At 42.6% G+C, this 72,089-nt stretch overlaps 1 protein-coding gene across 1 annotated transcript; it reads right to left on the reverse strand.

Moving 5' to 3' along the window:
• Positions 1-18,907: 18,907 nt before the first annotated feature.
• Positions 18,908-34,283, reverse strand: ETS2 (ETS proto-oncogene 2, transcription factor). The gene is made up of 10 exons (XM_033011384.2): positions 34,008-34,283; positions 30,545-30,616; positions 27,417-27,537; positions 25,346-25,465; positions 24,720-24,920; positions 23,836-23,919; positions 22,788-23,030; positions 22,378-22,641; positions 21,535-21,653; positions 18,908-20,576 (listed from the first exon to the last, which is right to left on the reverse strand). Exons 2-10 carry the CDS (start codon positions 30,614-30,616, stop codon positions 20,361-20,363), a joined length of 1,440 nt encoding a protein of 479 aa, XP_032867275.1. The 5' UTR covers positions 34,008-34,283; the 3' UTR covers positions 18,908-20,360.
• Between the last annotated feature and the right edge of the window lie 37,806 nt (positions 34,284-72,089).

Genomic DNA, 72,089 nt, shown 5'->3' on the forward strand with positions numbered 1-72,089 from the left:
CGTCTTCATTGTTTCCTACATGTCCTTTTTTGAAGGATAGGAACAAAATCATCAAGTTGTCACAGAACAGACAATTTTTAGGAAGTAGTTAGTATGCAGTAGTTTGTATGAAACCATCATTCCCAAGACAAATCCCACACAGTACAGGATAACCTTTTCTTAGCTGTAAGCCTACATACTGTTGTAGAGGTGTTCGTGCTCCTGCACTGACCTTTTAGGTCCTAATAGGCTAGGCTAGACTAGACTAGGCTAGACTAGAATAGAATAGTTCAGTGGAAGGGACCTACAATGATCATCTAGTCCAGCTGCCTGATCAATTCAGGGCTGACCAAAAATTAAAGTAAAAAGGTCATTGTCCATATGCTTCATAAGGGCATTGTCCAAATGCCTCTCAAGCACTGACAGGTTTGGGGCATTGACCACTTCTCCAGGAGGCCTGTTCCAGTGTTAGACCACCCTCTGTCTAAATAAGTGCTTCCACATGTCCAGTCTGAACCTCCACTGGTCCAGCTTTGAGTAAGAGACATCCACAGGTGGGTTTACATCTCTTTCACTAAGACCTCAACAGATTTCTTCTCCCAGATTACTTCAGGCTGGACTACTTCATATACGTTTTTGTGTGTGCTTTTAGTCCTGATACATGATGTTCTTAGGGTACATCACAAAATTCAGAAGGCCCTCTCAGTGGTGTGAATGCTGGCTTTGTCCAAACATAGTGGTATATGGGACTGGCATCCCTTGGAGGCTTTGTGCCATCACTTCAGAAATGTAGCAGTCCCCTGATCAAAGTCCTCTCAGCTGTTAAACCATAGAACTCACTGAAGTTCATAAATAAAGTAGTTTCTATCAATCCTTGTGTAAGCCTACATTTGCATCACATGTGCTATTCCTACTGACTTCTTTCGTTTATGAAAGAGGAGCATAGCCTAAGAGTCTTGATTTGGCATCCTAATATAATTTAAAACAGTCATATAGTGTTTTATTTTAAATAAAAATACTTTTATATAAAATATATATAAATCTAAAAGTTGTGCATATATATGCACATACATACTAAATATCTTTTTTTTTGTTATCAAGGCTATTAGACATGCTTATTATTTTGTTAAAGATTCAGTCATGTTTGATCACTCCTACACCTCTGAAATGGCTAAAGAAAGTCTGATTTCAATTAAAAAAAAAAAAAAAAAAAAAGGGAAGAAGTTATCCCATTTACTGTAAGACCTTGTAAGTTGGTTGGATTTCAGTGCCAAATTACATTTTTTTTAGTTAACATGCAAACATTTTTTTTCTGGCAGTGGGTTGACTGAGACTTTGGCTTTGCTTAGGGAATTAACTGTGTGAACTCAGTTTCCATAAATATTCATCTCAGCTGCTCTTCTCCCTACAAGACAACAAGGTACTCTGTGTTTGACACTAGCACCAAATGGATGGAAGAACCAAACTCACTTCTAAACAAAGGAGCAACATAGACTTAATCTATACTTGTAAATTAAACATGACCAGGAATATTGCCAAGCACTGACACCATAAAACACAAACCAGTCCAAGTCTGTGCTGGTAAACTGGCTCAACTTCCAAAACAATGTGTCTCTGTGCAATCTACCTTTTGGGAATGATCCTTGAAACAGTCTACCTACCAAATCATGCCCCAAAGTTATTTAGGGATAGTGCTAGCAGCAACACCAAATTTAGGTCAGGAAGTGTCCCTATAGTTTATCAACATAAATGATTGTGTTGAAGGGCCTGATAATGCTTAAGGGCATTGACTTTGTCATAATGTTGTATCTTCTGACCAGTACATGGCTTAAATCTGTACATGGCTGTACAGATCTTAAATCTGTACAGTTAAATCAGCACATGGCTGATGGGCACTGTATGGAGAATTTAAGTCAGTTTTCCAAAGCCATTTACCCAGACATCTTGCAGTGCATTGCATAACTTTTTGCAGGGAATTGGTGCTGCCTGGACTGCTGCCAACAGGGGAATACCAACACATCACAAAATCTATTCATGGTCACATGGGGCGTTTTGCACATCCATCTGAAAGGCTGAAACACCCAGAGTTCACACAGTTTGTGTGAAAGACAAGTTGTTGCTAATGTGTACCTTCATGAGCTGCGCTGAGGGTGATTTCGATTGCTGTGCTCTTGCTGCAGTACAAATACTTGGCATTACTGGAGTCCCCTTATGAAAGAACACATTTCCCCCGACCTCCCATAAAAGTTGCTGTTCTGCATTATCCACTTCCCTACAGCCAGTATATCCCCAGAAGCTTATCTCCATGATATATTTGTTGAATGAATGAAAAAAAGACTCTAAAAATTAAAGGAATGTGCTTCTGATTCACTCCTCCATCATAGTGATGCATACTCATAAACCCAGAGGTCAAAAAAAGGGCCCATTTGGCTCTACATATGTCTAATAGAGAAGAATTTAGTGCAGACGGCAGCACATACTCTTTACATCCCCGTAGGGAATAAGCAACTGAAGGGAAGTTAGCATGGGCACAGAAACAAATTCATACAAACTTGTCTTTATTGAATTTAGGCAGGAAACAATGTACTTCTGCTTCATCAAAGCAGTGAGGTCCAAAGACAGTTTTCACCAGGAGTACTAGGACAGCTTCTTTCCAACACTGAATGGTTCCTAAGTTGAGTTTATTATTATTTCTAAATCATCTTATTTGAAATGGAAGCAAGAGAGCATATACTAAGCAGTCCATGGACCTCCAGTCATATGTTCCTACTGGCAAGCAAGAGATGAAAGGCTTGGAAATCTGTTTGTTTTCTGGATTGTTTGGCACCAAGAGAATTCAACTGGGAAAGTCAAGAGTTTTACTAAATAGCTTTATGGCAAGCTGCTGGAAGGAATCAGCAGATGAATACCCTGCTTCAGTCAGCAAACTGTACAGTTTAACGGGCAGCACTTGAAAAACAACACAGAAGGTAACCGAAATCAAAATAGGATGCCCTGATTGGGAATTCAGCTCTGCCCCATAATAGATTGGTATCATATCTACAGCTAACTTCTGCAGCTAAACTTCACGCCACATTTTACCTCTAACTCATATCAACACAATTCACTAAGCACTAAATGTAGGAAATTTTTCCTCACTTCTGCATGGAACAGTGGAAGTACAATGAACTGAAGTTTGCAGATGAAAGAAGTCTGCCTCTTGTTCTTTAAAATTAATTATTTTTATGGATTTATTTGGAACAGTGTAAGATTCTTTTACTTCTAAAGTAACCACAAGTAACCACTTGTTAAAAAAAATAACCCACCACTTGCTTTCTAAAATCACATATTTCTAACTGTAAGGCCACGTCACGCTGTATGGAGGCAACTCCTAGTAACATCAATTCATGCAAATTGTATGCAGAATAAAAAAAGCATTAGCTCTTATTGTTGCTCTCCCCCTTGCCTGCACTCCCCACAGCTTGACATTTGTTAATGATTTTTCTTGACTGAGTAGTTCTTCTCTGAGGCAGTCTTGGAAGAGTTTCAGCTTTGTCCTCCACTGTGCCCACGCAACGCCTCTTGGAGGTTCTTGGAGGAAAGTAGAAGGAGCTCTTCCAGGGTCAGAGAGGCTGATCCAGATGGTCTGGACTCTGTAGCCTGACACCAGCTAAACCAGGATTTGTTTGTTCCAGGGACCCTTTTGGGAAGCAGCTGCACAGGTAGCTGTTTCTGAAAGGTTCAGGAGACTTTTAGTTTCATTTCAATGACAAAAGCATTTTTGGTATTTTTATGACCTTGGTTTCTGATCACTGGTTGACACCTCAGATGTTCTTGGCTTCCACCTAAGCTGGCTACCTGAGAGGTGAGTCACAGCCTAGTTTCACCTGAGGGTAGGTTTCAAAAAACAGTCCCTTCTGTGGCTTTTTTTTTTTTTTTTTTTTTTTTTCAGCTATCACAGTGAGAAAGGAGTTCTCACTGAGTTATGCCAAAGAAAGCCACCATAGTCCTCCATAAGCTGAACAGTGAGCCTTGTGGGTGTAAAAGAAGATTAATATCTGTTATGAGGGACATTGAGACTTGAAAGAGGTTTATTTTCTCAGGACTTTTTGTATGATTTTGATTTTTTCCCCTCTTGACACATTTGAAGTGAGTTCAAACCATTTGTGAGAGGTAACTTTCCTTGAGACATCACATTTACAGCCCAGCTCCTAGGCAGTTAGTTTGCCTGTTATTTCATAGTGGAATACTCCTGTTTCACAATATTTTAACTCATAGGGCTTGAAATGATCCGTTATTTGTCTTCAGCAGTATTTCAGTCAAGTTCCTTGCTCTGGACAATTCAGATCTGCAGCCATGAGAAAAACACAAAAGTGCCCCTCTCAAATAGTGGCAGCAATTTTCAGTGACAAAGCTCTGAAATGAGGTTCAGTGCATGGGCAAATCTGTCTTTGCTTTGCTTTGTAAGAAGTGTTTGTGACTTGGTAATCCATTTGATTTGTGATCCTTAACTGAAATGAAACAGACATGCAATCCACAAGCTGTTTTGTATTTTTTTTTTTTTTAATTTCCTTGTCCTCTCAATTCTGCATTGAGAGAGAATGACTTTTCCACTAGAAGAGCTCATGATGTGTGTCCTGTGCTGGCCCAACAGATAAATGTGTAATAAATCTGTGTCTAATCTTCGTTAACAGCAGCTGATTACAATTTATTCCCTTATCATGAGGTATTTGTCAGCTTTTTGAATCCCTGGCTGACAGGGGTCCATGAATGATGAATCACAGTGGCTGTCTGTGTCTGTTTCAAAGACAGAGACATTGACACACATGCTCGTTTTCTGAGAAAAGTAGATTTTTATGGGACACAGAATCCTATTACCTTGCTACATCTTTCAGTCTTGCGATACAAATGATCCAGCACCCTTTTGACATACGGTTCAGGTTCAAAATGCAGAACAGATACTCCTGCTTCATGGTTTTCTGCCCCAGGCTTGGAAAACTGATGCAAGAATGAAACCAAAGAGCACTTCTGCATGTGTGTTGTGGCTTCTGCTGGCTGCTCAGCCCTGTCCAGTTGGACCCGAGCAGAGGGTATGTGCAACTGTGCTCACCTGGGGGTGCCACCTTTGATGGTATTTCTCCTCCCCACTATCAGAAAAAAGAGTGCTCGATCTGTGATTAGATATCTTAATTGTCTTCATATTGCCTGTCCAGGTGAGGCTGGTCTTGAATTGGACAGTGGTGCAGATACCAAAGCGTCTAGACTGGGCAAGCTGTCTGCTCCTTACAGCACCTGCAGACCAAATCCCCTAAGCATCTAGCAGCGGTGATATGGAGATGGGGAACTGGAGAAGTGGGCTTTCACACATCATCATCCTCTGGTGAATATGTGAGCCCCTTGGCAGCTCCACTGCTCACACAGTAACTGCATCCAGCCTTGAGGTCCCAGGGTTACCTGCTTGCTGGGCTGGAGCCTGCTGTGTTAACGCCCATCACTTATTTACATCAGCGCCAAGTGCTGACTTTGCCTTCCACGAGTATGGGAGGTCTGATTTTGTTTTATAGCCAGTGGCTTTCATTATCCCACTTACAATTTGGTCCATATTAATTACTGGCTGCAACAAGTGTAAGCCATGCGGTTTGTTTCTAAGCTGATCACGCAGCGGGCTCCTGATCTCTAGCTGTTTCTTTCCACTGTGGCTGGGGTGTGGAAGATGAACTAATGCACCCGTGGTCTCACACTGGCATGGTGTCAGGAGCACTACTGTGTCCAGTAGTTCTGCTATAGTTATAATTGTGTGACACACACCCGAAACACAGAAATACAATGCTGCAGGCAGAGTTATGTAGTCTCAGAATTGCACCTATTAAGGGTGAGACTGTCATGAAACTCAACAGGAAACTGAAGAGTGCAACCATTTCCAGAAACAAAAACATTTTCTTGAAATGTCATTATTTTCAAACCGTGGAAAGAATGAGGATTAAACAGCTATGTCTCTTTAATGACACGTCAAATGATCTTGAGCAACACCGAGAGGCTGCCTGCATGTTCGGGCATTACTTTGAATGTTTGGTAAGTACAGTTTATAGAAGGTCTTTCCAGGCATTTGCACAAACAAAGATTCATTAAATTGCATACCAAACTGAAGACTCCATTTGGTGAACAAACCAAGGAGAATTTAGAGGGTTCAGAGAGGCTGTGATGGGTGGGGGGAGAGAAGAGCAAAAGAAAGGATGAGGAGGTATTTCTTCCTCACATTCTATTGTGTTTCTCCCAAAGTACAAGTTCCTGTTGAAGGGTTGCAGGTTGTGTCACTGTCACCTCATAAAAGGCTAAAGCTTAGAGACAGTCGCAGTGTCGGCTGGCGATTGGGAGATTTCCTGCTGAAAGAGATCACGAGGCCAACCTGATCACAGAGTCTAATCTCAGACGTATCACGTCATGTCTCAGATTTCCTTGAACTGAATTTTCCTTGAACTGATTCTCATCTGAACCTGAGAGAATCAGCTGAAAAATCCCCTTCCTGTCTTGATGATGGCATTTCTAGACATGAAGAATCCAGTACACAACATGAAACATTGTTTCCATTGGTTAATTACCCTCACTATGAAAACTGAAAAAAAATATGAAAAATATATTTTTATAGGCCACTCATATCTGTCTTTAATTTTGAGACACTGAGTTTTGTTGTATCTTTATCAGCTACGCTATGATCAAATTTGCATTTCCCAGGGATGCATTCTTTAGCCCATGGCTCTGCCTTGTTTTTTGTTAAGAAAGCTAGACTGAGTTCTTGAACTTCTTCAAAGGAAATACCTATTTCAGTTTAAAAATTTGGGGTATTTTTCTTTCTTATTTATAATCACAGTTCTTCTGTAAAGTCCTCTCTAGAAAGCTGGATAGAAGTGATGAACTTTTCTGCCATTACTACATTTATTTGCTGTACCAGAAGCTGTACCTACATGGTCCTGCCAAGGCTGGCTGTGCATGCCAGTGTAACAGTATCCCACCTGCCCCAGGGGAGGGCTCCACCATGATACGTACCTGTGGTGGTCCATACAGTACAGCACCCATCATCATCTCTTCACTGCATTTAGTCATGGGTTACGTTCATGTCAGGATCTACAAGCTCAGAAGTATTCGCCAGATCATCTCCTCTTTAGACATAGACACTGCACTTAAGGAACCCAGGGGAACCTAGGACACCACTGTGTTTCATGCTGTACAAATGCTAACCATGGCCAGGGGTAAACCAAGGAGACAAGAGATGGCCACATTGCTAGCATGGCAGGTGATGGTGTTGCTGCAGCAGCCGGGACATGACAGGAGCTGGACCTTTCCCCAGCTGTTTGGCAGACGACACAGTGGAGGGAACCCTTATGGTGGGAGATGGGATGAGGTAGAAAAGAAAATGTGTGAATGGTTATGGGGAGTTCATCCTGTGCACACAAGAAGTGAGATGTGGAAGAAAGTGCGTCTTCAAGCTTTAGTGTTATGTGGTAACGGGGGCAGGTACAGAGAGGCAGCCACAGGCAGGGGTTGTGCCCTCAAGGCAGAGTGAGATACAGGCTGCACTTGAGACGGTCTGCAGTGGACTGAGAGATCTGACTTGACTCTTTGACAGTAAGACATCTTACTTGAAGATACCAGTGGTCCTGAGGGGTGAAAAGGCTGGTGCTTTTGAAACCCTAAGTATAAAGGTCACGTCACCTTTTCATTTTTATTTCTAGTGCTCTCCTAGCTACACAACCAAAGATGATATTAGGTGTTTGGTCAAATGTCATACCATGACATTATGCACAGCTATGTCTGATAGAAAGAAACATCATCATTATCAAAGTTTCTGCTTCCCTAGCCTATTTTTCTTTTCCCCCCAGACTTTATAGTTTTACACATAGTTGTCTCAAAATGCAGTTTATGATGTTCAAGTTACCAGCTGGCTTTGTATCAGTAATCTGCCCTCTCTGTTATCCTCCTTGATGACTATCAGCTCTCAGAAATATTTCACAAGACAGTTTTCTGCACCAGGCTTGTTTCCCTTCTCAAATAGAAACACAGAAAATATTACAAGGTGGCAGCCACAAGCACCATGAACAGTCTGTTACCTAACATTGGCTTCAAGGGTCTGGTGGCAGAAATGTTGGTGTTGGACCATACCTGCTGCCATTTGCCAGATGCCTGCATGGCACAACTTCAGCGATTCTCTCACATTCTGTGGTCCTCTCTAATCCTTATGTGGCCTGTAGGACTTGCTCATGAGGCTGTTGTTTGGGATAGTTCATCAGAGTTGCTAGATGGAACAGGCATGAGACTTGAATTGGGGAACCTACACTCTTCATTAGTGGGCTCCCAGCAGGGTATTAAGGTCAATGAAGACCTGTTGCTTTTAGCATTCATCTTGAAAACAAGTTTTTGTGTGAGAAAAGAGAGAGACACTTCAGAGGAGAACCTGGAGAGGGACACCTCTGTGTTTCTACATTACCAGGAGCAATCTCATGGGTTATGTCCCTATTGCTGTGCAACAGTTGATATAGGGTGAATTTAGGACCAAATTAGCTGACCATCCAGAGGACCTTCCTTAGGGACAAACATGGGGCAGCCTTGTGGCTATTCCCTGGGGAAAAGCTCAGATCTCTCCGAGCTTTGACCACTCCCTGAGGTGACCACTCCTGACATATCCAGAGGTTTGGCAGGATCTGTGGGCACCATCTGCCCCATCAGCACCTGCAGGGGTGACAGACAGGATGCCCGGGAAGGCTGCCCAGAGGCAGTGCTACCTGTTGCAAAAGCAGTTTAAAGGGAACCTGTGTTCAGGCCACAGGGAGGCTGCTTGCAGTGGAGTCTACAGAAATAAGGGGGTTTGGAACCTGGGGTGGCACAGCCCACAGAGCACTTGCGGGGATGCCAATGCACCTTCGTCTTGTAATGGAGGTAGAGCTGCTTGGTGAGATAGGTACCTGGGGATAAGCATGAGCTGTAGGTCAGCAAATTCTGATCTCTAGACCCTGGAGGCTGCTGTACCAGAGCTCTAGCAGGTGTCCTGTTTACTCCCTCTGTACAGACATGTGCCATCAGCTCTGGAGGTCTCTGTGTAGCCCCAGGTGAGATGGTTGCCATGCCTGTGATACATCTTCAGTCTTGTCTTCCAACATCTTCCAGAACAGGGAGGAGTTAGTTACACAAGTATTTCTGAGTAGTGGTTGTGTTTGGTCACAGTGTATTTCATTTCAGGAACAGGATATGTTTTCCAACATAATAAACTTTAAAAGACTGGGAAACACTTAAAATGTTCGCAGTTTTGAATCTACCCTTGTCTTTGCATCCAAAGACAGGTAATTTTCCTGCTGGTAATGCTTTGTGTATTGTGATTGAAGTAATGGATAACTGTATTTCTTTATGATTCCACATGGTTTCAAATAGGATAACAATAGTAGAATAACCACAAACCTGATTCACAAAACTAAAAAGCAGATTTAGTGCTCTCCAGATCTAAGATGAAAAAGCAATTAAAATCTTCCTGCTAGTTATCTGTTGTAATTTTCTTGTGAACTGCTACTTGTTGACTGTTTACTTTTAAATAAGCAAACAACCAAAGAACAGACTACTTCCCTAAATTGGGTTTATCAGTGTTTGTTTGTCTTTCTCCATAGAAATTCAGGCCTTGTCCAGACTTGGAGACTGTAACAATGACTGATATTGTATCATGAGAGAGGAGAAAGATGAACACAGCTGAGGAACAGCTATGCTGTCAGGACACTCATGGGTTGAGCTGCACTGCCTTGGTTTTGTCTTTTCCAATAATATGAAAGCCTGCCTGCATTAGGACTGAAGACTTGATGATGCAAGCAGTTTTTTTCCATAAATATGTCATATTAAAATGTAAGGTTTAAACTGCTTTATTCATTGCATGCACAAACAGCCCGTCTCCATCAAGGGAAATATCTAAGACACCTTATCTTGGTTTTCATGTACTTCTAAGTAATTCAAATGAAAGGATGATAAAGATACAACTTCCTTTGTTTAAAACACTAGAATTAGAACTTTTTTGTTGTTGTTGTTTTGATGGTATTTCCCCTACCTCAAATACACAGTTTAATTTTGATCAGTTAAAACATTTAATTCATAAAGTATGTGATGTTCTGTTTTCAGTTTTTGTTTTAGGCAAAACAGAGGAGGGACAGAAACACTGAAATGAAAAAGCAGATCTTTCAGTATAACATCTTGAAACATAAGACTGAGTTTTTCTCTCCTACATTCTTCCCCCCACCAGCTGAAACAGTGATAACTGTAGTACAAACCAAATCATCTCAACTGGCTTGTACATCATTTTTTTTGTTTGTTTGTTTGTTTTTTACAGAAGAAAATATTTAACTGAGAAAGGTCTCCAGCTCACAAAGCATCTTTCCTGAGAGCCCTAGCCTGTAGTGGCTGCATTTATAAACACCTGAACTTCAGAGCCTGATAGTACAGGTAAGAAACAAGAGAAAGTAACCTTAAAACAATTTAAAAACTTAAAATGTTCTAAGTAACTTCTCCTTGTGACGCTGTTGAAACTCTAGCAATGTTTTCCGTATGCTAACACACACGGTTACTCAAGAGCTCAGCACTTGTTCCTGACATGCAGGCCTGCTAGAGCCAATATAGTAGGGACATTTACAACACAATGATGCAAGCTCCCGCTTTTTGTAAATGTGGTCTTATGTTGCAACCATCCTTGGATTTTAATAGTAAAGCAGCAGCGTTTAGTACACAGAGTCTGTGCTGCAACATTAAAACTTTTTCCTAGCAGCTTAGCTGGTATTTTGCAACTTCGTAGGGAACTGTGTTCACATAGTTATCATCCATGACTTAATCCTGGTACAACTTTCTGTTCCTCTATTTAATTATGCGAACAGAGCTGACAAGCACTGAACTTCTTCTGCAATGGATGGTGCCTTCATGAGCAATCCTAAAAGCAAAGGGTACCATCACTTCCCCAGAGCAACAAGGGTTGTCTCATCCATGGCTAAAATCTCGTGTATGTCACAGAGACAGACCAAGACAAAGTAGCCACAAGGACACCTTATGTGCATCTTCATGCTGCGTCTGCACTCCTATTCCAGGGCCAAGAGGAAAGCTGGAGCTATTTTAACTTTGGACCTGTCTACATGGGAAAATTAATCAGAAGAACAACAGTGCAATAGTCCCCTATGAAATTCCCTGGCTTGGTTTATCCCCGTCTGGGAGCAGAGTTACTCCAGAATGCAAACCCCACTTGACATTCAAGTCCTGTTTTACAAGACAATTGTGCTGCAGACTGACCCGTGCATGCTGCTCTGCACAGTTCTCAGAGAGCTTTGGGAGCACGGAGCAGCTAAAGGCAATGCCTCTCCCCTCTCCTCCCTTCATGCCCCCTGCGCTGGCTTGCAGGGACAGGCTGGTGTGAGCTGGGATGGGCGGGCAGAAAGCCGGAGCTGGGCAGGGAGAGGAGGGGATGGCCATCAGGGAATGATAATGTGCTCTGGGTATTCCCTGGATCATGCTGTTGGGGCTGCTAGGATGAATAGCCAGGCCAAAGAGGCCTGGTCTCATATTTCTCTTACTGCCCCCACACAGGAGCAAGGAACAAGCTTTCCACTCGTATTCTCAGCCCTTTCCACGTTGTCTGGGAGTAGGGAAAAAAGCACTGTGGGAAAAGAGAAGTCAAGTGGTGGTGGCTGGGGCAGGGAAAGTCTTTGCCAGGCTGTAGTGGCAAGGCAGAAACCATGTTCCCCCTTTTCCCTGCCTTGATTTAGTGTTTGAAAATCTCCAGCTGGCAGGCTGTGTGGAAGAGTCCCAACTATCCTGATGACTTAAAACCAAAGCACAATGAGGGCCTCTGTGAGCAATCTGAGAACTAGCTGTCTGCACAGACATCTTATGCTGACTTTTTTGCTAGACCTCTCCCACCTTGCAGACACAGCTCCTGACCAGGACTCCCACAGCTGAAGTAGCACCTCGGTACCTAGCACATCCCCCCCCCACCATGCCAGGTCTCAGGCCTCAGATTAGGGCAAGACCCCCTATAGACATCTTTCTCAGCATTTTCAACTTGCTGAGGAGGTGCCGAGGCTCCCTGTCTCAGCACAGCAAACTTTCCTTATGCAGTTGGGTGAAGTCAGTGTCAGAAGATGGGTGGCCACTGTCAGCATCTGTTCTTGTGGCGTACCGTGACCCTGGGATGTCAGAGCAAAGGGTGAGTTGGGCCTTCATGAACAAAACACCGAGGTATACAATAACTGAGGCTGGCTAGGACCTCTGGTGCAACCCCCCTGCTCAAAGCAGGGCCAGCTTAGGGGTTATGTTAGATCAATAAGGAGGCAAACCCACTGATGGTAATGAAGCATTGATATAAAGAGTTATGCACTGTAGGCACTTTGTGGGCAAAGGGTGAAAGAGGAGGTAAAACCAAAATTGGAGAAACCCTAGAGGGTTTGGGTTGTGTGGGTGTCGTAAATGTCTCCCACCGGTCCTCTGCAGCTCTGTTAGTGAGAAGTCGATTCCTGCAGTGAACAAACTAGAAATGCAGCTGAAGTGGTCAGTTCCTTGTTTGATCCACGTTTAAATTTTATCTCTGGAGAGCACCTTATGTGAGAAGCTGGGAGACCTTCCACCCAATACTACCTCTGCTGCTGCAGTGGAGACTTGCAAGAGCTGCAGAATCTCGCTAAAATCTCATTTCAGCTGGATTCTCTGCAAGTCCCCTCTCAAGCAGAGGGAAACACAGGGACAGTAATTGGCATGGAGAAGCAGCTTGGCTGTGCTAATGACAGAGAATACTGTGGGAGATATTAAGGGGCTGCTGTTAAGGTACTACTAATAATTTTCAGAATCGTTTCTATTCTTATTCTTCCCCTGACAGTCTGAAACTGCTGTGGGTCCTTTTAAAGCTATTCTGCCTGCTAATAGTTTATTGCTTTATTTGATAGGTTGCTTAGGGATATCTAGGCAGCTCATGTGTGTTTTTCCCCAACTCCCTTCAAATAGTGAGAGCATTTTAATATTTCTTGGAGAAAAATGGATGTAATAAAATATGAACATCTTGGGCCCAATAATGCTGCAGTGGAAAGCTCTCCCCTATGAGGCTGTTTTGCGCTGGCTCTTCTAGTTGCTGCGTTCTGCAGAGAGCTGGCAGCACCGCCGGCACTCCAGCTTCTGGTAAACATCTTGCTTCAACTGGTGGAAAGGTTTGCTCATTTAAGAAGGACAGATGGAGCATATATGGACCTCTGTGGTCTCCACTGATGGTTTTTTTTGAATGAGTCATCGCACACGGCTGACCTGGGTAAAGTCACACAATGATGGTCAAAATTGCCCAAGCACCAGGTTTACCATTACTAAGTGTAACTTTGGACAGTGGTCTTCAAGGCTTGATAACCATACAAGCAATAGCAACACCACCACTGAGAACTAGCCATACTGACCCACTGGAGAAGTGTGGTGGTTGTGACTTAGCAGCAGGCACCATGAAACCAAACAGCATTTGACTAAGTACGGGTAAGGTTTGCACAAGGCTCCTGCAAGGCAAATGTCAAATCTCCCCTTTCTGAGTTGCTTAGGGCAGAGTGGGCTGAGAACGGGGAGCACTGCACAGGGACTGGCCTCACTGGCAGCTCTTGCTGCTCCTCGCTAGCAGGAATCTCCTTCCCTTGCAAAGTGCAAGTCATGGGACAGGGGACTCAACCACAGTGCTGGGCTTTAGCTGGGAATTTTAGACACTGTGTAATGAAAAATGTGTAACAAAAAGCGTTCATGTGTATGAAAAAGAGAAGGACGGATCTGTGAATTCTGGGAGGTGATGTCTGTGGAAAAGATACTTCCTGAACCTTCAGATCCTGGCAAAGCCCCTTTAGGAGCAAGTGGAATTTTCCCTGAGTAAACAATAATGCCTATATTTGTTTAAAAGAAAAAAAAAAAAAAAAAAGGGTTTGGGAAGCCAGCAGACATAGAGTCCTGATGAGGAAGAAAAGGAGCATTGTGGTCAGGACATTGGAGAAATTTTTCAAAACCAGTTCATCCTAACACAGAGACTGTCCCCACTGGCTCACCGGTGGCGGAGGTGGCTGTGGAGTGGGCAGTGTGCGAGACAGGGGGTTTGGGTCCCAGTCCTGACTTCAGCAAGAAACGTGGGTTCTTGGCATCTCCCAGGGGCTGGCACTCGAGATGGGGAAAAACGAACAAACAGGTCTGTTCAAAGGCATGTAGGAGGAATTATATTTCTTTTGGAAGAACTCATCTTCCTCCGCAGGGCAAAAAGCACCCTGTAGGAGAATGAAAATTTGCTGTGAATGGGAGGAAGCTAAATGGAAGAACTGCATCTGCTAGATTGCTCTTTACCTTCTGTCAGGAAAAAAAAAAAAAAAAAAAAAAAAGTAAAAAAAAAAATAGAAGATTGACTCAAGATTCATCAGACAAAAGAGAGGTAGCGCAAGTGGGAACAGGTCTCTTTAGCCTAATAAACAGGCATCTAGATGAAGGAGAGGGGGAATTCTGGTCTCTGCACGTGAGACTGAGTTTTAACCTGAAACTATTTAAAGTAAAACACTTTCCTCCTTTTCTGCACTTCACTCAAAGGGCCAAAGTGGGAGAGGGACACTGGAAACCTTCCCGTGGTGGAGCAATCCCAGCCCCAACCTCGCTGCACAGGCCAGCAGTTTGTACATGAAGAGGGGTGGGAGCCACTGCTCCACCACCCTTGGTCATGCTTCAGGAGGGAGAGCTCAGCCCTGGGTTTCTGGAAAGGAACGGTATAGCCACCAGTTTTCCATCAGGATTACGGGTTTTAGCCCCTGTGTGTGCTGCCTTGGGCCTCATGTGTGCATACCCAGGATGGAGCTGGGAGGGTTCACCAGCCCCGATACACAGTGGCAGGGGCCTGGGAAGAATTCACCACTCGGTGTGAAGACTCTCTCCACTTCCAAACCATACGCTTTCAGCTCCACTTGCCCACCTCCCTCTGGGCTCTGGATTTCACTCTGCAGCCCAAGCACTGAAGGTTGAGTAACGCATAGACAGACCTGTTTTCTTTTGTGATTCTGCTCACAGTGAACAAATATGAACAAATAGCTTTTGAATTTGCACTCTCATTTTAGGTCACGATGCAGAAAACCACAGCAAACCTTTTATGTGAGAGTTAGGGCTATTTTGGTAGCTGTCTAGAGAGAACTTGGGAAAAATATCTTCCAAAGAATGTATCCTTTTGCATGTGCAGAGATTCCATTATTCTTACTATACTTGTTACTCATTTTATTTTGTTAAGGTCATCATTTATGTCGTAAGTGCCAAGAGAAGTAGATACAGAAGGAAGAAAAATGGTGGGATCTGATGCTTCTTCTCCAAACCACAGAGTTATCTTAAAACTCTTCTATTCATAAATTATATTTATCACTTGAAAATCTCCATTTACAGAGAGAAAATTATGCTGTCACTGGTCAACCTATTTTATTTATTTTTAATAACTTCCCATATTGTGTGGTTCCAGACTACACATCACATGGCACACATTGCAAATGAGATACTAGATATCTTTCTCAAAGATCGTGCACTCTAGGCTGAATTTTTCATTCTTGCTTACAGGGATGCCTTTTATTCCCCTTTTCTTTGGCATTTTGAGTATTCACGTGTCTAGCACATGAAATACTGTTGCAGTCACATGGTTGTGTGAAGATACATGGTTCAACTAGTGCTCCGCTTCACATAGAGAAAAAGAGAAACATGAGATGCAAGATAAACTGTGATGGATGAAATAGGGCAATTCTTTACTCTGTCAAAAATATGGACCATCCATGGAGAGGACATCAAAAAGTCTTTCCACTAGCGCTGTGAACATGTAAATTGCTTTTTTAGTTCTTGCTTCCTTTCAATTCCAGGAGGCTTTTTTAGCAAGAATCTGAGAAGTTCCAGGGTGTGGTTGACATTTATAGAGTGCTGTAGTTTCAGAGTGCTTTACTGAACCCTCTTGAGGGCCAGATGTTGTGTTTTCATATTGTACAAGCTGTTGTTCTTGTTCATTGCCAGGTGTGGTCCTGCATGACAAGAGTGCTGCCCCACAACCTACTCATGGAGAAGGAAAGCCCAAAAGAGCTTTGGCAGAACACCACCTTAGTGCAGCTAGTTGCATGCACAAGGATGAGTGAATGAGTTTTATATTTGAATAGCAGCAGCCCTGTCAGAGAGTCTCAGTCTTGAAGTGTTTTACCTGGGGCCTCCCAGAAACCTGTGGAAGACCTGGGAAAATCTGGGAACTGAACACAGAGGAAGGGTTGAATACTGCAGCAGCCCTCTTGGTCCTTAGTGTAAGAACAGCCACCTTGGTTCTGACCAGGGCCAGAAATCCCAGACTGATGAGTGAACAGTGAAACCTCCAGGTTTGTGGATGATGCTAGGTAGTTTGAGTAGTCAAGTGCCACAGTGCCGGCAAGGAACTCCAGGAGGACTTCACAACATGATGAGAGTGGACAAAAAGGTGGCAGATGAGCATCAGCATAGATTAACATAAGCTAATACACCCAAGGAAAAATAACCCAAACAGGATGTATGTGATGCTAGACTCAGAAATGCTATTATCAGGAAATGAATCTCAGAGTCTTCACTGACAGCTCTCTGAAATCATGAGTTCAACACACAGTGACTACCAAAAAAGCCAAAAAAGTGTAAGGTACAATGAGGAAGGGTACTGAGAAGAGAGAGCTTTGTTTTGCTGCTGAGCAAAACCTTGCTGTACTCTTACCTCAGCCCCTGGGTGAGGGGTTGGTCTCCAATGCTTGAGGACAGGTCAGTAGAGAGTGGCCGGGGGCTTTCTTACAGGTTGGGCAAGCCAAGAAGTCTTAAGTCAGTAGTAAAAGAAATGGGCAGGGTGTCCCCTCCAACAGGCTGAACACTGCAGGGAGCTTCTGGGGGATCACAGTGGGAATGGAACAGCAGCAAGCGGCCAGGTTTACTCGATCTTCCTCCCACTGGAGGGGATACAGTGCTGGGAAAAGTGATCCTTCATCTGCCCCATTTCTCATGGTCCTACCCTCCACCTGACAGCAGCCAACAGCTGAGACCTAAAGCGAGTGTAAGAATGGGATGCAGTAGACAGAGGTTTCCCAGAATAGCCTCCTAGACGTTGAGCATTTCTGGCTCACAGATTTCCCAACCCAGAGGTGTTGTTTTACTTAGGATGGGATTCTACCTTCTTTCTAAATTAAAAAAAAAAAAAAAAAAAAAAAAAAAAAAAAAGCAAAGAAGGCTTTAAAGTCGAACTTTGTTACTAGAGGTGACATGCCAACCATGGGTGGGTGCCAACTGCAAGACTTTATTTTGACTGCTGTCTCATGAGGAAAGCTGGCAGCTGGAAGGGCAGGGAGGCATGTCCTGAAGAAGGTGAAGAATTTAGCCAGATGACTTTCAACAGCCTCTTTGAGGCTGGGTGGCTGAGAAAACAGAGTAGTGTTTTCTGTGTGCTGCAACAAAATATCTTTTAATAATTGTCTTCTGGGTCACATTGGGTTACAGGTTGGACTTCTGTGTTGACCTGACCCAATGCAGGATACCAGGTTTTGCTTCTGGAAGACAGGCTAGTGTGGATTGCATGTATCCGGATACTTCGTTACTTCTGCTATGATGAAATTTCTTTTTCTGCTGAGGGAGGAAAACAACTTCCCTTTAGTCGCTAAGAATGATCATGCACACAAGAAGCAACTGAGCTCTCAGCCTAAATGAAGAAACAGTTTTGTGTGCAGGGAAAAGAGACTGAAAATGAAACTTGTACAGATTGAGAGGAAGATTAGGGGTCTGCAGCCATGTCGTGAGAAAGACATCAGGGAAAAAACACACATTCGTTGTGACAGACCATACATTATTTCTTGCAAAATAAGGTATCTCCCCTCATTAGGACCACAGCCCAAAGGCAAGTAATAGGCAGCACTACCTTTTTAAGGGTGCTACCCAAAGCCCAGGAAAGCTTGTTGATTTGAGGGGCTTTTTTCCTCTTTGTGCTCAATTCTGGCTCAGCTCAGGGGATCACAGCTCTCTACACCCTGACATCCTCTTCATCATTAGTGTGAGACCAGGCTGTGGGCCAGCACCCTGAGATGTACCCAGGCCTGTGGCTCTGGCTGGCATGAAAGGAGGAAGGATGGGGGAGGCTTCTTTTCCTTCCCAGGGACAATGAAAAGTAAGGCTGAAGAAAAGTGTCTGCAACTGTTCAGAGAAGAGCAAGGCTACACTACAGGACACACACCTACCCTTTCAGCTCCGTCCCTTTAGAAAGGCACATTCTCAAAAAAAAGCCACCCATCTTTTTTCTCCAAATTTTTAACATGTTGCAAAACCAGGCTGGCTATAATGAAAGTAAGATCAAAACATGGACACAGCTTGGTAGAAAGATCAAGAAGTCTAGGAGAAGCACCTTTTTTTTAAAAAATAACTTTATTTTCTACTTCTCAAATACAAGCTTAAGAGCAAGCGTTTCCATATTTCCTGCTTTTCTGTAATGTGGAGGGATGGAGAATAGTATGAGCTAAAGATAGTTAGGACAGTTAGGCTTCCTCTGTACAGGATAGGATCAGGAACAGTTTAAGCATAAATAGTCTTAACATGCCTCTGTTCTTCCATATATTTTACCCATCGGTTTACACACAAATTCACACCACAGTACAGAACTGTTAGTTCTCTCTCAGAGGCACAACAAAGGCATTAATTTGAATTTATATCTAAACACAGAGTGGTTGCATACATCAGCCTATGCACTGTAGCAGAATTTTCTCCAACAAGCTCCCTAAGCCTGGCTGGTTTATTTTTTTGTTGCTGTGTTTTGTTTTTTTTTTTTTTTTTTTTTTTAATCTTGTAGAAGTTTAAGGTGATGGTGATAAGATGGACAAGGGTTGAACAAACAAAAAAATGAACTCCTCCGAAACTTCAAATGAAAAACGCACACGTGCTATTGTCTTGTTCAAGAGGTTTTAATGAGGACTCATATTTTTAAACCTCTCACACTGTACAACACACATTTAAATGTACATCAAGCTCAGATAAAAAATAAAGCTTTCTTACAAAGTACATTTTTCCAGTGAATTTTTTTTTTTTGCAGTAAAAATAGCTGCTACATAAATCCCTCCTGATCTTTGAAAAGGAGTCATAGTTATTTCCAAAAATAGAATTCATATTTTAATCATACAGGATAAACTGCAGGAAGAAGAGACAAGTCAACTGAAAAAATAAGGCTTGTATATAAATTTTTTTTTTTTTTAAAAGGACATGCATAGAAGTTGAAAAACATATGCCATTTATAAAGAAAAAAAAAAGGTAATTTTAACCATATTAATATTTTCATTTTCAGTTACAGAAGAAACCACAAACAGGCCCTTTATGTCCCGGAATATAACATTAGTTTCTTGTAAAAATGCCAAAATTCACAAAGAATTGCCAGCTTCAGTCTTGGCAAAATACTGAGCCAGCCCTCCCTCCCCACCCCCCCCTCCCATTTCATATCTTAGGCATACCATATGCATGCATACTGAGCACTTATGTTGTCTCTCAGGCCAATTAAATATTTGCAGAAGGTTGTATATTCTAGACAAACATGAAAAAACCCCGTTTGATAAGTTTACATTCGTCCTATTTCAAAACACACATACAATTAGTTTAATTTACACTATACAGTATCTGTTAAATAGGAACATTACAGAGTTTCAAAAAGAATCACAGAATATATACAAACTGAATATTGAAATGGTATGATTTTCCTTCCCTTCTTTAAAAGGGTCTTTTTTTTTGTGTTAACGGTTGCTACATCTGGTTTTGGACATAGAGTGTTTATGTACCTACGCAGCAAGTATCTGGAGTAGTAATAATAATAATAAAATGTGTTTTAGAAAAAAACTAGTATCAATTCTCCTTACTGCTCATTTAAAATAAATTAGGGTGTGGTGTTTTTTTTTTTTTTATTTTTTAAATAAATTGCATGATATATGATGTAAGTCAAGGACGATGGTATTTTTAAAATATCTGAGCAGTATTTCTGCTGCATCACTGGTTTCTCATCCAACCTTTGGTTTTAAAGCCAACCCATTATTATATGGCAGCATAAGTAGCCAAAAATGCTTAACACGGCAGTACAGGTAGTCGAAATGCTTAACCCAAGAGCGTTTCCATGTCTTCATGACAGAGCCAGGGTCTGTGCTGACCTCCATGCTGCTCAAGTGCCTGACATGGCAACACCCAAAGCCACTGATGAAATAAGGCCACTTCCTCCAGCCCTCCCTGGTTACAAAATCGGTTAAGGTCCTTATTTCCCAACAGTTGCACCCATCTGAACAGCTAGAAGAACTGACTGCAGATGGTTCCCAGACACAGTCCCAACACATGATCTTCACCCGTGCAGCACCACCTCGCCGGGCTCAGTCCTCCGTGTCGGGCTGCACCCCCAGCATCGCGTGCAGCTCCTCCGCCGTGTACCCCAGCAGGTTCTGCAGGTCACACACGAAGCGATACACGTAGCGTTTCCCTGAAGTCTTGTGGATGATGTTCTTGTCATAATAGTAGCGTAGGCCTCGGCTGAGCTTCTCATAGTTCATTTTTGGCTTGTTTTTCCTCCTTCCCCACCTCCGTGCCACCTGTCAGTCCAAGAAGAAAGCAAAATGCAAAGTGTTTATTCAAGCCATGTTCTCCTAGACAGTGGCTTATAAACACAGTTAGGAAAACCTTTCCTCAGTCAGAGCATTTTATTTGCTTTGGAAGTCCCAAACTCAGGTAAGAGAGGAGTTGGTGACTGACCCCTCAGCTGAACATGCTCAGAGACAATTATCAGTAGCAGCTTCAGGAGAAAGTGGCTGAGAGCAAATATCAGTGAAAAGGATACCTATTTACCGTGGATGGGCCAAAATATATTTTCCATAAACTTCACCTCTTTAAACACAGTCTCCTCTCAAGATGACACCATTTTAACATTATTTTTCTATTGAGCAGCATGGGACAGCTCTTTCAATGGAAGTAGAGGTAAATGAAGTTCTTTGGAGTTGAATGATTAAATGATTTTTTTTTTTTTAGTAAAGGCTTCAGTGCACTTTATGTCATGTCTTTTAATACAATAACTTCCATACATATAACCGTATCAGAAAATGAAAACACATTCTATTTATTTTTAATGACTAAAGCTGTAAGTTCCCAAAATTTTTCAAAAGCAGCATAAATATATTTGCTGTGTATCTAAAAGAACGGTGATACGTGGGATGCATTTTCCCCATGCCTTCGTGCAATCCCAGACATTGTTGATTCAACTACATCCAGCAAGCTAATCTACAGTATTACACTGTCAAAAGAACTAACTTAATATACAAAGTTTGTTTCAAGCTATACAACATGTTCTCCTAACTACAAGCAAATGCTAATATCCCTGGGTAGGAGGTGAGGGGGGGGACACCCCACAGCAATCCTGACTGTGCAATAAAGCATTTGCAGAAGAAGAGGTTTCAGCAAGTGTCTGACCATGTAAATGCTTTATATTGAAGACTAGGCCCACAGATGGCAGATCAGGCCCTAAACCTTTTTTGTTCATCAGAATTAGCCACATACCTCATCTGGGTCAGCAAGCTTAAATTCCCATCCATCTCCTGTCCAACTAATGAATGACTGACAGGACTTGTCAGTCAGTAACTCCAGAAGGAATTGCCATAGCTGTATAGGTCCACTGCCTGTTGAGAGAGAAGGGGTGGGGACAAACCACAATTAATACTTCTGCAAGCTCTATCACAACCAGTGCATGTGACCATACTCGTACCACAGGACAGACCTTGTAATTACTCTGATTTGCCTTTTTTTTTTTTTTTTAATCAGAAAGAAACTTAAGGTTTTTCTCGATAACACAAGTCCACTCCTAAATATGTTAAAATTAAAACAAGTCAGCTTTTTCATGTAAACACAGGATTTGACTCAAACTAGATCTTTCCCTTTCATAAGGATCCCCTCAGCCCTCATTCCCACCTCCCTCCCATCAGCTGCATTTCAAGCTCCAAGGCTTGTCCTGCAGTCCTTGGCTTGGCAAATGTTACAGAAAAAAAATCTGATTTCAGTAGGGACTACAGGAACAAGGTCTTAACAGGCAAGACAACACCTGCAGAAACTCCCAAGTGTGGGAGATTTTGTCCAAGTTTCCCTCATTTTCAAACAGACCAAAAAGTATATTTGATTTTTACATGTTCTGACATAGCTGCCTGTTCTTGCTTTAGATGGATAGTCCTATGAGACTTTCTTGAGTAACATTTAAAACTGAAACTTCATGAACAGTGGTCTCTGACTAAGTTGCAAGGCATACCTTACAACTATACAACTCCACCACCATGGTACACATTTATAGAGAATATTGATGTTACATAAGAAGAGGAGTGAGAGGAGTGACCATTTTGCTTTACTACTTACCAGTAAAGCCAGCTAGAATTGCTGCCGGTATAACTGGTTTCCCTTGCTCTACAGGATCACTTCGTTCTTGAATATAGTCTTTGAAAGACATTGTAGGTTTGCTCAGACACAAGGACTGGCTACAGTCATCTTCAAAACTCTCATAGGATGGCACACGCTGTAAATCCACTAATGATGACTGGCTGTTCCAGGACTGTAGCATCGAATCTGAGCTTTCGTAACTTTCTGCACCACTGTCGCTAGATTCGTGTTCTCTAAGCTTACCTTTATAAAACAAAACAAAAAAAAAAGTGTTGTTTTTTTTTTCCTCCCCCTCAATCTAGCCTGTATATATAAATTATATAAAGGAGAAAAAGACATATATAGCCTGTGGCCTTGGACTCACGGTTATCAGGCAGATGACGACTCACCAGAATTATCTATTAGCAAGTTCAGATTGCTTCTTGGGAAATCTTGATTTACTGCACAGTAATTCACACCAACAGCATCTGCTTGGGTTTTAGGGAACAGTGAAAACTCCTGATCTGGATTGAGGAGATTCGGTCCTGTGGAAGTCTGACAGACATCAGTCAGAAGACTGGGTTTGGGATAACTGAGGGCTTTAGGGTATCCAGGCATCTGCATACCATAGGAGTTCTGATCTACATTAACAGCTGAAAAAGGAAATAAAAGAATTAATTGGATGTTTTTTCCTGCAGACCCTTAAACAGACTAATACACCTCCAGCACCTCATTACACTTGTGCCACCAAGAAGTGATTTTTCCCATGAATATCTGACTAAGAGTGATAGATGCTACAGACCTACTGGAAAGGCTACTGAAGTTCGTGAGAAGATCCCCATCTAATGGCCCCCAAATCCGATTCTGTAAATCTCCCTCTAACTTCCCAACCACAGATATGTCTATTGTTTGTTCTTCAAGGAAACTACAGGGCTACAGAAAAAGCTGGAGAAGCTTAAGTGGTTTTGAGTAAGGCCCTCATCATTAAGTGGTGTAATAAGGTTGAGCTGAAGATTGACTATGGTAGAATGAAATACAACACCAACCAAACAATCTGAGGAAGCTAGCACTGTGTCCCACACGCTTTCAAAAACTCTATTACACTTCTACAGTCTTCAAAAAGGCCTAAACATAACTTTTGCTGCTCCCCAGTGTTGCTAGTTTTTGACTCTGTTTGCTAGAGGTGGGAGTGGTCATTCTGCTCCACAGATGTAGGCTTTGGCATACCAAGAGGAAATTTGATTTTCTCAAAGCCTTTGCTCTTCAAAAGATTTCCGATGTGAATTAGACGACAATTAAACAATACTAGGAAAGAAGGCTGTAGCAATTTAAGTCCAAGTGTTCTCCTTAAGGACAGTAACTATTCTGGTGCCTTTTTTTTAAAAAAAAAACCCTAGGATCTATGACATGCTTAGAACAAACAGAGATGTAACATATCAAATTTCTTAAAATACTTACTTAAGGAATTATTATTGACCCAGTGAGGAACTGAGGTGAGATGAGAGTTTTCCACATACTGATCCTGTGTTTTCTCTTGGCTGTCTGGGGAGAGGAGGAAAAAAAAAAATTGGTTTTATAGTTTTAAAGATCTGACCTGTATGCCACAAAAAGCTTCTCACTCTCTTGAGTATTTTGGGGTCATAATTCACATAAATCTTACTAACACACTACATTGCATTCTCTCTCTTGAAAAAAAAAAAACACATCAAAAAACCTGACCAACTTCCAGTAGGCTTGAAAACCACCATACCAACTGAATTTTAACATAAAACTTAGAAACAACAATAACTGCAGTGTGTTTTAAAGTCCAAGTCCTTAATGTATGCAACTACTGAAGGTGACATTCCAAACCCAGTGGAACTCGCAGGGCACTGAATGTAGAGTTTTAGCAATACCATAAGTGTTCACCTAAGACACCTCTAGATGTCTTTGACTTCCTTTATATTCATTCACTGAATTACCTCAAAACACTACATTAAAGGAACAAAAACTTGTAATAAGAAGCGAACAAATTTTGTCCAACTCTTGGTTACTTTTTGTAAATGGGGTATTAAAGTAGCCTTATCCTAACCTCATTTATTTCAATGATTATTCCAAATAAAACCAGACCGCAATAGGTACTCAGTCTGAACAAGGAATGATTTCTGCAGATATCTGCACCCATGCTTTGCATACCACGAATGTATTAATAGTTCTGATAATGTTTTTACTAACCAATTTTTAAAGTTTATTTTGAGTTTTCATATGTAATAAAAGCCCGTCATAGTGAAACAAATGCTGAAAGAGTCCCATTTCTGTTAGAAGAGCCTTAAAACAAAAACTCTTTTTGTTTCTGTAGCTACCTTTTATCATCTGTTCCAGGTGTTCCCACAGAATATCACCCACATAGTCAGGTGCCAGTTCCAGGAAACGCTCCTTGCCCAGGTTGCACAAGTCTTGGCCACTCATAAGAAACTGATGGAAGTTCACGTTTGCCAAGCTAAACTCATTGGTAGCCCATGAAAGCCACTGGCAAACTTGCTGTTCAGTCCACAGCCAGGGATCTGCAAGACAGAAAGTATCCAGCATTTAGAGATAACTCCTGACCTTTGTCAAATAATCTTCATTAGAAGGTAGTGACTGACAAAATTTGTTTACCCGAGTTAGTTCCGAATCAATTCAGAATGACTGTATTCTTGAATTTAAAAAAAAAAAAACCAAACCAGTCCTCTATTTTCCTTCTGCATTCACTTGTAATCAGAGATGTCCTCAGCTTACTTGATTCTCACTTATGCTGCCAAAGCACGAGCTCTCAAGCACCCATTTTTAATACCAGCAAGTCTGATCTCTCTAAGTCAAGCTGTGCCAGATTCACATAGGATCCATTCTTGTATTTCCTACTGACATCATTCTTTCTCTTTTGAAAGAGCCGCTATTCAGCCTCCTCCTTAGCATTAAAAAAAGGAGCTTATAAATAGAAAACACTTACTATTTGGGATACCCAGCCGACACTGTTCCTTTGTGAAACCACTGAAAGTATCTTTCAAGGCCTGACTCATCACAGCCTTACTGCACGGGGTTAACAGAGGCAATTCACAGTTGTTAGACTCTACAAAAAAGAAAAGGGGTGGAGGGAGCAAAAAGAAGATACATTAACTTTTAGGCCAGTGAAAGGAATGGCAGGGTTTTGCTGCACTATTTGAAGAAAAGGATGCTAGAAACTAGTCATTTTTAAAACAGAAACAAACAGCATAGATCCATTTTCTGATATATCAAGTCAAAGACTTAATATATCAACACTAAAAATCTCGGTGCCACTGATTTAATAAAATTGCATCATGCTAAATTTAATCTTTGCAGCTTTCCACAATACAGATCCTCATTTACTTAGTAGTTACATAAAGTGTCTTTGTTGCAGGGAAACCTTACTATTTTTTTTTTTTTTAAAGAAATTAGACTGCTTATTCCTATTTTGTCACTTGTAGTTTGATCGCAGACTTCCTTATAACTCCAGTCTTTATTTAGTTTGAGTGCTAAGTAACTGATAGAGTTGTGAAGAACCAGCTTGCACTATTTAACACTGCTTTCCAATGGACAGTATTTCAGACCTTCCCATGCATGTCTCAATCACCCAAATACATGGTGTGACAGATTATTCTATCGTCTGAACCAAACAAGTATGACTTACCAAACTGGTACCCAGTGCCTAAATAATGCAACAAAATCCAAAGTCAGCATGATCCTATGCCAGTATAAACTACTAATCTTTTTAACTGATTTTTAAATTTGCAAGTAGATTCCATTTTAAGTACAAATTTGGCTTCCACTCAGCCTTTCTTATGGGGCAATTTTCACCAGAAAATTTCACCAGATTTTATTCTGAAAGAACTTTTAAATTGAAGAAAAGCAACCACACTGCCTAGACGTTTCAGATTAGGAAACCTTTTATTGATGTTCTGTTTGTGATTGATTGGCATCATTAAGCTAGGAGTAATTTCAAGACAACCAAGTAGTTACTGCATCCCTGAACATTTGAGACCCTCTGAAAACTCACACACAGGTTGCATTTGAAGGAGCTCTGCTATGTTAGAGCCATATAACGGTAGCAGGGTATATTAAGGTGATGAACTTGGCAGACTCCAAGTCAGTTCACGAAGTTGTGCGGCTCTTCTCGTTCTCCTCGACTATCTACAGGCTCCACTTGACCCAGCAAGTAGAGCTCATTACCAGCCTGTGCTTAACTTCTGCTTTTACCACACCCATCCTCAATATCTGCTAGGACTTGCTTTGCTGACCAAAGAAGATGACTGATTAGAATCACATTAGAACAAAGGAAGACTGGTGGTTTCCAGAGGTTGGAGGTTGTATTTTTTTTCCCCTTCCCTAAGGGGAGAAAAGGCAGCACCAGGTAAAATACATACATTTTGGACAAAACTCCATTTTGTCAGGGATTTTAGGAAAGGATTTGTAGAGAACTCTTGGTAGGTACTGTCCTACACCATAAAAAACAAAAACAAAAACAAAAACAAAACCACACACACAAAAACACACACACACAAAAAAACAAACACCACCACCCAACCCCCCACCCCACCCCCCCCCAGACATCTGTAAACATTGCCATCCCTGTTTTTTTTTTAAAGGTATGGAGTAAAACATACTGGGATTTAACACCGAGGGCCAAGAAAGGAGCTTGCAGAATAATTGCATTTGAATTATGGTTGAGTTGTTGCAGGTTTAAATACATATAACTTTTTTTTTTTTTTTTAAACTCTCTTAGGTCTGCTTTAATACCTACTAAGGCTTCTTCCATGGACAGTCGGTCTATGAGGCTACTGAATCCCAGTTCCCATTTCTTTTCAGTACAGAGAACAGCAAATATCCACAGAGCAACTCATAGATAAAGTCAAGCATGTACACAGAAGTTTGTGTACTAAAACATTTCTTTTTAGGGAAATCCATATTGCACTTGTTAAGAGTATAGCTATCAAATGTTAGTTAGACCCCACAAATTTCTTTCTGATCTGCTGATTGGACTAAGAAACAAAGTGAAGAGTTACCGTAAGAAGTGGAATCAAATCCTGTTGGCACTTCTTGAAGTGTTTGATCTTCATTTAGTGAGAAAAAATATCCAGCAAAGAGAGAGTTTGAGCTATCAAAGGTGTCAAACGCTGGTTGACGCTGCAAAGCAACAATAAATAAAAAACAATGTGAGCAATTTGCTAGAGCACTGTCAAATTCATTGCTAGGAAGTGGCTGGGTTAGGTTTCCTAGATTTGGAGATCATGCACAACCACTATCTTGAATCAGCTAACTTGTGCCTTTGAAATATAAACACAATGACAGCATAGCTTCTTGTACATGAATACAAAACAACTAGCAGTCAGACCACAGTGCTAGGTGGGTGGCATGTTCTGCAGGGTACAGTAAAGCCAAGTAAGGATATTTTTAGGTTTCCTGTAATTGAGGCTTTCAACAATAGAGAATGCATGTGTGTATTTATTTCCAGGTATATTTTAAAGAAATCCTTATTTCTTTAACCCTTTAAATTGATTATCTACTTGAGTACTTGCTGGCAGAAACAGGATCAGTAAATTATGGAACAACAACTGCCAATGTAAGACCTATAGTAGATGTATGCAGCATTTTTTTTTGTTTTGTTTTGTTTAAAAGGAAAAATTTAATCTGAACAACATCACTTGAAGCTATACAGCCAGCTTTACAGGAAAGATGCTACTTCTTTGCTGTGACTTTTATATACTTCTGAGTTACTGGATTTGCCATCTATCACATTTTGCAGTCTTTCAAGTGCTCAGATGCTCAGTGAAACACTGCTAGTTTCATTAAACAGAAAGGGATAAATAGGACTGATAAAAATGCTCCAGGTAAAAGTGAATTCTACTGATATATTGGCAGCATTCAATAAATACAGCTATATTTTGAAAGCCTAACTTCTTTCAGACTTGACTTGTGTATGCTAGAAATACTAGTACTTTTTTCTAGATCCCCTCAGCCATGTTAGTCTTCAGTGGGCAGAGGGAATGTTAACAGAGGAGGAAACAACTTTAAAAACAACTGATGCAACTTGACTGTTAGTCACTGGGAATCCATATCTGTAGTATCTAGCAGCACGGATTGATAAAAGTTGCCACTGATATTTTTCCAAGCACCTGAGGACAGAACATTGTTCCGGAAAGCTAGAGCTTACTCATGGCAGCTACTGCAGTCCAGGCAGCTGAAGACAAAGGCAACTTGCAAATGCTTATTTATTCTAGGCACCCACTAGTCTGCCAGCTTATGACAAGGTAAGGGATTTAGCTGAGGAAAAGACAGATTTTTCAGGGCAGTATTCACGTGATGCAAAAGCAACCTTAATTATGTTTCTGGAATAGCAACTGAGTATTAATATTTCCTCATATTCCCTAACTTTCCTTTTTATGTCACCACAAAGTTTCAAGTGGCTTCAAGGTTTTTTTTTTTTTTTTGCACCAGGTACCTTTTATGTGCCATGTGTCATCCCTCTCCCCAAATTATATCAACCCAAGTAAGAAACAAGAAATAATTTTTTAGCTGTATTTTATAACAAGCTGCAATGCAGCCTAGTACATACATTATTCAAACATACATTCCATAGAAGAAAAAGCTGGTAAAGTAAGCAGAACCTCAGTTAACTGGGTTCAGAAATCTCCACTGAGCACTGGCCAGCAGAGACAACTGTGTACAGTTGGATCAGGTAGCCCCCTCAAACTTAAGTCAAAGCCAGTCAGTGAGAAGGCTCACATCTGAATGAAACAAGTTAATAACAATTGCTAAATCTGCTAGTAAAAGATTCTTTATACATTACTAGATAAAAGTACTGACTCACCACTAGTACCTAAAAGAAAGGGCAAGTTCTTTCAACACAATTTGGAAACTCCTGTGTTTTGTGTAAATAGCTGACCCTTATTCTGAGTCACTGGAAAAAATGCTGTGGCATGTGAATGAGTAAAATCCATACTGTGCTCGTTTCATATATCAAAAAAAAAAATTAATGTTCAAGCAGGTTCTTGATTTAATGAAAGTAAAAGGGGAAAACCCCCACATAGAATAAATTCTGCTTGTCCTATCAGTTATGCAACCATTTTATTTGCCTTTTCAACATATGTAAGAGTAATTATTACAGAACAAAATAAAAGAAATGTGAACAGCTACAAAAAAGTAGAATACGGGTCTATATTTTTACTTATTTATATGAGAACTGAATAACTGCTTAGAACAACCACTATTACAGAGTGCACAGCTGTTAGATTGGGGCATCTTTTGTGGATTTTGTTGTTGTGGGCAGGAGAGAAAGCAAAGAAAGGATATAAAGCATCAGAGAAATTAGCATACCAGTCTCACTAACTGATCCTTCAAAACACGGACCTTCCTCAGAGTTAATGAGAGCAGAAAGTGACTTCCTAAATTAATTTGGTTTACATTAATAAATGCTGTGTAAAAATAGTTGCTTTTTAATCCCAGCATCATGCATGAATAGGGATGAGGGAAGCCCTTAAAGACTGAGTCTTTATAGTCTGTTTCTCATTTGTCCTCAGTTTGTAAATTCCTTTCAAAACAAAATAACAGAGTCTACCTAAAGATAAAATATATTTAGCAACTGCCTTTGGTTTCTTACAATGTATTGGACTTTCATTTCACGTAGTTGCATGCAGTAAATGAATAACCTACTTTTTTTTTTCCATACAGTGCTCTTGAATGAATCAGACTTAACCAGTTATATCAAAAAACTCTGCCGGTCTCATCAAATTAAAAAGATAAAGACCACCCCCACTGCCAATCCTGTAACCTTTATCTAGGCCAAGGTTCCACCAACTCCAGTGAATTTAAGCCCAGTTCTTGCCTACCTCTTATTTTCAAATTCTTAGGATTTCAAGGGATGAAAGGGAGGAATCTCCTTGGGGAAGAGGGTTGGGGGTGCAAGTTTTACATCTTCCTATTTCAGTTCTGCTTTTCACATCTCTACTGAACTCAGTGGGAATACTCTAGAAGAAGATTAGAGGTTCCAAGCAAGCAATTAAAACCTGAATATCTGTGTTCACCTTGGCATAGCTTTACAATTACTGTGCTAGCATTAACAAGAACACAATACATGCATTAGCTGGGAGATATCCCACTTGGGTTTAGAAGGTGACAGCTCAAGAATACTCACCTTGAGCATTCCTCTGTACATGTTAGACACAGGAGCTACTTGATCCATGTTCCTGATCCCAAAATCACTCATCTGAAAAATGAGAGGGGTCACATGAAAACCGTTGCTACTGACAAAGCAAGCTTGCTAACAGATATACCTCACTGCTTCAGTACAGACTATAGAACAGCTCTTGGAATGAGATACAGCGAAAGCTTTCCTTCTCATTGCTCACATCCTGACCACACAGGGCACAATTCCCATCTTGCTTAAGCAGCTTTTTAACTGGGAGACTTTTCACAGGCATCGCTGGCGTTAAAATTTTATGAAATGAGCAAGCAAGAGGATGGTTAGCTTCCGACAGCCAACGTGAGGGCTTTTAGTATCTTATTTTGCTAGTATGAAAAACCTCCATAAGTCCTTTATCCACCAAGTTGCTTTGAGATATTTTCTAAGTTTCACCCATTATCTTAAACATTCTCTTTCGTGTTATTTTTGCTTACTATTTTCCTGCTCACATGCCATGATTCTCTTTGGACTTTGGCTTTCAAAGGAAGAGAGAAAGTGACAGAGTGCTCACCGCGATACACCATGTACTAACATTCACCCCTTTCACCCTTTATGAATAATCACTGAAGCCAATACCCAGTGCTAACAACCTGCTTCCTTTACTAGGCAAAGCATCTCCAAGCCACGCTATCTTGCATATTTTGTAAACATGGGATTAGCACACTTATAAAGCTTTAGAGGGCCTAAGTTTTAATTGAAATGGGTTTATGCAGTGAAACACCCTTTTTAAAGAGCTGATGATGGAACCACCATCAATATGTTCATGCTATTGAACTCAAAGTTATATCATACTGCCTATATTACCAGGAACAGGGTTGTGCGAGGCCTGCATAACTTGTTCTTCTATATATCACTTAAGGAGAAGAGCGATAAGATTCATATCCTTTTACTGACCTATGGAAGGGATCAGACCTAAGGAACAAAGCTAGTTTTATGGCCATTGTTCAGGTTTATTGTGATGCTGTAATTCACGTGTTGATGAACAACACCTTATCAGACTACACTGTGGCAAGCTGTCTCAAGAATTTTCCTCCTTTTTCACAGCATTGGACTAAATTTTATTGCTCCACAGAAACAATCTGAAAACGTACATTTATATTAGTCACATAGGACACTTAATATTTCCATAAAACTGTGATCATTTATTACAAGCAAGTTGTCTTGTTGGCCATGTTAACACAAGGAAAAAAAAAAATATCAAAATACAATCTTAAACTCAGAAAAAAGCAGCAAATCAGGATCTTAACGGAATCAGACCTGACTGTTAAAATGGCAACACATTCAAATGCCATCCATATAAGCAAAGAGGAAAATAAAAACATCCAACAACCAAAGACAAGGAACCTTTTCATCTTCCTATATAGTTGATCACTTAAAAAAAAAAAAAAAAAAATAATCAAGAGTCCTTAACCTGAAAGGCCCATTTCAACTTCACTGTTATCAGATGTATAGGGCTTATCACTGAAACAAAATAAACCAACTGACTATGAAAGGAATATTCGACTTACACATCATTAAATGTTATCCAAAAGTGCAATCTACTGAATGATGGTTTTTACCTCAAATAGCATGTACAAATATTTGATCTAAATTACACATCTCATTGAGCAGCAAAGAATTTTACACAGCATGAGTCTCACTCAGCAAGCATCCTAATCTTTTCATTAAATTTGCCACAGTTTAAACAACTGTTTATCCCTGCATTCAACTGGGCTTTTAGAAAAGTATATGGCAATTTCTAACACCCTTTGTAATCTGCTCTGGTGTCTAGGGCTAACTAGCTGTAAGCTTTACCAGTCGGAAAGTATTTGTGAAAAACATCATACATATTTTCAGTAAATTTAGATCTGATCCCGAGTTATGGCTACAAATAAGATTTTTGACACTTTCAGGTGCAATCCTGGCCTCTACACAAATCCTGTTAGAAACTTTCCCACTGACTAAAAAGCCTAGGATTCTCTCAATTTTGTTTTTTTTTGTTTTAAATCTATAGAAAGCTTAGGGTGTGAAGACAAACGGTTTATACATAGTCTTCATTACATGGAATTGCTCATTAACCCAAATCACTGTTTCTCTGTGCTAGGCTCCTCGTTTGTTCTGTGGCCTTGCCTGTGCACTACACGACTTATTAAAAACTAGACATCAGGTTCTCACATGAAGATCTTTAGCATGTTTTGTAGCACTCCAGTTTTCTCCCTCCACCCAAATCTCTCATGTTCTTATGATTTTCTATAGCCTTTGCACACCGTACATCAGCTTCCTCCCCATCTGCAGCACAAGTTTCCAGCCCTGAGACCCAAAACCCTTGGAAAGGTATATCAAGACAAGCAGAGCTGAAAAGGCAATGTGGCTTTTCATGACACAAAGGGTTAAAGCTGGCTTTCTGCTGGACTTGGAGAGCTGCTGTTTAAGTTCAGAAAAGACACTACAACACCAAACAGTGTGACTGGGCCTCACTTCCAACTCCTCCACTAATGCTGATGACTGCTACTTGCCAGCTATAATTGGTTTAACTGGCAGGACACCTTCTGCAACACCCCCGCACAGCTGAGTGGGTGAACCAGAACAGGGTCAACAGGATCAGGCACTTATTAACTAATACTCCTGAATTCTGATCAACTTCTTTTCAGCAATACCCAGGTGCTTGCCCACAGCTGGATTCAGCTGGGAATCACCCACATGGAGAACTAAACCATGCTGGCATCTGCAAACAGATCTCCACTGCCTTTTGTTTTTATTTTGAATTTTGTTTTTAAATGGTAAATTCGGACTCCTGATGGAAAAAAAAAAAAAAAAAAAAAAAACCAAAAAACAAACAAACCAAAAAAACCTTCGCACCAGTGGGTTAAGAGACAATCACCTGCCTCAGGCGCGCTGGTCCCCCATGCAACTGCCGGGCTCCCCGAGCGCCGATGGGGGAGATAGCCAAGAGCTGCTGTGACTTTTCACACATATGACACACTCGCCCACATAAAAGTTCTATGGGGAGATCATACAGCCCAACATTTTTTAAGTCCCTTTAAAGTACTAACCAAATCCAGAGTGCGCTCTGCCCATTAACCCTTTCCTCCCGGGCGCGCAGCCTCTTCCACAACGCATCCCCGTCCTCCGCCTCTTGGGACGCGATCCCTCCCGCCTCCGGGCTTGGCCCCGCCGGGTCCCCTCCCGGGGTGGGGGGACGGGGTCCCGCCTCCCCCTCCGCCCGCCGGGTCTGCCCGCTCCCCAGCCCCGACTCCCGCCGCCGCCCCCGGGGGAGGTGGCTCGGGGGGTTCGGCCGGGGCCCGTGCCCGGCTCCCCTGGGCGGCCGCCCAGAGCCCCTCGGCGGCGGAGCGGCGCGGGTGGGTGGGTGGGTGGGTGCGAGCCGCCCCCCCTCCCCCGTCGCAGCCTCCCTTCCCCATCGCCGCCCCCGGCTCACCTGGCCCCCGAGCCCGGCGCTCGCCTGCTCCTCCGCGTTCCTCCCCGGCGGCGGCACCGGCACCACACACGGAGTCCGAAAGAAAAAGGCGCCGCTGCCTCTCCGGGAGCCAAAATATCCTCGATGTGGCAGAGCCGGCCAACAACAACAACGGCGGGTTGATCCCAGCGGAGAGTCCCGCAGGAAGGGGGGCGGGAAGGGAGGGGAGGCGGGTGCCCGGCGGCGGGTGCGTGGGCGCTCCGAGCCGAGCCGAGCCGAGCCGAGCCGAGCCGAGCCGAGCCGAGCCGAGCCGAGCCGAGCCGAGCCGAGCCGAGCCGCGCTGCGCTGTGCCGCGCCGCCCGCCCTCGCAGGCGCTCTTCAGCGGGCGGGGGGAGGCGGCGGGGCCCGCCTCCCCGCAAGCCCGGCCCCTCTCTCGCCGCCGCGGACCCGGTTGTTGTCGTCGTCGTTGTCGCCGCCGCCGCCGCCGTCGGTGCTGCAGCGGCGGGCGAGCTGCTGGCTGCGCCGGTGCCGGCCCGCTCTCCCTGGGCCCGCGGGGGCCGTGCCCCACGGGCGAGCCCACGGGGGCTGTGCCCCACGGCCGGGCCGCTCCCTCGGCCCCGGCGCCTCCTCCCTGCCCGCTGCTGCTGAGCGCGGGGAGAGGAAAACACAGTTTCAGCTCATTCAGAGACACAGGCACAGATTTCTTCCCCCCCCGCCTCCCGCTCCCCCCTTCCTTCCCCTGCTATGCTGGAGATAATTAATGCTGGACGTTTTCCACGCTTATTTTGAATTAATACGTGTCCTCGAAATAGACAAGATTGGGAGAATTAACCCATAAAATTCCAGATATCTTTATACATAGTCTATTTTCATAAGCCAACTATGACACTTGCGACTGCGGAAATTCAGCAATTATGTCATGTTGCGTCTTCTGCAATTGTTTTGGGGAGTTCCTAATGTAAACTAGGTGCAATGTGAAAGCTCTACTGACAATTTCACCCTGTGAATTGCAGATCCAAGCGCCACAGCCGCTGGTCAAACAGATTTGGCTTTCCTCAGATCTTGAAAAAATTGGGTAGCCCGTGGAAGGTTGCAAGGAGCTCCATGCCACCAAAATATTAAGGAACTTTCTGCTAAATTTACTTCGTCCAAGTGAGCTCCCCCTGAGGGGTTGGGGAGACTCGGTGGACAGGCAGACAGGAGGCACGAGCTGCTTTTCCTACTCAGCTCCGCGCTTGCTGGAGCCGCCTAACTTTCCTGACTCTCTTGCCACACTACCTATGACTGGCTTCTTTTACGTGGTGTTAAACACTTCAGGTGCACCCAGCCGGGGGGACCCACGCGTGCTCCCCAGCTCCCCGGCCTGGCTGCGCGTTGGAGCTGGGTCCTGGTGTGAGACCCACGGGTGTGCTGGCCATCACGCCCCACGCCCCGGCCGGGAAGAAGCTGCCATGTCTCCGTCCAGCAGCCGTCCTGCCTGGGTGCCCGGGGGGTCCTGCACGGCAGCCTGCATCCCGCAGCACCCACCCCCAGGTTGCAGATGCGGTCCTTGGCAGCAGTCAATCACCCAGCCGTAAGGACCAAGCAAGATGGAGCCACGGGTTCTTTTTGCTTCCACCCTCGACTTCTCTAGATTTTCAGTGAACACCAGGGACCTAGACTGCACTTAAAAAGCTGTTCTTTAAGCTTGCTATTACACCTTGCTTTATTTAAACTAACTCCCATTTCAAATTAACACTCGTGTCATATGGTTGTAACTTTTCTTGTAATAGGAGCGCAATAACTGCTACTTCTCAGTTCCTCACCAGATTTCAACTGACCCTTTACTATGTGCCTAAGCTGTGATTATTTTTGCCACTAAAAGGTCATAGTTTATTTGGCTATTGCTGGCGCAGTTGTCAGGGCTCCCTCCTTCTGTATTTTCCAGCTATTTTCAGCCACAGCAAAAGTTGGACCATGCAACCTGTTGCCCTGGAGTAAGACTCCCTAGTACTTCTTTCAAACTCTTCAGAAAACTTTCTCCTTAGAAAAGTGGGGTATATTTCATTCCTTAGGGTCAAATGTTACTGGGCAAATTGTGACAATCTGCTCTGAGAGACTGAAAGAAGTGTCTTGATTATGCCAATGACATTTCTTACTTCAGGAGAGTCCTGATCTAATAAGGCAACATCTGTTATAATCCTAAGGGAAACCATTAAAAACTGTATGTCAGCTGCATAGCAATTTTAATTATAACACTGACAAAAACACTTATGCCACCCTTTATATGAGGGAAACATCTGTCAAAAAGATAAGATGAAAGTCTGGGAGTTATTTATTTCTTGCTAAATCAATGTTCTGGGATCCAGAGCAAAATTATTAACCTGGACATATTTTGCTTTATTAAAATTTATTTTTTTAAAGTACTTTTTCTTACATAAGATTATTTAATTTCATTGAATTCATTATTTAATTTCATTAAATAATGCTTATTGTTAGTATACAAATACACTATTGCAGCATTAGAAGTGGTACATGCTTAGTGGGCTGGAGCACATGATATATAAGGAAGGGCTGAGGTTTCATTAGGGGCAGAGGGAGCTTGGTTTCCTTAGTTTGGAGAAGAGCAAGCTAATGGAAATCTCATTGTTATTTTCAACTACTTAATGGGAGGTTATAGCAAAGAAAGAGCCAGACTCTTCTAGAGGTGCACAGTTGCAGCAGGGGAATACCAATTGCACATTTGCAGATAAATGTTCCCAGAGTGAGTGAAAGCTTCATCTGTGGAGAGTCTCTGATCTTGATCAGCCAAAGCCCTGAGCAACCCCAGCAGAGGGTCAGAATGGGGACCTGCAGTGCTCCTCTACAGCCTGAGTTACTCTGTAATTCTGTGGTCCCTCTGCAATGATAATTTTCAAAATGTAACATCTTTAAGCTAGAGAGTCAAAGAAAAAATATATTTGGTTTTGTTTTGCTTCTGTAGTGCACCTGTGTGTTTTGTTCTATTTTAGGAATTGTCCATCCTCCTCACAATTTCTTTAGCTCTTACCCGTACTTTTAGGCATGTGTGTGTGGTGGCATACTGTCAGCCATAGAGACAAAATGAGCAGTTCTCTATAAACCTCAGAATAACCATGGCATCAGCACCATGCTTCAAACTTTTGAGATTTGTTGTTGTTGTTGGAGACCTACTAGTGCTTGCTTTTTTTTTTTTTTTTCAGGAGTGAGGGAGAACTAGCTGTGGTACTCAGGAGCGAAGTGGTTAGAAAGGGAGAAGGAAAGAAAAGTGATAAACACTGAAGAACAAATCGCTGCTAAGTCATTGTACTGGGATTCTGTGATAGTCCAGAAAGATAAGACTTTTTTTCAGTCCTTCTTGCTATAAATTTCTTGTCTGAAAGAGGACCCACACTGCAGGTGAGTGTTTCTGTTTTTCTAATTGCCTTTCTCTGCAATGGTGTCACAGAAATATGCTGGGAGTTACCTTCTTGTAGTGAGTGAATTAAGGTAAAGAAACTTGTTAGATTTTAAAAAATTATGTAAGTACATGACATTTTGCATTGACAGCAATGGATGGTTGTCTGAGGAGGGAAATTTGGCCCTGTATTTCTGATTGGAGCCGCAGCAATGCTGATTTGTGAGTTCACTGGCAAAGATGGGGAAGAGGTAAAGAGCAGCAGCTGATGGTCAGGGCATGCCAGGGAAGGGCTTCACTCAGTGTCTGCACATCATGTTCTCACTGGGGGCAGCAAAAACGGGGAATAAGATCCTAAAAATGTAGAGGTTTAAAGCATAGAGAGGGAATGCGAGGCGGCAGGTATGTGGAAGAGCTGCATTGCAGCCAGCGCTCCGGAGCAGCTATGACTTACTCCTCCAGAATTTCTCTTGCACCACAGGAGAGGACACACAGGAGTGAAAACCTTGTCGTGCTGTCACAGTACGCGTTGCACACTCATCTGCATGTTGGCTCGGCTCCTCTGCCTGAGTATGTTTGGGGCACACACGTCCCTCCTCCTCTTCCTCCTCCTCCTCCTCCTCCTGCCGCCGCTGCTGTGGGGAGCGGTGTGGCTGGGCTGGGCTGGGCTGGAGCAGCCCTTGCCGGGGCAGTCCCACGGGTGTCTGGTGGGTGCTCAGGGGTGCAGTACGGCTGAGAGGCCCATGCCTCCTCCCTCTCCTCTCTGCATCCCTGCAGTGCCGGAGATGCCTCGTCATTCATTTGCGTTCAGTAACATAAATAGACATCCTGAATTTGAAAGAAAAAGCTGTATATTTGTGACCCAGAAAGACAATTAACAATGAAGCCCCAGTAGCGACCGTCTGCAAGATCACAGTGTAAAGGGTGTCAGGAAATAACGTCTTTGAAAAATAAAGGCCCAGCTATCTGGATTTGAAATAGCAACTTCAAACAAGATGCTATTATGATTGAAACAAAGGATGAACCTCACTGACGCTGCCATTCAAACATAACTAAACCAAAATATTTAAACAGGGTTGGGGGAAAGGGAATATCAAACAATATTGCAGTCAGACCTACGTTCTTGGCTGTTAAAATAAAGCACCGCAGACCATCCCCCACCAAAAAGTTCTCCCCATGGTGTTTGGTGCACAAATTGTGACCAAGATCATTTCTGCGAAGGCATCTCAGTGAGTCACAAAGTATAGCAAGTTACTCATGTGCGTGTCATTATTCTGAGCACATACAAACCAACAAGAATAATTACTGTAGCAAAAAAAATACTATGTCAAAGTTCTGTCAGCATGTTTGAGTAGTAACAGATATTGCTACATTTTTCCCATAAAGCACTACATTTCACCTTCATAAAACTGAAGCAAATTAAATAAACTGCCAGCTCCATAAAGTGTAAAAATTTGAAGTCCTTATGCTTCTGATTTTTTAATTATGTGAAAATGTTACAAGCGTGCCTCAAATAATGTTGCCAGCGGACAGGAGAGATGCCTAACACATGAACTGTAGGATGATGTCTCACATGATTGAAAAACCGAAGCCTTTACCTTTCATACTAAAGCAGGAGATTAGTTGTTAAACTAGCTAGTGCTTAAGAGATTGCTCATACCATTTTGGTCGTATTTAATTAATTTCATGCAGTCTGAGGCATAAAATAAAAAGCACATGTTAATATTTTAAGGCCAACTGTATTCAGAAACAGCAGAGTTTAAAAATTGCTTTTGGATGACTTCAAAAAAGTACACTTGAGCTTCCTTTAGCAACAGAGCTTTTCCTTTTATTCTCTGCATTTCATGTACTGCTGGTTTCATTTAAGAATAACCTTGTTTGTGTACAGGCTTATGATTCTCCTGTTCACTAATATGAACATGATTCAGTATGGGATTTGGTATGAGAAGAATGCTGATAACACACTGATGCTTTCATTTGTCGCTAAGAGATCAAGGACTCTCCAGCTCCCCATGTCCTGCCCGTGCGCAGGTGCACAAGGAGCTGGGAGGGAGCACAGCCAGAGCACCGGACCCAAATCGGCCAGTGAAATATTCCATATCCTGTAACATCATGCTCAGTATATGAAGGAGGGGCAGCCAGGAAGGAGGGGGTTCCCTCCTTTTCAGGATTGAAATTGCAGGATCTTGGTATTTTGGGATTGCTAGTCAGGAACAGGCTGGGTATCAGTCAGTGGGTGGTGAGAAATCACATTGTACATTGTCCATTTATATTTTCTATTATTGTGGGTTTGGTTTGTTTTCCTATTTTATTACAATTATTAAACTGTTTTTATCTCAACCTATGAGTCTCCCTTTACCCCTCCAATTCTGTCCCCCATCCCCTGGGCAGGGGAGGGTGAGCGAGCAGCTGTGTGGTGTTTGGCTGTCAGCCAGGTGCAAACCATGACAACTAATCACTGTGGTGTGCCCTTCATCACCACATTTACTCTCCCACCTACGTGGGCAGCAGCATGCTTCTATTACCAGTAAGGGCAGTACTTTATCTTGTGATAGGTACAGTTCTCCTCCTGCCCCATCACCAAAAAATAGAGGAGATTTTCATGATTCTTCTGCAGCTGTAGAAGTTATATGCTGGCACTTGGTAAGTTGTCACAGCTGTTTAAAAATTTACATTAGTCCTAGGTATATTTATAATGATGTTTACACCACAGAATGGGAGAGCTCATTGTTAGGGAGTCTTGCTTGTTTGCTGCTGCTCTCACACTTCCGTAAGTGGGAACTGTTTGTGTGAGAACTGGGTAAGTTTCTGCAACAACAATTTGAGATTACATTTTTCATACTGATATAGATGCCCATGTGTGAGTGCCCAAGCCCTGGCATAATAGAATTTGTTCATCTTTTATGTTTTCTATTACCTTCTTTATTATTCTCAACCTACTTTGTTCTCATCCCTTACCTTCCAGAGCAAACTCCCAGTTCACGTTTTTTTTTTTTTTTATCTCATTGATTTATGTTTGTGTAGTGAGCAGTACAAGCCAAGCACTGAGTGGTGGCAGAACTTGTGGCACAGAAAGTGAGCCCAGAGTCATACCTAATCACTTGTTTCTTTCTGGCAAGAAAATACTATGATTTCATCCATGTGTCCCTCTTACTGCGTGTTTAGTGAATATATACATCCTTACATAAAGAGCAGCGGTGAGTCTCATTGTGGTCAGTGAATAAGAAGAATATCTCTGTTTACACAATATTTTGAAATTAATTCAGAGCCTGGCAGGTGCTACATGTTGGGACCTACAGGACATGCATTTTTCAGTACTAACAGCGAGGGAGAAGTTGCTGACCTTTTTCTTAACATAAGCAAAAATTCAGGCATAGCCACTGTAGTCAGGATCATTCATCCCACTCTGTGTTGAAGACCTCAGCCTGAAGTATCCAGAGCAAAAAATCATCTATTGAGTGGCCTTGACTAAAATAACATCAATGCAAGACCTGTATCCCATTTTATTGACCTGCTCTTCTGTTGGAAGACTGTTCAGGCCTTCTTATCTCAAGAATTTAATCCCAATCTCACAGAAGTAGGAAAAGGAAAGGCAATGCCAGCTTTAGCCATGAGTGGATGTATCCATCATTGTGACCACTGGTGCATACGTTGGTAGACTTGGAAAATTGCCTGTCTTTGATTTACAGACATCTTCTCTGTGAAGCTCTGCTCCGTCTTAGCCAATTTGGCTGTCTTTTTGCTTTTACTTCCCCAGGGGCATAATGTCAAATTAGTAATTTTTACAAGAGAGGGAAGCTTTATAACAGCCAGAACGTACGTTCTCTGGAACACTGACAAGATAAATTCGCTTTATACAAATATAAGCAGCAGTTGTTATATCTGTCCTGGTTTCTTTTTTGACTTGTTTTATTTTCCTTCTTTTTTTTTTTTTTTTTTTTTTTTTTTTTTTTAATAATGGAGCAGGTGCAATGCCTGTATCTGTTATCAGTATCTAATATGGTTTAAGCAAACACTGAATTGCTCACGTTGTCTAGGTGTTGCATGTAATCTATTAGTCATCCCATCTACTGCTTATCACAATGCAAAAAAACAACATCTGAGATGAATCATTAAGATTCATTAAAGAATATCTTTGTCATAACAGCAAATGAGGGAGAAATACGGAAGGGACAGGCGGGGGGTATGTCTAATATTTGAGGAGAACGCATGACGTGCTGTCTACTGGGGATCTTGAAAATGATACTCTTCCTAAGAATATTATTAGCAGAGCAAAAAGTGAGCTTAATTGTATTGATTGACCGTAGTAAGCAAATTCTGTGTTTGGAGTTTGAAATAATTATTTTTTGGGGGGGGAATGGGGTTATACAGTATTGGGGAAGCAGGCATCCTGCACCGTTGTCAAACTGGGGCCAAAACAAAAGTCTTGCTCTACCCCATGTGCATCTCTGTTAGTGGCAGAAACCCCAGGTCACCGTGGTCCCCTTGCCCTGTTAGCAATGTCCCCAGCAAAACAGACATTCCTACTGGATGTGACATAGCCACTCGTGTGGCCCGTGTCCCTGTCCTGTGTGGCTGTGGCTGTCTGACCCTGTGTGACACCCAGATGCTGCAAGCGCTCTGCAGGTGCTTAATGACACACAGGACTGAAACCACCACCTCTGTGTCGACACTGGCCAGCGAACACTCTAAGGGGGACAGCCTGTGCTGGGCTGACATAAGACAAGAGGGAAATAATTTTCTTAGCCCATGAGAATCTGCTGGAGCACAGGTATTGGTTTTTTTTTTTCCCCCACAGGAACAACAAAATCAGTCTCAAAAATACTTTGTGAATTGTATTTTGGAAAAAAAAAAAAACCTATATAAAAACAGAGCAAAAACTAGCCATGATTGATCAAAACCTTGCATTCTTTTTGCTCCTTGCTTTTTTTAAAAACATGTTTTTATTTTAAACAGTATTTTTTACAAAGAGTGTATTTTGGTAGAGGTCTGGACGCATCAAGCAAAAGCTTCATCTTGTGGGACAGCACTATAGGCAGTTCCTCTCCACACAAATCTCCATGTAGCTTTTTCCCACCAGCATGAATTCCCCTCTGTGGGCCCGATGTGCTTTTCTCCTCATGCAGATGAGTGTTTCCATAGCTGAGGAGTTTGTCTTGCTGACAGCACCAAGATTTCTGGAGTCACTGCTCATTCTCAGGTGTGAAGCTGATTGCTCTCTGGCCTTGGGCAGATAAGCAGCTATAAGAATTTGTTGCTCCTGTGCCTTTTCCCAGCATCTTTTAATGAGGGGAGAAATAAATTGTCCATATAATTTCTTTTTCTCTGTAGTGCAAACGCTTTCCTTTGTCTCAGTACAAACTGGTTTTCTTAACATGGCAGATTTACAAAGAAAGCTGATGCTAACCCAGAAGTCTTTAAATGAGCATATATATTCTGCTATGACCTTTACAGTAATAATTCATTTGCCTTTTTATAGATGTCATCCAAGTGATTGCTACCCACATCACAGCTTTAACTCTGCCCACATATGGAAACTGAACTTTGGAAGCAATGTGCTCTCGGGTCCCGCGCAGGCGAGCTCTGCTGATGTCCACTGGGTTTCTTTAAGCAGAACCTGTATTACTTTTAACGTTTGTAAGTAAACCCAGGAGAAACTAACTGTTGTGTGGAGCTCATATCTCAGGGGAACACACGCTTTGGCCAAGCAGGAAACAAATTGTAAGATAAGGATTTTGATCTCACTTTCTTTAAATTCCTTCTGAGCTCTCACAGAAACCTGGCATTTCTGGGGACCCACATCCAGTGTGTGCCAGGGTTTAAGGTCAGCAATCATCTTTAAATACCCTTTCCCAGCACGTGGACCCTCTGTGCTTTCCCAGTGCTTTTGCAGCTTGCAGCCCTGCCTCAGGTTGGTTTGAGCTTTTGCTGCTTCCCACTGGCAGCTTCCTAACACCAAACACATTTGGGGCAGTGCTGTAAAGATGCTTCCAAAAGGAACTTGCTGGACTCTCACCTGCAAGGGTCAGAATTTATGTAGTTGCAGTGTCTCCTATTGTAAAAAAAAAAAAAAAAAAAAAAGAAGGTTGAGGATTGTGTATAAATATCCCATAAATCATAAGTAACACATCTGCTTCCCACATCAGACATTTTGACAATAAAAACTTCCCTCAATCTCTTTAGGTCTCTGTATCCTGTGTCGTTACACGCTCTGGTGGAGAGTTTACTTACTGAGAAAGAGGTGAAGAGCTCATAAATAAGCACACTTCACTCCTTTTGCTGTTTTTAATGATATTGAAAACAACTAAATGAATTTAGTTTTTCTAGGATATTTCCTTTTCCAATCTCTGCATGTATACCCTCCTCTTCCTGAGAAAGGAACACGTCCCTAAAGAAAAATGTTTGTTTATCAAGTATTTGTTACATGGGTTTGTGCTTTCTCTGCAAGAATGTGTTTTAGCTTGGATTTAACTTAAGGAAATGAGAGTCACGGAGTCACTCAGCCATTTTTACTTCTGGCTTCCTGTTCCCCCTAAACAGCTTTTGAACCCTTGGGTCAACTTTAACCAAAGCTGGGAAGGATCTCACGATCTGAGGGAAATAAAGTTCTTACACCTCTTAGAAATAAGAGGCAGCAGAGTAGATAAAAGACATCAGAGCCAGTGGCCCATGGAGATAAAGGCAGAAACATGGGCTCAACTATATGTTTCCAGAGAAACGCACAAGAAATAAACGCTATTAACTAGAACCTTTGTTTAGGTCTCACATCTTACGAGGCTTGAGATGAGTTTGTGTCTTATTAGGGATGAGATAAGCTGCCCTAAGACACAAGTCACAGGAGCCAGGCATCATTTGTTCTCCTGCTTGCGGAATGACTTGTTGCTTTGGTAAAGTGTAATATTTACTTCTACTTGGTGGTTTGTCGTCACTACTCAGGCTCTGTCTGAGCCACCTCTCTTGTTGGAGTATTTGGTGAGATGTGAGAGGAGACCTGTGTTGCTGTTTCAGTGTTGCCTGAAGAGCAGAATTTCTAGGATCAGCCTTAAATCCTCTGCCAAGCCTACAAATAGTGGGGCTGGGTGACTCCTAGGTTTACAGGGAGATGCCAAATGGACCTGTTCCTGTCCAAACGAGATCAATAGTGACTGAAAGTCATGACTGTCTGAAGGCTATTCAAACTCTATTAATTAGTGAGTTGGCAATTTCATTTGGCAACCTATTTGGCAAATGCCTGCTGCTATTGATACTTAAGTTTGCTAAATCTTACCAGGAATGAGCAAGCAGGCGTGGAAAATGGCACCTATCCATGCCTAGAGAGTGAATCAGATATCATATTTGATTGCAGGAAGATCATTACCTCCTTTTGCCCCCCCCCTTTTTTTTTTTTTTTTTAATTATGCCAGGTCTGTAAGTAGTGTGGGGACCTCACTCTAGAAGTCCCAGTGGGAAGAGTGGCATAGTACCTTCCATGCTCTTCTTCCTGTTGCGGCAGTCTTCTGGATTTCAGTGCTCCCTACCTAAATCTTACCAGTTTCCCATCTTTCCAGTATTTCAGTAAGGACAGTATATCATTAATGTTCATTATGGAGAATACTCTCCATATCCAGTAGTGGTGGATAAGACATACAATCAGTTTTCTGCTATTTGAGATACTAATTATGCAGGTGATGATCTTAAGTGATTTGAGTATGTGTGCTTAGTATGGAACTTGGGACCTGTCTTTGGGTTTCAAAGAATAAACCTTTCCCAGTTATCTTTTTTTTACATCTTTTGTAAACAGTAAATTCAAAAACAAACTTTGTAAAGCTCTTAACACTAATCCTCCTTATAAGCTGAAAAGGTCAAATTACCAATTATGCTCTGTGTTTGTTTTCATCCTCTGGGTCTCAATTTTCATGATTGCTTTTCCTCCCAGGGACTCTATGAGGCTCTTAGTTAGGTCAGGCTTTGTACAAGCAAAGCAATCCATTCCTCTTCCAAAGACCTGGCATCTAGTTTAAGGAAGGCAGTGGAGCGCAAGAATAGCTTGTACTACGTAATGCATAAGTGGCAGGTTCTGAGCCAAAGTTTGCAGATGTAGTAGTGAATTAATTTGTACAGGATACTGACTTGCTCTCTAACTCCATTGTTTAAAACACGTTTTCTGTGCCCTTCAGAAGAAACCCAGTGGATAACCAGCTGCTTTGCATTTTTCAGGTGGAAGAAGCAGCAAAGTCATTCTGATCTGGAGTGCAGTGGGGGCTGTGGGGCCAGGTGAGAAAGTACAAAATCAGGCATGTAAGAAGGACAAAGTCTCATGAATCGTGTCTCTGGTAAAGGCTGTAAGCCTGTGGGAAATGTGATGTAAAGCCTTGGGGAAAAAGGTGTTGAAGTGACAAACCCATGAGGATGACTTTAGTAGTAGCATTTTCAGTACAGCTTGCATGGGGAAGGGTTGAAGATGGAAGAGACAGAGAAAAGATTGCAGCAGTTCAAAGGGAAGAGAAATGTCCTTTTGAAGAATTACGTCTTCTATTGCTTCTCTGCTGGATACTGGTTTAAAGCCTAGCAATAGTTAAATAAAGCCTGTTTTCCTATGTCTCTCCCTGGTGGATTCCTGATTAATTCAGGCTTCACAAGGTTTCTCTTTCAGTGAGGACAATGACAAGGTCCCTCTCCTCTACCCAGTCACTCATTTTCAGAGACCTCCTGTCTTCTGCCAAATGTGACTGCAGTTGGCTCGGGGGTCAAAATTTGTTAAAGGAAGACAGACAGTCATCTCAAACATACTGTGATCAGTTATTTCCTTATAAAAACAAAATAAAAATGGCAAAATATCTGAATTAGCTCAACAGCTTTTAAATAACATTTCAATGCACCTTAATGTACTATGTACTGTCTGTTTCACTTAAAAATACAGCATATTTAATTTTACTCTTTTGAGCTAAAAACATGCCAGAAATGGCTTTTGGTGAACCAGTAATTAAGAGACAAGCTCTGAGAAATGTTACTAATGTATTGTGCTGTTGGCTAATGTTTTGGTTCCCTTATTGGGGCAACACACTGCTTCTGACCTGTTAATGACTTCTCTGAGAGATGGTGGTACTTCTGAAGAGTAGGTATATGAACGGACAGTTTGAATATTCGATCGCATACTCTGAGGTGTTTGGATGAACTGGTCATTTAAAAACAAAATCAATAGGCATGCATCTCTAGGGAATAGTAAACAAAGTTGGAGTCATTCCTAATTATTGGGATACAGCTCTGTCATCAGCTCCTTCTCTAGATACTATTATTTATAGAAATAATTATTATGCAGTATTTAAATTTGGGATGCACACGGTTCTTTAATTGGGGGCTGAACTTGTATTTGGTGATCTGGATTCCTATCCTTACTCATCTGTCTATCATTTATAAAGATTATATATCTGGAACGTGACCTGTACATAATTACAATTAATTAAGTCACCAGCAGTATGCTGAAAAACTTGCATTTAAATCAGGGGTTGAATAATTAAAGCAATTAGTTAGAACTGACTATTTGTAATACGGCTTCTTGAAAATATGGAATAATTGCTAATCTTCTAGGCAGAGATGGACAGAACATCAGCCTGGTATTTACTTTTGTAAATATGAATTAGGTGAGGTGGTGCAAGTATGAAATCCTTTTTTTTTTTTTTTTCCCCTTCTTCTAATTTTCTGAGGTCATACGAACTGGTAAATGATGTGCAACCCAACTGATTATTTCAGGGCACGGTAAATTTAGGATGTCCACATGAATCCTTCAAGCTATTAAAACAGTTCCCTCTCTTGGCTTTCATCATTTTTATTTATAATCCTTAATTTGTGTGGTCGGGACAGTGCCACTCAGAGAGTAACAGTCCTTCTTCCACACCCTGCTCTTCGGCATGCTGCCACCAGTGCTCGTCCGTACGGCTGCACACAGGCTGCAGCACAGCGGGCTGCCCATGGGATCCGTGCCTCCCTTAGCCAGCTCCCTGTTGATTATTTATTTCGGCAAGGTGTGAGGGAATGTAACACCCACGCTCGGCAAACTCACCTCCCCGTCACCAGGCGCTCGCTCGCAGGCTGCAGCTGGAGCAAGCACGCCACGCGTGGGAGAAATCAAGAGGAGGAGATCAGCTAGCGTGGAGAAACCAGACCCAGCCTCCCCTCCCTCCTCCTCGGATTTGGCCAGGGCTGACGAAGGGGCTCACTCAGCCCCAGCCCAGCCTGCCGGCACTTTGCTTCCAGGTAGATGGCCCTAGATAAGGCAGCCCTCCAGCCTGATGCGAGCACCCTGCCTCTACCCGGGGAAATGTGGGTGACTCAGGACGGGATGGAAATGGGAAGGTGCCCAAGCAAGCCAGCCCCACGGGAGGAGAGCCTGCCCCCAGCCTCTCAGGGCAGCGGCCGGGTGTCTTACTCAACGCTGTCGTCAGGTGGTGATGGGTGATACTATCTGTGTCTTTCCCAATTCGGTTGCCAGAAAGACGTGTCATGATACCAACAAGTATCAACCAGGCACCCTGCAGAGAAAGGGCTGGGGACTTCCGAGGGCTGTGGTGGCACTAACCCCTCCTTTCGCAGTCCCAGCCCAGGGATGCAGGGGGTCTCTGCAGGCTGGGGCTTGGGGGGTGAGCCGAAGGCCCTCACTGAAGATGGGTAGCTGTAGTACGCTTGCCCTGGCACATGCTGCCTAGTGCCTTCTGTGCTTCTAGCTTTCTGTTTCTCTCTGTAGCTGAGCAGAGAGGCTGTAACTTGGACTGGTGGATTTTTGTCTGTATTGTCAAGCAGGGAGGGTAGGATGTGCAACAGCTGCACTGTGTGGAAGGTGAGCTTGTTGTAAAACAGTCTTGATTTTACACGGATTTTTGTTTTCCTTTTAAAAACCTGCTGTGTTTGTGGAACTGAAGGCCATTAAACAAGATAGATCAGTTCAATTATTTAATTGAAAGCTCAGTTAAATAATTTATTGCAAACATTTAGCTTTTGTGCTTATGTCTCTAGAAAGTTAAGAGGATATTGCCAAATTTTTCTCTCAGAAACACACATGCATTTTCCAGAACTTGGATAATTGCTTTCTATGTTTTTCCTATGCCTGTTTTTTTGTTTTTTGTTTTTGTTTTTTTTTTTTTTGTTTGTTTTTTGGTTTTTTTTTGTTTGTTTGTTTGTTTTTGTTGTTGTTTTTTTTTTTTTTTTATTTCTTCTCAAATCCTATTTCAACGAAACACTCTAAGACTGTGACTTGTGTGGAAGTTTTGCATGTTTAATGTTGGGCATATGCACAAAACAGCATTGGTGGGACCTTAACAGGACACCTAACTCATCTCCCTGGCCCAGGGCTTTGCTGAAATAGGGATTGTGCATTTAAAGCAGAGCAGACGATTCAGTGTCCGGTATGTGGAGGATAGCTCCTAACCAGTTTGGAGATATTTTAGAAGCTGATAAAAGGACAGTTCATAAAACACCAATTGGGCATCTCAAAAGAGGAAATGAGAGTGAAAGAAGGAAAAACATTACTGTATTTTTAATTATCTGTCCTTCTGATGTTGTCAGCCTGTACTTTTAGCAATGGGAATAGTTGTTTAACTTTCTTCCCATTTAATGTGGTCATTTTATGGGTTACAGAAATGGCTTTTTCTGGTAACACCCACCATTTATGGCCGTGGCTGTGACATGCATGGGCCCACCCAGGGGGAAGGTGTTTTGGGCTGTACAGCTACCCCAGCAGCACACAGAAGCATCCTTCCTGGAGAGGGCAGTGGGATGCCTCCCTGCCTGCTGCCTGCCATGGGCAGCTCCCCTCCACCTCCTCCTCCTCCTGGCCCTGCTCCCTGCAAAGTGGCCACCCGACTCCCCTCCTGACTGCACGTGGGAGGGTGACGGCAGGCTGCCCCGCACCCCAGCCCCAGCAAGGCTTTGCCCAGCTGCCCGCAGAAGTGGGGGAAGGCAGGGAGAGGGGAGAGTCTCTCTCCTCTGCTTTTATGGGGCTGTGCATCTCTGAAACTCATCTCCTCTTGCAAAGCACTGCTCACTTGTGCCTCTCTGCTGCTCTTCTGTTATTTTTAGGGAGGATTTGGCACTCATTAGTAATTATTACCGTAGCAAAGACCCACTTCATGAAGTTGGGCTCAACTTTCTCCATCATTAGAGGTAGGGCCTGGGAACAAGAATGGCACTGTTGGGCATCTATGCCTGCACTCACTAGTTTGGCTGACTGCAACGCTGTCTGGACTGCAAGGCATATCGTTTTTCACAGGAAACATGCGTTCAACTCAGAGTCCACTGAAATTTCAGCTTGCTGGGGCCGAAATGTTCCCATATATGGTATCGGTACATGAATAGCCGCCTGCTGAGCTGGTGAGGGAGGCCAAGCCCTCTGCTCCTCTGCTGGCTCCCAAGGGAGTGGGAGGCTCTCTTCTGTACGGGGCAGAGGTTTGCAGGTGCACCCCAGAGCTTGCTAGCTGAGCTGGGAGATGAACGCCTTTCTCAAAGTGAAAGAAAAGGAGGAAGCAAGTCCAAGTTTGTGGAAATAAATCATTTCCGTGCAAATGGGAATAGGGTCTCAGGGGGTGCAGGGGTACTAAATTGTACAGAAAAGCACAGGTCTAAAATTAAAACAAGACTCCATCATCTTCTACATTGAATGATCGAGACAGCTGAGTTGGCCTTATTCTCACTGATTTTGGACAGTCCATGCCAGTTGAAGGTCCAGCCTTGTGGATGAAGTACTGCTAATTTTTTTCCTCTATTTTAATAGTTCTGATGGCCTAGGGCAGGACATGCTCAGCTCTTCAGATAAAGGTATCTTAGGTCAATGCTATCTCAGATTTTTTTCACATGACTTAAACACACAAAGAAAGGAAAGAGTTGATATTCTTTCAGTTGAAACTCTTGCTTCTTCATGAGTTAAAGCTGCTGAGAGGACAAGCAAAGTACAATGCTGTCCAGAGATGCTCCCAGTTCAGTATGACAGCTTGCAGGTCAGCACAGGGAGAGACCATGATATGCAGTAGACTCCCAGCATGCCATAGAGGTGATCCTTAGGATGTGGATTTCTGTTCCACAATGTGGAAAGAAGCTGGAATAAAACAAGCAGTTTGGTTTCCCTTGATGTTAACCCCAGAAAGGGCGCTCTGAGGTTCTGATTCCATGTGGTGGGAGGTGATGTGGGCTGCTCAGTCAAATATAATCACACTCATCCCCGCAGCTTCATGGAACCTCAGCAGAAAAGATAATATTGGAAAGATGATATCCCTGTGTATGCAGCTTGCCCAGAAAGGGAATTTAACTCCCGGAAGAAAGCTGGGGAATAGTGACCTGAAAGAAGGCTCTGAGAAGTTGCCTAGATACAGGTTCCCTTGTCCATACATCCTCTCCTGAGAAAACAGCATTATTGTGGTATTGCAAAAATAGTGTCACAGATATGCCACGTATGTTTAGCACCACACAAAGATTCCCTACATGGCAGAAGAATTTCCAGGTAGCAAATCAGTCAGCTTTATAGACCCTTTATGTTCTTCAAGAAGTATAAAGGGGCTGCAGCAGTGGCAGAGGATGGACTCTTTGTCTTAATCTGAAGGAGTCATCCTTAAACTAGAAAGGACTCACTGCTCCAGCAGAGCAAAGTGACTGCTTCAATGCCCTTTCGTTATTAACAGTGCAGCTCTGGGGATGACAGGCCAATGTAGATTGGGAGTGATACGTAATGGAGAAAATAACTTATTTTGAGAGCGACTTTGGCATTTCTTGTAGCTTTCCTTTTTCCCAGTGATGCAGTGAAGGCCATCTGCTGCAGGAAAACTGTAACCCCTGGAGAATTCTTCCGCGTGCCAATAAACTCTGGCCTGAGCATTCACATCTCTGTATTTATAAACATTCTTAACATATCTCTTCTTTGGGATGCATACAAGCTGTACTGTACTAAAATGCTGTTATATTGCTGCTGGTTGATGCAGTTCATCATACTTTTTGTTGTGCTTCAATTGTTTTGATTGTCACCATGTAACTTCCAATGAGACAATTTTTTTTATAACGATAGCTGGTGAATATTGTGTCGGGGGAAAATAACAGTTTAAGTGAGAATTTTCTAATCAAAGTCACTGGTTTTTGTTCTTTGTAATCTGGAAGAAGACAATGCACAAATGAAAAAGGACGGGTAGACGGATGAGTCAGTGTAAGTAGTATCTGATGCTTCTGAGAGAAAGACTTCTTATAAACACCTGGGTGATCTGATTAAATTTATTACACGATCTCATGATAAGTAAATTTGTTAAATACTATTTAAGATTCTGAGCAATCTTTGGAGACCTTCTACTAGTGATACAGTCTTAGTGGAACACATCTTTCAGATTTTCATATGAGCTGAGACAGATTTTACTATGTTTTTTTTTTTTTTTTCTTTTCTAATATGGAAACAATTTTAAAACTATGTGTAAGCACTCATTCATGCTTAGCTATGTGTAACTGGATTTAGAACAAAAATCCTGGCAATTTTTTTCTCTCCCTCTAAAATGCGTATTTTCCATTAAGTAGTGTAGCTAATAAATGTTGCTACTTGTATGAAGCCTTTTTTCCAGGTTACCAGTGAATCACTTCAGGCTGTGACCTTATCTGATCTTGCATGCTCAACAGGGTTGGGACTAATCAATAATGGGTGAGATTTCATCACGGAGACTGTGGGTGATGCAGGAAGCAGTTTGGTGATTAAGTAGTTGACACTCTTTCTCTCAACCATTAATGAAACTTTGTCCCATTGAAGCCCTAATAGGACTCTGCAGCCTTTTGAATGGAATGGAAATTTGAGATCTTCACTGCTCATCATTCATAAATATCTCATGGCATTTTTTATGTGAACGTGAGAGTAGGACTATTCATTGAGGCAGTCCTGGCCGAATTCCAGTTTTGGTAATTGTTTTCTGCCTAGCTTCCTTTGGTTTCAATTTAGACTCTTATTCTTTTTTGTTCCCTAACCCGAGGTGTTCAACTGCTGGTATGAGTACTTCCCAGACTAGTGCTGGCAACATTGCCTGGCAGAGGGGGGATGCGATTCTGCTGCCTCTAAACTTTATTGAGTATTTTGACATCTTCTCAAAGGTCTCACTCTGTGAATGGCTGATAGCATCATGTGGAAACATCTGGACAGGGTGAGATTTTCAGCTTCCTGGCCGGAAAGACTTTAGCTATTGAGGTGCACAGATGTAGTCTGATCTTCAGTTTGATGTTTAGATCATAGACAAAACTCATGCTTTTTTCCTCCTGTGACAGCCTCTGGGAATTATCAGTGTTGGCGTTAAAGTTCTCTGTAAAACATAGGGGGAACATATGAATGCCTTTCTTGTTTGTTTGTCTGTGATATTCGTAAAGACAGCCTGGAAAGCTCCTGGTGTTTGTTGTCAGTGTCATTCTCTGAATGCCTCCATCTCCCTGCTCCTTGTGAAAAAATACAGGAGATTTATCTGTTGATCTCTTTCCCCACTTTCCCACTTCTGCTTCAGTGCTGCCCCTCCAGGGACAGAGAAAGTGTCCAGGACATTTCCCTGGGCTAACAGAAATTTGGGGAGGTTAGAGGGGGCAAAGACTTAATATTCTTGGTATTTCTGAGAATCACAAACTAAGTTCCCTATCAGGAATATGTGCTGCTGAAGTGAACACTAGTTTTTGGAAAATTCAGTATTCTCCCTCTCCCCAGGTAAACCAGTCAGGTTATGAAAATCATTCAGATGATTTCTGTGCATCACAGGAGAGGCCAGTTCCATTCCCCACTCCTCTCTTCCCAGTCCAGATGCTGGTTTTGCCTGAGTTGCTTCTTTGTAACAAGAAAATTCAAAGGGGTAGGAGGAAAGATTGGCTTTCTCAAGCTGGAGCTAGAGCTGCTCAGACTAAGCCAGACAAAATCAGAACAAGATAAACTTATCAGAATCAGATTGGCTCAAGTTGATGTGAGAGGTTTTAATTTCTGTGGGGAAAATGAGAATCCTAAACCCCTGGCTGAAGCCTGGGCTATGGATGCATGGCTTCTTCTGGCTGTAGCTCTCCCACATGGAGCTCATCACTGCTTTCCCCATCTAAAATTATCCCTAGTTGCATCTCCTGGTGGACCTGTTCCTTGGGCAGGGGTGGGGGTGGAAGGACTAAAACCTGTTTTAGTCAAAATGAGCAGGTTGACTTGCACAACACACACAGAAGGTCTTTGATAACTGGATTCATGTAGTCCTCAAGGAAGGTCTACCTTCCTCTCCATCAGCTTCAACATGCTTCATCTTGAGCTCAGTGACCTGATACTTCTATGCCTTGACTTTCCTTAGGGTTGCCTTGCAGATAAACTCTTGAAAGGCAGATGACATTTTTTTTTTTCTGTTCGGCTGAATTAACTCACGGGTGTGGAGGAGGGCCGGTCTCTCCTGCCCTCCCTCCACCTGCGTCAGGCAGCATCCATGGTGTGGGAGCGCTGATGTGGCCAGCCCCTTGCTGGCTGCTCTGGGTGGATTTGCATACTGGGCATCCCTGTGCCTCAGCCTCCCAATACCTCCCTACAGGGCTGTCCTGTTGGTCCTGTTTGGGCACATGTTGTTTTTGAGGGGTATTGTCACCTGGAGAGTCCCAATCGAAATTTTTGTTCCCATGTTGTACGTGCCACATAAACATATGAGGAGAAACAAACCCTGCCCAGAAGAGCTGTAAATAATGAAGCCAGAGAAAGGACATGGCTCCCCAGCTATGCTACAGTGATATGACTGCACAGATTGTGGGCAGCGCTGTGCCCCATCAGAGCAAGCTCACATCTGCCTTCACATGGCCAAGTAAACACCCTTGAGTTGTGAGAGGAAGACAGCACTGTGTTGTTCCTAGATGGGAAACTGAGGCAAAGAGGCTAAGCAACTTGTCTGTCTGCATGATGGATCTGAGAAATAAGCCTGGACCTCCTTCCAGTACCCCTACAGCAAGCCCTCCATCATAGCTACCCAGGGTCTGAAAATGATCAGCTGCTTGGACTGGTCCCCAGCGCTCAGGACCAGTTATTTCCTGATATGAAATCTCCTGTAGTTTTAAGTCATGGCTTTATTTTTAGATCAGCTCTACCTCAACCATAATTACATTTGTACCAATCAAGTATGTGGTAATGCTCATAGGTCTCTGACTAGTACTTTAGTGTAAGAATTAATTTGCGGGGTTGGAAAAGGCAGAATGGCAGGTGTTTCACAGTAGCATGTCACTGAGGTTTCATCTGCCCCATAAGGCTGCTAAAAGGTGACGTCCCAAGAGAAGATAGCAGCAACAGTGAGCATTTCATTTAAGAAGTGGTGGTTCAGGGTCCTTTTGTACCCTCTCATTTCAGAAGTGGTCATCTGGTGCTGGCCATATCTTAGCCCTAACTCTTGACAGGGCACACATGTTTAATGCTGTTTTATTAGAGAGTCAGAAGCATTTGTGGGATTGGTGTGGGAGTATAAAATTGTTTTCTGATGAGGAATTGAGTCAAAGTTTGTTGGCATCTCATGTAGTGGCTGTTTATATGTAAACTTGAAACCAAACCAAACAAACGGAGTGAAACCATCCAAGGCCTAAAATGTCATCTGGCAGCGAGGAGCACTGCAAATACCAGATTAAGAGGGCCCAGGACCAGCTGGCTGCTGTTCACACTGAAGTGAGTGCTCACCAGACGTTCAAAAGCTAGCCATAAAGCCCTTCTAAGCTCACTTGCTTAAGCTCCTATGGTCACTGCTACTCATTTTAGGATCACAGGCAAGCATGAAGGGTGCTTCTGTTTAGCTGTGGGAAAGAAGGCAGGGAAAACAGCATGAAGTCAATAGTTTTAACGTCCTTTCTCTTGCAGCCCATAGCAAAGACCCGATTCTTACTCCCTCCGGAGTCAAGTTGCAAAGTTTTTGCTGTTTTTCAGCAGGACCAGGGTGAAACCAAAGCATAATAACAAGTCACGAAGGCTATATTAAAGACTGACGCATGCTCCCTGAGAAAACAGCTATGATGGTTTAAGAGGTTCTTGCCTCCTCTAGCTGTTTCGCTCCTACCCCTCTGATGGAGGTTACCACTCTCAAAACGGTGCCAGCAGAAGGGAATGTGAGACCATGCTCTGCTTCCCAGCCTTCATACAACTCCACTTTCCTGGGAAACAAGCCCATTCACAGTTGCAGGCTGCAAACTGGAGCAGGCAAGCTACTGAGACATACACATGCATGGCTTCTGGCACCTCCGCTGTGGGGTGTCCTTCTCCAGCAGAAGGGCGAGCCAGCCAGATGGGGTTGATAAGAAACCCGTGGCAGCAAGGTTTGTCAGAGCCCATTGTCAGAGCCTGTCATTATCCATTGTTCCCTTTATTGAATGCAGTTGTACCTATTGCATGTCTCCATACTAAGTTTGACTTAAAAATTAGACGTGAAACACAATGGGTCGAGCTTGTTGGTCAGGAAGTGTTTCTTTGTATACATTAAAACACATGAGGTCTTGTTGTTGTTGTAGCAGCAATATCCTGATACACTTGCTGTGATGATGGATGAAGGAAGTTTCATTCTGAATATAGCTAGTCTCACACTTGAAACTTAATGCTTTGAGGCCTGGAAGTAACCATCACATGTGAAATCTCAACTGTCATGGGAAAGGATGAGTTTTAAAAGCCACCTTTGAAAGATTATCAGTAAACCAAATCTTACCCAACTTCGGACTCAGAGAGATCAGTATTTGCACACATGTGATTCCAGTAACCTTGATGGAGTTTCCCAGTATAAGTAAAATCAGAAGTGGAACTTGCAACTACAAGCAAATCTGTCTTTGCACTGTACTTCAGGCAGATTGGTAATGTAATAGCACTTATATAGTGTAGCTCTATCTCCTTTAATGTCTTTTTTTTTCCTCAAAGCCAATGTAGCTTAGAGTTTCTTCAGCTGAAAACTCAGAGCTCTTGGCATCCTGCCCCATGACATTTATCTGGAGCTCCTGCAACCTTCTGTGACATTAGTTTTACTGCTGAACATGTAATTGATCTTATGCAGTCTTAAATATGTTTATTAAATCATCTATTATGGCTCTTTTTGAATACTGGTATTTGCTCATCTCAGGAGGTCTATGCAATATATATCTACATATGCTTTCTTTAGTTGTATGGACCATCACTAGGGGTTATGTTTTTTTGATCCTCACAAAGTGTGAGGATCGAAATATCCCAGGGCAAAGAGGGGAAAAAAAGTATGTGAAAAAATATTAAAGAAGTATTGCAGGCTGTGTTGTCTTTGTGAACTTAGTAGACTGTAGACTGAATAGGTTTTTATGTTTGTCTTTTCTTCTAGTGATGCTTTTACCAGCTGGTTAATTTATAAGTCAAAAACTTAGAGCATCCAGTAGTTCAGCCTCTCACTTCAAGAAGCCTTCGTCGATCATGCTAATGTGGCCCATGGAAATTCATGGCATAGAGGGACTGGGGGATCTGTCTTGGTGCTCATTTATTAGGTCTACTGCAGGTCCTATCCAAGATTCAGGGAATTCTGCATAAAATGGAAGTCTTTAATTAATGTGAGGTGTGTGGAATGTATAGCAGACTACCTACAGAAAAATACAATCCACATTGTACATGGTTTAGGGTGGGTGCATTTATAGGAAGAGGGGAATTTCCTACACTTGTCTGCAGGAATTTGAGACATTTGTAATAATCAAGCATGTTCAGTAAATAGCAAAAACATCACAACTGAAGTAATACCTCATCAAATACTGTGAAAAGGATGAAGACATTTAGATGACACACAAATATAATGAGTTTTTAGCCATGGTATACAGTGAACTATTTTCAATGGAAAATCAAGGCTTTCAATGCAATTCATTTAGCATTTCCATTTTAACAGTTCCTCAAAGTCAATTGCAGTAGAAAAGATAAGACTCAGTGTGCTTCTTCAAATAAACACAGAAAACAGTCAAGCACTTCTGCTGTGAAACAACAAAATCCCTACAGGACAAAAACGCAACCTTTTTGTACTACAACCCATGACATGGTTTAGGGGCTTTTCCAGTTTGCTGTCACAGAAAGAGTATGTCTTCATTGCTGATTTAAATTCAGTGAAATTAACTAAAGTTTGGTTTGATGTTTTTCCCTCACAAGTTACTTCAGTGTGGATAAAAGCTGCCCCTTCATGAAATGAAGTGTGGGCAGTTGGGGTACATTCTGGTCCTGCACTCAAGCATGTACTGTGCTGAGGTTGCTGAGGGGTTTATCCTGGGGGTCTCTGCAAGAACTTGACTCATTTTATGAATTTTTACAAGGGGTATTATCTCAGAACACAGAGTAGCTGGGGGAAGTCATTAATGACTAGTTGTGCCCAGAAAGAACAAAGTTGCTAAAATGGTCCTGTTAGCAATTGAACCTGTGTGCGAGCTAAAGCTTTAGCCTGTCCTTCCTGCAAGGAAGCTGAGATTGGTTTAAAAGGTACTGGGTGCAAGTAAGGATCTTTACATCTAAGCAGGCCTCAGCTGAAAGACAACAGCCAGGCTATATGTTTTGCAGTGAGGACAATCCCCGAGTATTTCTTTCCAAACTGCTTATTTTTCTTTAATTTATTAATGACTTCACTGGAACTCCCTTTATAATCAGATTTTGGGGGAATAACAGTACCAAGAAAAAGCCAACATAAGCAACCTCCCATCCTGTCCTTTAAAAATACAAATTAAAAATAAAGTCCACCAATAACAGTTTGTTCTTTGGTAAGGGGCTAATGGGATACAGAACTTGGCATGCTGAAACAGCAACTGAAATTAAGATAGTATCATAAAAATCACCTAAATCTTGACTTCATTAAAAACTATTTAATAGGATCAACATTTTTTCCTGGCCAAAATTTCTTAAATTATGTAATAAACTCTGTGTGCCTTATCCTCCAGGGTTATTTCCACACTCCATTAACAGGCTATAGCAGGTTTTTAAAATATGCAGCATGGTATGGTGTGTACCTGGGAACAAGGAACAGAAAGTTCTTTTAAAGATTGTATGTACATATGTCTGTAGGCTGCATGAGCTTGCCTAAACAATTCACACCATTATCAAGAAGATCTTGGCAAAAACAAGAGAAAAAGAGACTCAGTGAGTTACATAACAAGCACGTATCTCTTTCCTTTTTTAGCAATGGCTGCTTCCACTTAACAAATGATATTTGAAGCATTTCATAAAAACTGTTAACAAAATCAATTCCCATGGCCTCTTCAGGAATGGAATTGATCACATGTAGGATGGTAAAACATTGGCTTCAGTTGCCTAATCTCCTGGGTAATTCCAGATATTTACATTCCTGGAGATTTAAAAAATTATATTTATAAATATCTGATAGTAAGTGGTAGATACAGAAATCGTTAAGTTAGAAAGGAAAGTGGAAGGACAAATAGTATTCTTTCTTCCCAGGCTGAAAATAGACCTAACCTTACTTTAACTGTAGGGAGCAATTCACCTGTAAGCTACTGAATGTGCACAGATCCTGTATTTCTGGATGTATGTGTGTATTTCAGAATATTGGAGATGATCAAATGATCAGATGTGATCACTGGGTGGGTGGGTGGATGTGGAGGTGCCAGAGTTCCCGCCTGGCCACCTTCCCCAGAAAGCTTACTCGCTTTAGGAAGATTTTGCCACTTATTTCTTCACCTTCAGATGCAGCAAAACAAGATTTCTGGTAAAAGTTATAGAAATGGAAAAAAAGTTATAGAAATGGAAAGAAATTGCTTAAATGCTTACAGAAATTTTTCACTTAGGGAAGCAAAGGGTGTTGAAGATGACTCAGATTCCTGGGTGACTGAAGGTTTTGGCCTAGGAATTCAGTCCCTCACAGAAGAAAAGCCCCACTGCAAGAGGTCAGAAGGCCAACCAGTTGACTGTCCTGTCTCTGGGCAGTGGACACTCGGGGCCGGGTGCGAGAAGGGGGGTGAGTACAGGCTCACGTTTCCTCCAGTGCATCCTCCCCGCTCCCAGCAGTCACTGCACAGGGATTTCCTGGCTCAGAGACCGTACTTGTGTTTTTGTGTTTAATAGCTCATGGTGGGCTTTTTTTCCATGAATTGGACTAGTCTCTCCAGTTATGTTTTTGGCTTCCATAACATCCGAATGAATCCCACAACATAGCTATGTGCTTTGTAAAAAAGTATGTGTGTGTATGTGTGTGCACGTGCATGTGTTTTAACTCTATTTCCTCTTCTCTCCACATTTAGCAATGTGAGAAACAAAGAAGGAAAGGCCCATGTTTGCCTCCTCCCAATCACTCAAGCTGTCATGCGCTCTCATTCAAAGTAGCCGTGTTGTCTCTTATGCAAACCAAGGGCTTCTCATCTACGGATAGCTATTTTTACCCAATTTGCACAGATGCTGAACATCTCTAGTTTTCCTTAATGTTGTTACAAGATCAAAGATCTGGGTGCATTTATATTAACATACCCTGTTTTGTATTACATTAGCTGATATGGCTATATTGTGCTTACTCCTCAGTGGTGCCGTACTTCAGTTCGGTCAACACCATTATTTTCGCCTGATAACGTGAATTGTCTCTGCTCCCTTAAGCACCATCTCAGAATAACAGCTTTGAAAAATACAAGGCAGGCTTGATGGGAGTCTATCTTTTATGTGCTGAGTTAGCTCCTCTGCTAGCCAAGACAAGAAAGCTCTGGAAGCAAAGTGCTTTGTCCAGAGGGGAAGAAGTCTCTTCTATCCCTTTCCCACAGTTAAGAAACAGCTTTTGTTGAGTTGCAAGGAAAGTCACTTATATAATCTATGGTCAGAAATCTGGGCTGGCATGTTTTTGGATGACTGGAAGTAGAACAAAGAGAAAAAAAATACTGAAATTTCCCAGCTGACCCCAAAATGAAAACCTCCCATTACGTTGGCACTTACTGCATGGCCACTGTGTAATTTGGTTTTGTACTGACTCTTTAAATTGAGATTATCTTTATGTAACTGTCATTCATTCGTATATGGGTTTCCTCACAGAAAATGCATCAATGTCTCAGCCCTCATATGTCTGGAAGTACATTCCCCAGTGCCTTTCTCCAGCTCTGCATAGAGACCTGTTCCGCCTCCCCCCATGACACTGCTTTCTGCTCTGCTGGTATTTTAGGGGAGCAAATGGTGCATCCACCTTGCTCTGTGGAGGGTGGTTCTCCATCTTTTTGGCACAGGGCCTGTGTGGGAGCAGGGGGTGCCAGAGGCAGCTCAGTAGGACAGGGTTGTGTGGACGGCAGGTGGCTTGCAGCTCAGACGGGTCTCCCTGCACCTTCCTGGTGCTTTTTTGTTTTGGCAGTAGGACTGAAAACCCCACCGAGGTACCAGCCAAATACAATTCCTTCTCCTGCGTTGATACAGGTGTACTCTCTTGTCATGAAAACCAGAAAGAAGTGATGCTCTAGGGACGGTGAACTCTCTCTAGCCCAGACCTGCTGACATTGGCAGCTTCAAAAACAGGAGAGGTGGGGTGAAGTCTGACAGACAGACTTGTTCTGCATGTGTGCAGCAGCTGTTTGGGGGGATTTCCAGGTGGGCAAAGCACTGTGTTTGCTTTGCTGTGTGCAAACTAGTGTTTTAAATGTGTTTTGTTTTGTTTTGTTTTTAATTTTTTATTTTTACTTCATGCCTGAGAGTCTTGAGTAACTTTCCAGAATATACGTTGTAAACCATAGTCTTGATCTTCTGGGCAGTCAGTTGCCTGTGTGCCAACATCTCTATGAGCTTCTGACCATGTCTGGAAGCAATACATGGGTCAGTGAGTGTGTCTGTGTGTCTGTGTGGGGTGGGCAGGATAAGCTGCCTTCTGCAAAAATCCCTGTAAAGATTACCCAACTTTTCTTCTGGACTCTCTTCAGAAGGGATGAGATCCATAAATTGCCTGCCTACTCATAAACTGTCCTTAGCAGCACCTCAGTGAGCTCCCCCAAAAGTCCACCAAAGTCTAGCACTGCACTGTACATTTTTTGTACAGAGACACTTAAAGATTTTTGTTTGTATAAGTGAAGACTTATGTCACAACTGCAAGAAAAAAACATTACGACAAGTCTGGGAGAGCAATTCCTCTGATTGTTTGAGAGGTTTGCGTGGGACTATTCCCAAGCTACAAATCGTAGTGATTACCTGCTACTTGGAAATATTGGCTTTGATAAAGCCTTCAGGTGCAAGTTTTACACTGTGCTGTTACATATTTCAGCACACCAATGGCATGAGTGTGTGTCCAGTATATTAACCTAACAAAAACGTGTAAACCTCATGTCCTTACTGGTTAGAATTTGTAAACCATTAAAAAGGACAATTACCATCTTTAGTTATATGCAAACATTAAATAAACAAGTATATGTAACAGACAAATACAACAAAAGGCTCTGTATGTATAAATTTGCATTAGTATAAATTCAAGAAGCAGTATAAATGCAATAGGAATATAAGAAAGTACATATGTGCTTATATACATGTAACTCTAAATGCATTAGGAATATTTATATACATAAAAAATTTGGTAAATAAAAATATGAGACATTATTACACTCAGAAAATGCTTAATTCATCTGCAAGACTTAAAGAAATCCCTGCATAGCACTATTATTGACAATGAAGATTGATTTCTGCTTCTGAAGTGAAAGTCTCTGAGAGGACCAGAGGAGAGATTTTCTGAGTCTCCTTAGATTGCATCTCAACTCTGCTGTTGTAGAAGGAAGAGAAACTGTCCTCAGTGCATGCAGCAGAACATGTAATTGGTCCCCAGATTCTCTACTTCATGAGTGCGGGTTGCTTATGTAAACTCCCCGTGCCCCTGCATGCAGCGCTGATGGTTCCCCGCTCCCCAGCTTCCACCCGTGTCACCCTACAAGCACCTTGCAGTGGAAGCACGACACCCTGCTCCCCTCGCCGGCGCTGTGACCGAGGGGTGTCCTCATGATCCGTGGGGATGCCAGCAGAGCTGCTGCCCTGTCCTGCTCCCCGCACAGGGTCCACACATGCTTGGCCATCCCCGGGCTGCGTTCTGCCATGCCGGGTCTGTGCCGTGCAGCGCCGAGCACTCCCATGAGCCTGCCAGGGGAATGACCCACTGTCTGGGATGTGCTCGGTCATATGTAAGCTTACCAATGTGCTGTTTCACTTTCTTGAGTGAAAGCGGCCTGTTGTCTGACACACTTTGGAGGGATGCAATTTTTGTTCCTCCTGCCCTCAGCTGTGCTTTGGAGCAGCACCTAATTTGGTATGTTAACCTCCACAAACTCATAATGAATTTTTGCCATCATTCTTTCTCTCCTCTTATCCTTCCTCTTTTCCTCCCCCATCCCCAAACTCCCTTATTTGCAATTATAGTCATCTTTATTGAGGAGCAATGGCTTTCTAATTTTCCACCAGAAATGGAACTGTGCAATTATTATGCAAAGCAGCTTTCCTTTAATTCCCCAAAATTTCCGGTGTACACTGTAATCAGTCATTTTCTACTGTAAGTTTTACTGTATGAAATTGTAAGCCTAAACCATTAGAAAACCATAATAAATAATTCAGTGATTTCCTTTCAGCTTCATATTCTATTTTGCTGAATATGTTTGGAGGTGTAAATATCTCTCTGGAGGGGGATAATTTTAAGTTTCGTTCTCTAATTTGATTAAGGAAGTGGCGCCTGCCTGTTTCATCTACAGGCAGGAATTCAAGTGCACCAGGGAGTTGTTTAGATATCTGTGTAGGTGTGTTTAATATGTTCTGCCTAATTGTATTTCCTTTTCACTAAATAAGAAAAGTTGTAATGCAATGGGATTAATCTTCCCATTTCCCCCCCACCTCCTTTTTCCTGGTTTTAATTGTCTTGCTCCTCACAGCCACAGCAGCATACCCTCGTAATGGATTTTGGCGGGTCAAGGCACATCCCGGCAGAGGTGGCTGTGGCCAGCACGGGCCTCCAGCCCAGTGGGTTCATCCCGGTGGCATGTGGTGGTGGGTAGTCCAGCCTGGAGTGAAGCCACACAGCTGGATTCGACCCCAAGGCTGCACAGGAGTTGCTCTGTCAAATGCGATGCGATATGAGGGGCACGCCTGAAAACAGACTGAGCTGTCTTGCACTGGTTTCACTGCCTGTGAAAAGGAAAGAAGAGAGACCTGCACCAGAGTGTACAGTCTGCTCTCTCCATCTCATGAGTAAAGGAAGGACCTTCTTACATGAACAGGTCTTCAAAGAAAGCAACTTTCTTTGGTTTCCATATGGAGTTGTGGCTAGCAATTTACTGTAACAAAAAAAAACAGATTTCACTTAGCAGTATTTTGGAAATATTTCAAAATATTTTGAAGAGGTGAATGTGATAATTCATTAGAACAAAAATTGCCATGTGATATGTTAAAAAAAGAGATAAAACACAGCACATAGCTACACAGGAGTACAGGTGGGCTTAAAAATCGTGTTTTTTTTCTTACATAAGCTAAGAGTTCTTGAGTTTGTTTTCAGAGCCTGTGAGATGAATTTGCTTCATCTTTTCAAGCTATTCTTTGAAACCGCTCGAGCTCTAAACCCCAGGTCTTCAAAAACAAAAATATGAAAATGAAAATCCTCATGCATTCTCTTAGTTTCTGTAACTGGAGTTTGAAGGGGAGTGGAAAAGAGAGGAAACATTGACAGAGCTGCAATGAGATTGCAAATGTCGGCAGGGCTCTTCTGTGCATGACAGGAGGGGGTGTTAGTGTGGGTAGGCACCTTCCGCAAACTAATTCTTGTTCATCTTCTCTTTGCTTCTGCACAAATTGAAAGGGCAGATGTGCCTAGCCCTGGTTTACTATTTTGCAGTTCATATCTATCTATGTGGTCCTCCTGGAAAATTATGTTGCCATCAAAATATGCCACGTTTATTGGACCATATGTGTTTTCAAAGTCTCACTGTCTCTGCCTCTGCAGATATCATAACCCCAAGTACTTCTGTCAAATTTTGTAACATAAAGGTGAAAACCAAGGATTGTCATGATATTACCAATACCTGAGCACACAGATTGCTCATACATACAAAAGAATTTTGACCTATTCCTTATTTTATTCTATAGCCTTGTGAAACATAATCCTACTAATGCACACCCAGGCCTGCTTTGTGATGGCTTCTCTCCAAACCATCCTGAGGTTTTCTAAGACAAAGTAGAGCAGTAATTCCCAGCAGGTGAATTGGTGAGGGCATCCCAGACAGCATCCAATTTGCATCCCATCTACTTTGCCTTTTCTGTTCATGGGGCAGACTATGTAGGGCTGCCCTGAGGATGAATAATCCAATTTTACTTACATTGCTGAGCCTGTGCTGTGCCCAGTTTAGTGACCTCCACCCACACTGCAGCTTGATGTTCTTGCTGATCAAACAAGAGAAAGACTATTGCCTTCCCCCTCCATTTTCTGTCTTCAGTGCTTGTACAGCTAACAAGTTAGTCACTACTAACCCTGGATAAACTGTTTTTTGAAGAATAATTTAAAGATGCCTCAGTATTACCCAAAATGCAAAGCCTAAATTAGAGCATTTTGGAAAATGCCCCAATAACACTGCAGGTAGAATAATTTTTTTCTTATTCATCACTAGGTTATCCAATGGCCTGAAGGTCTGGAGGGGGGTTGTGACCCTGGACCCCCACTTTATTCTGTCCCTGAGTGTTATGCTATTGTTTGCTTCCATGTCTCAACACTGACAGCTCATACATTCTAGGGTTCACAGGGGCAAAATGTTACCAGGAAAGCATAGTGTTCCTCACCCAGGATGACCCATCCTGGAGATGAATGTGCTTTTTTGGAAAGCGTGCTCAACTCCCCACAGGCTGCAGTGTGTTGTTTCCAGCCCTTTCATTTCCTTAGCAGGTATGGTCAGAAACTAATTAGCTGGGCACCTCCACCTGCTACAGCATTATGTAAAAAGCAGTCCTTATGAGTTCCTTTGGTGAGAAACCTGGGCCTGTTTGAAGTGTGCTCTGATCAGCCTTGGCAGGTGGGGCACTCCAGGGGATTTAAGCTCAGTGTCTGGAGACCAGTGGACTTTGAGTGGAAGCTAAAGGCACCAGAGTGGGGCAGTGCTTGGAGAAGGGGGCACCTAGAAAGTTCAGACCAACTTGAGGGACGGGCATCCTATCTGGGGGAGAGAGGGGAGGGGAGGTGTGGAGAAAAGTATTATTGGGCCAGAAGCTATAGGTGGTCTTAAATTCTTTCTGAAGCCAGACCTTTGTCAAGGGATGGTTCACTCTATAGCTTTTTTCAGGCTCTTGAAAACACCCTGTTTTTCTGAGGAAGAGAACTTTCCTTCAAGGAATCACCCCTTATCTTCCCTTTCATGATCCTCTGCACAGGACCAAAACCAGACATGCAGAAGCACCATGAAAAAATGCAACTGGAAAATTCTTGGCATGTCTTGGCATGTGGGAGCAGATTGATAGGGAACCTGATAGACTTCCAGACGTGTTCTGCAGACTCAAGAAGTGCAAGCAGTTGGATAAGCATCTGTACTTTTGTATGTTTATCTGAACTGAACTCGAACTCCAAGCCGTTTCAGAGTTTACCTAGCAGTGGCTAATAATTACTAGAATGCTTGTTAAAATTGGAAAGTATCTCAATAATTAATTCATTCATAAAAAGACATAAACAGACCCCCATATTTCAATCATTCTGGCCCAGGAGTTTGAGCAGACATTACTCTCAGCAGACAGTCTAGAAATTCTATTAAGGAAAAAAAAACAAACAAAAAAAAGAAGTTACTAATTCTCCTCTGCTTTAAAAACTGTTGGGGAACTATGAAGCTGAAAAACAAAAAAAAGGGTATTTGATAAATAGAGAGGCAGCAGATCTGATTCCATTTCTAGTGTATCTTTGTATGTCAACAACAATACTACAAAGTTACCTGTCATAGTGGTGTGAACCCATTGTAAAATGAGATTGTGCCCAACACTTCTAAAGGTGGAATTACATTATCAAAAGAAGGGCAGTCAACAGAGGCTCATTACTGTGAAAAATGTGTTTAGGATCCTGCCTAGGAACAATATGGTTGGCTTTCTCAGTAAAATACATTATTTAATTAAATAAATAAAGCCTTTTTAGTTATGTAGGCTTAGTTGTCATTTACTACCTCTTTAGTGACGTTAAACTTTAACGAGATAACAGTGCGGTGAGCAGAGAGAATGGTTTCCACCCACATGGATAAATATTGATCTCGGTGATAAAGAAGAACAAACATTCTGATAGAGTGGAGGAAAGAAATAGAACCTGATATGGGAGGGTTATTTTTACTGCGCAGTAAAAGAAAGTTAGTCTTTCAACTAGGAACAGGGAAGGGCAAGGGGATTGCTTATCAAAATGTTGTTTACAGGATAATAAATTCTCTGACTTCAAACTGTAATATTTGCCCATTGGTTATGCACAGAAAAAAAGAGATGATTGGGGTGAAGTTCTGGTCACAGACGAATAAGCAGCAGCTTTGCTGCTGACTTCAGTAGGGGCAGGTATTTATAGCCAGAACACTGTGCAGGGGCCCTGATGCCCTGTGAAGGTCCTGTGTGAGCAAATAGCTTCTTAAAGTCCTTCCTTAGCCAATGTCTGCTTGAAACTAAGCATGCACTTCTCTGCTTTGCTGAACCTAGCTCTGAGATTGATGACTAGCCTGACGTTTTAGAAAAGTTTGAATCACTGAGGTACAACAGTCTTCTTTGTCTGAACTGAGTTTGCCTGTTTGGACATCCGTTCCATCACCTAGAAGGAGCAGCTTTCTGCAGGGCCTCCTTCACTTCATTGAGCTCCACGTGAGAGAGCATGGCCAGGGTTGAGCAGCAATGCTAAGAGCAGGGAGGGTGATGTGACCTACATGATGGAGTCACATCCCCTTGTCACATGGCATGACCAGGCAGCACTAACCTCTGGAATGTGAAGACAAATGAAAGCCTTGATGTCTTTAGAGCCCCAAAAGTCCTTCTAGGTGGGTCTGTGGATCAGTCAAAACCAGCAACTGTGATTTGCACTCTTGAAAAGAGTTAAAGCACTAACCATACCTTCAGTACTGAGGCACATGGGTGCTTGAGAGGTGGGGAATAGGGAAAGGGGGGGTATAGGAAGAGATTAATCTTATCAAAAGTAGGTGTCCTCAATATCCATGTCAGAGTTAGACATCTAGTCTCCACCTGCAGTCAGTGGGTAGGTTCAGACACCTGTAGGGTATGATTCATCTCCTTCTGCTGCACGTATCGATCAGCTCAAACAAACTGCCTCCTGCTAGCTGCTCTCCACTGGCTATGGAAGGAGCCCTGTGTGATGTGCTATCTGTGAAGGTACCTCACCTTCAGGTATGTAAAGGTAGGCCATGTGAAAGCCCTGCCTTTGTTTTGGAAGCTAGTCATTTAGGAAATGTATAACACCTGTAGGACCAAATAAACAAAGCTCTAATGTGGAGTTTTCAAAGTGGAAATTCTCTGCTCTTCTCATGTCTTACTGTGCAGTCTTCTAAACAAACCATATTCATCACTTTTCCTAATCATTCTCTCTCATAAAATCTGGCTTTCTACACAGGGTTTCTACTGCCCAATACAGTGTGTGTGACAGCAACATACCACTACACACAATGGGATGCAGACTTCTTTTTTTGTACACATCACCTAAGAGGTGGTTACATGGTCCCACTCCCATAATATCTGAGCAACCCATGTGCCTTAATACATTTTACTTTAATGTACAGGTGTTAATTCTCTCTCCTTAACCTCCTGTCTTACTATTCCTCTTGGCATAGGAAGGACCTAGGGAGAATTACACTTACAGGAGAGCTCCTTTGGCCTTGAGCTATTCCCAGCAGCTTCGTTCGAGTGCCTTCCTCTCTCTTTATATGAACAGTTATGGGGGGGGGGGGGAGGGGGGGAAGGCAGGCAGACTCCAGCTACCTCTGACCTTTGACTGTTAACTTGTGCCTCCTTTACCTGATGCAGAGAGGTTGTCCAACTCAGTGACTCTCAGCTACCAAGAGCTTTCTGACAGTAAATCACACCACAGCCTCCAATCTTGATTGGAGCTTCTGTTGGTTACTGTCAGATACTTACTGCAAATATTCAATGTTACTATTACATTAAATGAGGTTTTAATCACTACCATAGATAACTATAGGGCAAGGGTTGGGGGACTTGTATGCCTTAGAAATGGACTGGTGTGGGGATAATAATACATGTGGATTCCAGAGGAATATTTCCTTTCTGAAGTTGATGAATTGAAGAGGGAAATGGTGGTTTGGAATCAGTGGGTGTCTGTATAGCAAACAAGCTAAGAGGTATTTGGCTTTGATGGGATTACCTGGAAGAGTTTATCTGTGATGGAAGGTGTGGCTCCTGCCTCAGGAAGTTTTGAAATTAAGATCTTTTTTCATAGCTGTTCAAAAGTCAGGCAGAAAGGTACAGAATAAAATAATCACTTCTTGTTCCAGTTAGGACTCCACCTAGTCGAGTCTCATTCTTTCTTAATCTTTCAGGTTTTTATCCCTGGAGGTAGGCTCCCTTTGAAGAGTGGTAAGAATTATCATTATTCTATTCACCTTTTCAAAAGAAAACATCTTTGAATTTTCCTCTGCCTCCCTCTGTCTAGATTGCCTCCAGTAAGTCCTTTTCCCTGGCTTTCCTTGGATACCCTCAGCTGTCAGTGTGACATGCTGACGTGTCCTCACAGCTCCAAGACCAGACCGAGAGCAGTGTGAGACCTTAGTGCCCTCTCCCATGGTGGGGCATGGTTTGCCTCTTCCAGAAAAACGTCATGGCCATCAGGACACTTTGGAAATATCTCACCTATGTCTCTGTTGTCAGCAGGAGCATCAGAGTGAAGATGCAAGTAGGAACAAGATTATAAAATCTAGGCTTGTTTATCAGCCCTCCTATTGGATTAGTGACCTATATCTGGAATGAAAAGGGACCGTCCTGTGATGATTAAAGACCCTTTCGGCCTTGGGAGCTGTGGTGGTCTGTAAGGGCTGCAGTGGAGGTAGGACTGTTGGGCCCCAGGCTGTGCGCAGCTACTCCGTGCTGCAAGGGGTTCAGCAGAGTTCGGTACTACACATGTTGCCAAAGTGTGAAAGGCAGAGACCCTCGAGTATCTGCCAGACTTAGGTACCAGGGTACCAAGCACATCCATTCACTCTGGGATTGAATCCTCTACATGCCTGTCAGTTCCTGAGTCTTCATTTGGCATAAGGCTGCCCATCTAGCAAGAAGTTTGTCTGCTATCTTCTCCACTTTTCAGGAACACATACAGCTTTCCCCCACATGGACTATTTAATTAAAGGACCATCATTTTTTCCCAGACATCTTGAAGAAATGATTTTGTCTTGGCCTCCTTCTTAGTTTCAGCATTCAGCCAGAAAGCAGCTCTTCGAAGCAGCCTCTGCTCCCTCACCGCAGCCACTTGTTCCACTTTGGCTTCATAGCAGGCTTTATCTTTCCATTTTTGCTTCTAATTTATTGACACTGAGAGCCTGCCTGGGTTTTGCAGGCTTTCCACTAATGAGGCAGCCAGCTCGCAAAAGGCTGTGTCACAACCTGGCTTGTTCTTGTCAGCAGCTTTTATCTTCCCTCTGTAGTCACTTCTGTACCACTAGTTCTGATTTTTGCTTTAGTTATTTTAGTTGGTTTTAGCTGAGGTTGCTTTCTTTGTTAGTAGAAAGATGATTTAATTCTGCTGAAGCCTGGCAATGATAGTATATAACAGCAGTATGTATTTTTAATCTAGATTCAGTTTCTGTGTTTTACAGCACCAGGGAGAGTCTGTTTTTGTGTCTGAGGTGCCACTAAAAGATGTGTATGATTTCCTGAGTGTTGATGATTGCGCTGAATTATCCCAGTTCTTGTTTAGAGCTGTTGCTTAGAGAGTTTTTAGTATTTATGTACAAAGCTAGCCTGAAAAACAGTCTTCTTTCTCAATTCACAAAAAAAAAAAATCATTCTAAAGCTAGGTTTGCATCTAGAATGGGCAGATTTCTTCTCCCTCTCTGAAATCTCTGGTAGATTTGTGAAATAGATGCCATGTGCAGTTGCATGGTTCTTACTCCTGGTGAAATTTGACAAGGAAGTCACTTTGGCAAAGTTGCCCAGAATTGCCAGGGCTTCAGGGAGCCATCAGCCACCAAAGAGTCTTTGTTCCCCAGTAGCCAGGGAGCCCCGTAACTTGAAGGGATCCCAGACCCAAGCAGGACATGCCAGGAATCATGATGCTGCTGAAAACACTTTGAACAAGAAGTGAATGAACACAGTGTTTCAGGCTGAGAAAACCAGCATATTTCTGAGAGTCTCTCTACATTGTGTGACTTCTCTGAAGAACTGTAAGGGTAAATTTGGCCCTACTTAGTGATATAATTTAGTGCTAAGACTGCACTCCAGACAGCTGTGGTGAAATAAAGCCTGAAGAAATTCATGTCTTGAGCTTCTCGCATCGTGAGCTTCTGGAAGCCCCAGATCGCCTGGCTTTGAGGCAGTTTACTGCTGGGTGTGCTCTCTTGCACTGCTCTGGAATGAAGAGCTAGGGATTTGGGGGCTGTCTCTGGGCATTTTCTGAGGATTTACAGGTGCTCTGTTTTACAAGTGGGCCAGTGGAGTCTGTGCATCACAACAGTTTTCTAGGAGATAGATGACTCTCACATGCTCACTTCGGCTTCGGGCAGGGTTACTCTGCCATCCTCCTGAGCTCTGCCAGCATCTCCCCAGAGCTCTCTGCAGAAGGAGCACTGCTCCCTGCCCAACAGAGCACATGTTGGAGAAAGACCCCTTCATACAAGCTTGCTGCTTGTCAGGATCATGTATCATCAAGCAGATAACCACTTGGTGTTTTCCTCACCTTCCCTGATGTGAGCTCTGCATAGGAAGGGAACCTGGCCTGGCAAGAGCTGAAAACTTAAGTCAGAGGAAGCAGCACCAAAGCATTTTAAGTGGACACTCTGTTGAGTTTATTTTCCTACTTGATATCACAATATGTGGATTATCCTGAGCTATAAATTGCAGTAGAAGGAGGAAGGTGATGTCCAAATCCGGGAACAGAAACTACCTTTTTGTATTACTAATAAGCCCAAATGAGCAGGTGAAGTGAATTTAAAAGACTGATTTGGTGCTCTTCTCAGCGGTGCTCCAATATGAAACAGCCTCTGACTGTGAACCCAGTGACCTCACTTGGGGCTGGATCCTGCTCCTGATTGCAGCAGTGTCAGTCCTGCTTCTGACCAGCAGCAAGAACACAGTGACCTCTCAGGAAACCACATACATGTGGACAGCTAGACTCACAGACCAGACCATGGGTCAGTTTTGCTACTGAGTGATACTCATTGCAATACTAGCAAATGGGCCAGAGACCTGTGTGGTTCTTCCTCATGATCTTCCTTTTTCATCTGATCACTGCTGGGAAAAATTAAAGATCCAGCAGAGAAGCTAAGGAGTGGGAAAAATGAGTCTGACGTGAAGAAGGATGCTTAAAGTTTATGTTGAATCAATGCTCTTTTGTATGAGGCATTTCTGCACAAAGAGCTTCAAATGGGTTGGCTGGTAGGATGTCACTGAGTTTGAGTTTGGAGCTGTATGTTAATTCATCACAACTTTGCCCCAGTGTGGTGACTGAGGATCTCCTGTAAGACTGCTGATGAGTTTCTGTTGAATGCTTTGGCCTCAATAAGTAGAGTGGTACAGTATCAGATGGAAAGGTAAGCTATTTTCCTACTGCTCTGGTAGCCTGATAAAGTCCCATTGTATTTATTTTCTGTGAGTTGAGCAAGGATAAGCTATTGAA

Source organism: Tyto alba, unplaced genomic scaffold (genome assembly GCF_018691265.1).
Source record: "Tyto alba isolate M040663 unplaced genomic scaffold, T.alba_DEE_v4.0 Super-Scaffold_14, whole genome shotgun sequence".
Lineage (NCBI taxonomy): Eukaryota > Metazoa > Chordata > Aves > Strigiformes > Tytonidae > Tyto > Tyto alba.

Coding starts and splice junctions, on each gene's coding strand:
- ETS2 (XM_033011384.2), bottom strand. CDS start 30,616: ATGAGTGATTTTGGGATCAGGAACATGGATCAAGTAGCTCCTGTGTCT. Junction 24,921..25,345: donor TCGGCTGGGTATCCCAAATA/GTAAGTGTTTTC, acceptor TCTGTCTTGCAG/ATCCCTGGCTGTGGACTGAA. Junction 22,642..22,787: donor CTTGCTAATAGATAATTCTG/GTGAGTCGTCAT, acceptor TGTTTTATAAAG/GTAAGCTTAGAGAACACGAA.